Below are 70,840 nucleotides of genomic sequence, written 5' to 3'. Positions count from 1 at the left end.
TCGACATCTTTGATAACGAAGTGAGAAGGATGCTGATCGATAATGGATCCTCAGTAAATATACTCTTCAAGCATACCGTGGACAGGATGAAGCTTGGGAGCGTACGCTCCAATGAATGCTAAGAGGACCCTCTGTATGGGTTCGGGAACAACTTGGTTCCGATTCAGGGAACTTTATACTTGCCAGTCGTATTCGGATCGGGCTCAAACCAAGTTACCCATGTGATAAAGTTCTACGTGATCAATACTCCTTCATCCTATAACGGCATAATCGGACGCTCGGCCTTGACCAGGATCCAAGCAATCACCTCCATATCACATTTGAAAATCAAATTCCCAACTCCGACCGGGGTAGGAGAAATCAAGGGAGACTATGAAGTAGCTGAAAGATGTTACAGCCAGGCTCTGGTAATGGCTGAAACCCACCAAGATAACAAGAGAAAGGCCGTGGTACTCCGGAAACAACAAAGTATTAAGAAACATCGCCCCCACTCAAGGGATGACGCGAGGAAAGAAGTTCAGGTAATAGAGTCCCTCTCAAATCCGAAAGCAACCAAACCAAGCTCAGAAGAGCAAAAAAGCAACCAAGTCACAAGAGGCATTGAATTGAGCCTAGGCCTTGGCCAAACCAACCCTACTGTGCAAGCAACCAACCCAGAAATAATTGGAAAAAGAAACAATAAAGAGATGACAGCCCAGGCTCAGATTTATATGAAAAGCAACACAGAGGCTCGGATCCAAAAGATGGTATCAAATACGGATCAATCCAAGATAGAGGCTGCCGTTGAAACAGAAACAATTCTGATCAATACAAGCGATCCTTCCAAAAAGATAAAGATAGGATCCGGGCTCGAGGCTAATTTTAGAGAGGACCTGGTTTCGCTACTCCAAGGGTACTCTGACATATTCGCTTGGACCCCGAAAGAAATGCCCGGGTTGGATGAATCCATAGCAATGCATAGCTTGGACGTCAACCCAGAGAGGAAGCCAGTCAAGCAAAAGAGAAGAAATTTTGCCCCGGAAAGGCAGAAAGCAATCGATGAAGAAATTGATAAACTACTGAAAGCCGGAATAATACGCGAGGTCAAGTACCCGGAATGGCTGGCAAATGTAGTGATGGTGAAAAAAGCAAACGGAAAGTGGAGAATGTGTATCGATTACACAGATTTGAACAGTGCATGCCCCAAAGACCCCTACCCTCTGCCAAATATTGATCAATTGATCGATGCAACCTCTGGGCACGTGATGTTAAGTTTCATGGACGCCTACTCGGGGTACAACCAGATAAAAATGAATCCCAGAGATATTCTAAAGACAGCCTTCATCACCCACAGGGCGGTCTATGCCTATGTAATGCTGCCGTTCGGATTGACTAATGCGGGAACAACATATCAAAGGGCAATGAATAAAATCTTCAAGGACCAGATTGGAAGGAACCTGGAATCCTATGTGGATGATATGATTGCAAAATCCACAAGCGTCCCCGGGCACATAGGAGATCTGAGAGAATGCTTCGACAACTTGAGAAAATACTCACTCAGGCTCAATCCAGAAAAATGCACATTTGGATTAGGGGCAGGAAAATTCCTTGGATTCATGATAAGAAACCGAGGAATTGAAGCCAACCCAAAAAAGATAAAGGCAATCCAAGAGATGAAGGCTCCTAGAACACAAAAAGATGTGCAGAAGCTAGCAGGATCACTAGCTGCACTAAGAAGATTCATCTCCAAGCTAGCTGAGAGATGCCTACCCTTCTTTGACCTGTTAAAAGGAGCAACCAACAAGAGAGAAGTCAATTGGAGCCAGGAATGCCAAAGCGCATTTGAAGAAATCAAAAAGTACCTTTCCCAACCCCCTGTTTTAACGAAAGCTCAACCCGGGGAACCCCTATCCCTTTACCTGTCAGCAGGGGCCCTGGCAGTTGGAGCAGCCTTGATCAGGGAAGAGAATGGGAAACAGCAACCAGTTTATTATGTGAGCCAAGTGTTAAAAGATGCAGAGACCCGGTACCCGAGTCTAGAAAAGTTTGCTTTTACCTTAATCACAGCATCCAGGAAACTCAGACACTACTTCCAGGGAAGGGAAATACGAGTTGTAACAAATCAACCATTAAGGAAAATAATACACAAGCCAGATGTCTCAGGGAGGTTGGTAAACTGGGCAGTTGAGCTAAGTCAGTTCGACCTCACTTTCATCCCTAGAACAGCAATCAAAGCCCAGGCTCTAGCTAATTTCATCATAGAATGTAATTTCCCAGAAGAAGACCCCGTGCCCATGTGCATTGACACTGAGAGAAAAACAGATCAAGAAACAGAAGCCTGGACTCTCAAAGTTGATGGTTCATCAACAAATGAAAGATCGGGAGTCGGGCTCATCCTAAAGAGCCCAGAGGGGTTCAAAATCCAAACAGCAATCTCCTTTGCATTCTCAGCAACAAACAATCAGGCAGAGTACGAGGCCTTGATTGCAGGATTGAAGTTAGCAAGAACACTCAGGATCCAGAATCTCAAAATCTACAGCGACTCCCAGATCGTCGTAAAGCAAACAAATGGCGAGTACATAGCCAAGGATCCAGTTCTAGCCAATTACCAGGCGCTGGTCCAAAGCTACCTGGCCTCCATACCAAAAGTCCAAGTCATCCAAATCAGCAGAGAGGAGAATTCAGAAGCTGATTCATTATCTAAACTTGTTCAAAATTCATCAGACCTGGATTGCTCCGTCTACTTCGAAGAATTGCAGAAGCCAAGCACAGAATCTGAGGAAGTCATGGAAATAGAAAACAGCCCGAATTGGATGACTCCATTCATTAACTACTTGGAGAAGGGAGAGCTCCCGGAGGATAAAAGGAAGGCTCAAAGGTTAAAGGCAAAAGCTTCGAAATTCTTCATGGAAGAGGGAATACTCTATCGCCGGACCTTTTCCTCCCCAATTCTCAAGTGCATAGGCCCAGGAGAGGCATAATACTGCCTTATGGAAGTTCACGAAGGAATATGCGGGAACCACATGTCCGCAAAAGCACTAGCTCACAAAATCATAAGGCAGGGGTACTACTGGCCTACCATCCACCAAGATTCGATAGACTTTGAAAAAATGCAAGGAATGCCAACTCTTCAGCAATGTGACACGGATGAGCCCAGTCCTACCCTCCTCAGTCTTGTCACCAATCCCATTTGCTGTATGGGAAATTGATATCATGGGACCCTTTCCCAGAGCCAGAGGAGACCTCAGGTACTTACTAGTCTCAATTGACTATATGACAAAATGGGTAGAGGCAAAGGCAATGAGAACAATAAACCAACAAGACTGCATCAAGTTCATGGACAACATATTGATGAGATTCGGGATCCCGAGAGTACTTGTCTCAGATAATGGTCCACAGTTCGTCGGTTCAGAATTTGAATCCTACCTTCAAGAAAGGGGCATCCGACACAAGAAGTCTTCTGTAGCCTACCCTCAAGGAAATGGTCAAGTTGAGGTAACTAATCGAATACTTCTCAGGGGGATAGAGAAGAGACTCGGGGAAAGCAAAACCAAATGGCCAGAAGAATTGCCTAATGTACTTTGGGCATACAGAACAAGCCCCAGAACAAGCACAGGAGAAACCCCATTCAAGCTGGCTTATGGAACTGAAGCAATGCTACCAATTGAAGTAGGATCCCCCTCCCATCGAGAAATCAACTTTGATGAGATAGCAAATGAGGAGGGGCTCAGAACGAATATTGAGCTAATCGACGAAGTCCGAGACCAGGCAGTGGCAAGAATGGAAAAATATAAGCAGAAAACAAGAGAGCACTTCAGCAAGAAGTCCCGGGTCAAAAACTTTCAAGTTGGAGACCTGATCCTTCGAGACACGGAAGCTTCAGACCCCACAAACACTGGAAAACTAATGCCAAAGTGGGAAGGCCCATACAAAGTCAAGGAAGTTCTAAGGCCAGGAACATACAAGCTCATGAACATGGATGACTCTGAAGTACCAAATACATGGCATGGACTCAGGCTCAGAAAATTCTACCAGTAGAAAAGCAACCAGAACTTGTAGCCTATGGCAAGCAACCAATCTATGATCCGATATTTTGTATGAAAAAATTTGCAAATCAATGAAAAGAATTTTCCCTTCTCAGAAAGTTATTTTAAATTACCAGTTATGGAAGGAAAAAATAACCCGGATACCTTCTCACACCCGGGTCAGAAGCAAAAAACGAAAGCAACCACTATTTGCTTAGAAAAATTCTAAGTAGATGGAGCAATCACAAATCCGGGTTAGACATACCCGGATTGAAAGCAAATTTAAAAGCAAAAAATAACCCGGATTAGCATTTAAATCCAGGTTGCAAAAAACCATTATGTACTTAAATTTTCCAAGTACATAAAGCAGAAAAGCAAACATCAACCGGGGTGGGTCATATACCCGGATCGATAGCAAATTTAAAAGCAAAAAACAACCCGGATTAGCATTCAAATCCAGGTTGCAAATTTTCAAGTAAACAAAGAAAAAAAGTAGACATCAATCCGGACACTGTCCCATACCCGGACCAAACCCGATATGAAACAAGTCCGGATTAGGGGCCATGACAAGGATCCGGATTGCACAAAAAGATAACAAAATATGGAAGAAAAGCAAATATTTTCAAAGGAAATTCAAAGGCTAATCCGGATTGACATCAATCCGGAATAAATCCAAATATTACACGGTTCAAATCAAAGTACGAAACAAAGGAATCCTAGAAATGAAATTACATGGGCTGGGCCCGAAAAGCCTTGCAAGGCTGATCCGGATCTAGAGGAAACTGGGGCTCGGACCATCATAGGGTTCCGGTTCCCCTTGACCCTGCTCAACAGCAGCCTTTGCAGCAAGGAACTCTTGAATGAAGCTATCCCATGAAGCAAAAGGGTCAGTCTTTATATGGCGCTCTACAACGACCCAGGATCTGCGTACCTCGGGAACCCCGGCCTGAGCAACTTCGAAGTCATAGATATCGCTGGCCTTGAACTCAGCAATGATGGCCTCCTTGTTCAGATTCTCTTTGGCAGCAAGCTCGGCCTTCAGCCTCTCGACTTCCTGGGCCAGCCCCTCAGCCCGGGTCTCAGAGTCCTTCAGCTTCCCGTTCAACCCGGACTCCACTACACGAAACCCCTCCCGGGCCTCCTCCAGCTCACCCCTCAGGGAATCAGAAAGCATCTTCTCTGCTTTGGTCCGGTTGTTGGCCTCCTTGAGATCAGTGAAAGCAACGTCGGAGCAAATGGATATTGCACTCCCAAGCTGAGAAAAGAAAAAAAAATACTATGAGCAAAGCACAAAGTAAATTCGGGGCATAATCCGGAACTAAGAGCATAAAAATCCAGAAATTACCTGCCCCCATTGACCGGTGACCCTCTTCAAGGCAGCAGCCATGTTGTAGCCCTCGACCTCCTCCCAATCTTCTTCTGAGGGGATACTGGACATAAACCCGGCCAGATCAATAAGGCTCTTTGTCCCTACCCGGATAGGAGCCCCATCCGGTCCCTTCCCCTCCGAATCGCATATGACCCGGTCAGCAACAACAGTTTTTCCGCGGGGAGGCTTTCCCGGGGCGGACTTCCTCTTCTTCGAAGGAGGTTCCTCTTCAGAAATTTCTTGAACGTCCGGGTCCTTGGCCAAGGACACATTGACCGGATCAGACACATTCCGGGGGGCAGAAGATTCGGCACCACCCTCAGCATCCGCAGATCCGGATCCGGAACCAGGGGCCCCCTTTGTTGTCTTGTACGCCAATCCCAACGAGTTAAAAGCTGCTGCATAAGCTGAAGAAGACATTATGGCCCGGGATGCAGGGTTGTAATGCGGCAAACCTGAAAAATTGAAAAGGGAAACTATCAGCCAGGATCGATAAAAATGCAAAGACTACCAAATCCGGAAATAGAATAATGCAGTAAGCCCGGACCATGTCAAGACATTTTATGCAAATCAGCTACAAGTGAAAAACAAAAGGTATGTTGATCCGGACCAAAGATTACAAGTTACAAGCAAAAGAAAGGTAATCCGGTTCTCCAAGCTTGGATGTTAAAAAAGAACTTACAGCCAAGTTGGAACATGAGTTTATGGTTCATAAACGTATCCCGGGTTGGCTGGAACCCGAGACTACCACAAAATTTTCTAACTTGGTCTACAGCCTCCCCCTCTAAGATCTCTGGGTTGAATTTCGTCTTAACCTCCCCAGCCGTGAAATAAGGAAGATACTCCAAATCGTAACCCTTCAACATCAGTATCTCCCCATTCCAATGCTTCAAAGAGGTCTGATGCATAACTGGTTTGGACCTACCCGGACCGAATCCGCACTCTGCTGCCCGGAACCTCAGCTCGTAGAAAGGTTTCTGGCTTGACCTAGAAAGGTAAAAAATATGGTGGAATAACTTGAAGGTAGGAAGGAGCCCGGACTTGTTACAGCAAGCTATGAACCAGGTCATAGACTTGATCCCATTCGGAGTTATCTGCATAGGAGAAATCCTGTAGACATACTTACAAAGGTGCTTCAGAAAAATGTGCCACCTGGGGCTCCACCCGGACCTTAGATGCTCCAGCCAAACCGGAACAAAACCATCCGCAGGATGATGGAAGATCCTCTCATACGGTTCGGGCCACCTCCAAGCAATATCACTGGTTAATTGAAAAGCAGCCCGGATCGCCTTGTCCATATCACCCGGGTTAGCCTCAGCATGAAAATCCTTCAGCTGGTAATGATCCCGGTTGATCCCAAAGGAAGCAAAAGCTGCTTCCAGAGCACCTTGGTCATAAATACCCGGGTGCCCATCCTCGTGCCTCTCATATCTGACCCGGGTATAATAAATGCTATCCTCGAACCCGGGTGGCTTTCTCACGAAATGATACTTAATATCAGACCAGCGGCCCTCTGGCGTAAAAATAACAGAGTTTTCTGGAAGCCTCTTGAACCGGAAGCTCGTAATTGTTCCCACGGACCCAGACCCCTTTCTAACCATCTCACCCTGGATCTGTTCTCTACCAGACGAATCCGGATCACTCTCTTCCTCAGAAAAGTTTGGATAGCAATTATATACTTTCATAGCTCGCTCCTTGGTCCAGACCATATACCTATTAAATTGAAGGTCAGTTAATCTGTGCACTACATATTTTATTTGTCTTACTAAGTGGTCCGGATCAGGTACGTTATGTTAATTTAATCATAACCTAATGACCCGGACCACCAATGCAAGTCCAACCCGGAAAAACATCAACGATCCGGATCATGTTAACTACAAACCACAAAAGCAAAACCCCCATAGACCCGGATCTTGGTGGCAAATACCCAGATCCGGACCCATAGCAACAAAAAACCTAAAACAAAACCCATATACCCGGATCAAAAGAACCCAAAAACACCTTAAAAACCCGTCATATAATTCTACACAGAAACCTCCCCCAGATCCGGATCCTATACACTCGACCCGGATCAAAATCAAAACCCTAACCCACAAACAGTTACTTTTGAAAATCAAAGAGCAAAACCTAAGGTTTTCGCCTATACACACATACATTTAAGCCAACAACAGCAACAACAGGCCCAAGAACCCAGAAAAATTGAACCCGAAAACACGATTTCCTTTGCAACAAAACAGCCAAAAACAAACAAAAAAGCACAGATCTAAACATTTTTAAACATCAAAATCAAACAAAATCAAACACAACCATTACAAAAACAAGCAAAAAAGAGGGGTATCTACTATCAAGTCGACGTATGCAAAATCGAAGAACAAAAAGCAAGAACAAAATCGAAGATAAAAACTGAAGAATAAAATGAAGCAGCAAATGAAGATCTTACAAATTAATGGGAGATCGATGCAGAGGCCAGAGACACAACGGCAGCAATCAACCGCAAGCACCGCGTTTTGCAAAGAAGCGAGAGAGAAAAGGAGAAAAAACAAAGGACTTTTCGGCTTCTTTTGGGAGAATAAAAAAGAAAAGAAGGGGGAGGTGTATCCTTTTATAGAAAGACAGAGAGAGAAAACCCCCTGCCACGTGGAAGAGCTGGATTGGAAGAAAAAACAGTTAAAAAAAAACCCTTTATATACATATTAAAACACATTTAAAACCCATAATGATTATGGGCCGAGTTTTCAGGAAATAACTACCCAAAAATTCAAATTCGTGGGAGGGAATAAACTGAAGGACGTTACAACTCCTCGACTTTTCAAATTCCACTACGCACTACCCGGATCAAGAGCCCTGATCCGGATCATTTTCATCCAGATACAGATTTGGAAGCAAAAATCACCCAGGCCCAATCCGGGTACTTTTTCTAAAGCAACCACTCTACCTCAATCCGGATTGGGGGGCAACCAGGAGCAGAAAATTTTCTGGACCAACTATTCTACCTTAATCCGGATTGGTATCCACTATACCAGATCCGGATTGGGGGGCAACCAGGAGCATGAATTTTTCTGGAGCAGCTATTCTACCTTAATCCGGATTGGTATCCATTACACCAGATCCGGATTGGGGGGCAACCAGGAGCAGAAATTTTTCTGGACCAACTATTCTACCTTAATCCGGATTGGTATCCATCACACCAGATCCGGATTGGGGGGCAACCAGGAGCAGAAATTTTTCTGGACCAACTATTCTACCTTAATCCGGATTGGTATCCATCACACCAGATCCGGATTGGGGGGCAACCAGGAGCAAAAAATTTTCTGGACCAACTATTCTACCTTAATCCGGATTGGTATCCACTACACCAGATCCGGATTGGGGGGCAACCAGGAACATGAATTTTTCTGGAGCAGCTATTCTACCTTAATCCGGATTGGTATCCATTACACCAGATCCGGATTGGGGGGCAACCAGGAGCAGAAATTTTTCTGAATAAACTACTATACTTTAATCCGGATTGATATCCATTGCACCAGATTCAGGGGCAGAAATTTTTCTCTAAGCCAAATATGCGATCCTAGTCTACTCCCTCATCCAGAAAATCTGCATAAGGGAGTGGGGGGCAAATGATAGGGCATAATAGACCCGGGTAGGTGTCAACCTGGACTAAAGGGAGGCAGGATCAACCAACCTGCTAAGACCCCCCTCTCCCAGGCCAATCAAGCATAGGAGCCCAGGCCCGGGCCTATCCTACTTCCCGGATCCGGATCCGCCTGCATACCCGGATCCGGATCAGGGCCGAAACCACAATGAGGAAAGTCCCAGCGAGCACATGCACATCCCACAACCCGCCAAGCAAAGGTACGTGGGCACGTGACTATGACAGCTATCAACAACCAGCACACCAGACAAGCACGACGCGTGTCAGATGCCGTTAGGGTACTCTGGAGGTGGTCCTCCCCTGGACACGTGTAAGCAATCCACCCAAGCCAGGCATCCTCTGGTCCCAGCATCCAACGGCCCAGATTTAGAGGTAACTACCCCTAAACCCTACTTTGGGGCTATATATACCCCCAAGACTGAAGGGTTTAGGGGTTGGGAAATATTTTCACTCTTGCACTCACACACTCAAAACACACAGCAGCCATCGCACATACACATATACACAGCAGCCTCTAAATCACACGAACATATATACCTTCGTCTTCTCCAAAGCTTGTTCTTACTCTTACACCGGAGGCGCCGTGGGAGCCAAACCCCCCTTCCGGTGTTGTTTTGCAGGCGCCCAACCCGCGGCTACACCTCTCTCACGCACAGAAGGTCCAGGAACGCCGACGACGAAGCCGCCCGCTCACCGGAGTTATCACAAACATTACCTCCCCACTTACTAAAACATGAAAAACCAGTAATCCCTCGATGAAAAAATCAATCAAGAGATGAAAATGAACATAATTAAGCTGCTTGATAAATACGAACTCGATCTAATCCCTATAATGATAGTTTTGATTAAAAGGATTAAAGCTAATCGAAGCAAAAATATGAGCAAATTGAAGCTAATTAATAAAAGTTACCAATTGAGTTATGGTTCGTGGAGAAAACGGGTGATTTGCTCATATTTTAACTCAAGGGGAAGATGAGTGAGTGGTGTTAAAAACGAGCGTGTTTCGTTTGCTTGATTATTTTGAATGAATCGACTTCACTGGAAGCTTGGTTGGAGTTCTCCTCCACTCCAAATGTTGCTAATAGTGGCTAGGTAATTTTCTACACCAATTTTTATTCGATTAAAATGTTGTAGGCTCAGTTCATTTTTAAAAATAAACTCAATTAAACTTGATTTGACTGTTTTCGTACTAAGGGTATGTTTGGTATTGTTGTTGCAGACAGAAACAGCAACAACAGTTTTTCGCTGAAAAGCAGCTAAAAAATTGTTTGGTAAAATTTAAAAACTGCTTTTCGGAAAACTGTTTTTGGCCTAAAAGCTGCTGTTAGAGAAATCAAGTCCCCCATGTTTTTAGAAAAAGCTGCTTTTCAGCTATTGCGGGAAGCAGATGCTGATTTCACCATCAAACCTTACCAAAAACATCATTATTTTTAATTTTTTGCATCAACACATATACGTATCAAAAAAATTATCAAACAGTTATCTGATTTTTACAACAACACTTTTTTCAGCAGCACTTTTTCTAACAGTACAGCAATTTTTAACAGTAATACCAAACAGAGCCTAAGCCCTATGTGCATAAGGGCCCACCGCCAAAGCCATTTTCTTTCGGCTAGTTTTTTTTTTAATAAATATCTTTATTCGGCTAATTTACATGCAACTCCATAAAGAAGAACTTTTGATACTGGCAAAAAAAAGGGCTTTACAAAGAACCGCTCCTGTGCTGGGCTTATACATTTGAAACAATATATTACCGAGAGCAACTCCAGGAGAATGCTAGTTCATTCTTTATATTTAATATAAAATATTAGATTTTAATAATTTAGAATATTGACAAAAACTTTGACTTTCAACAATATTCCTTAAATCGGTTCTTTATTTGATATTATATTATTAAAAGTACTTTTCATACACTACATAATAAAGAGAGAAAGAAAGTGTTTTAATATTATATTATTAAATAAAAGTTAGCACTTGCTAGGAATAAGAGGTAGGTTAGAGCAAGTCCAACAGTCTCTTAATAGGTGCCTTATAAATATTATAAAATATTAACTCTCAGTGATTTACATGATTTTAAATTTGAACTCCAACAATGATCCTTATCATCATTCCTTATTTTTATAATAATAATAATAAATATGAATGAATATGAAAGAAAGAGAGAGAAAAGAACAAAAAGAAGAGAGATAAAACAATTTTTTATTCAACAAAATGAAATAAGGAATGACTTGTGGATACTTAAAGATAAGGCATGAGAGAGGTGTCTTAGTGATATAAGAAATCATTAATACACTGTTGGAGTACAATTTTTTGTCATATTTCTTATATTTGGAGTTAAGAGCATGTTTAAGATAGCTATTGGACTTGCTCTTAGTTATTTATAAATAATGGAGGAAGAATCTCAGTAAAATAAGGACTCACTAGCATTCTTTTGGAGCACATTTTTTAGCTTTATTCCTTAAATTACACCTTAGAATAACAAATAGGGAATCTCTTGGAGTTGCTCTCAGTTTTCTCTGATACCTTATGATACCTTATGTTTACAACCCTGTAGGGAAATATGGATTTCAAACGAGCAGGGGAAGATCTAGTAAGGGGTACGGGGGACACGTGTCCCCTCTTAAATAAAATTTTACGTTTTTTTATCATAATAATTTTTGAAAATATATGAAAGTGCCCCCTGAAAATTGAAAAATATAAATATATTTTCACAAAATATGGTCGGTATACCCCAGAGTTTAAATCCTGGATCCGCCGATGCAAACAAGTATAAGCTAAATATGCTCAATATCGTGCCCATGTTTAGGAGATGGCCTAGGTACAGTATGCATTATACAACTATTTACCTCTTGGATCAGAACTCAGAAGAGTCCACCATTTAAGTTCCTTCACGAACATCCTCTAGAAATGCAACCCCTTCTTGCTTGAAAAGGCCCAAAACAGTTTAACAGTCTGAGCAAAAAGCGTTTAGCAGAACGAAGATAGACAAAGTTGTATAAACTCATCATTTCATGAAGGCATGACACTGATATAGTGATATTAAACATTGCAAAGCATGCTTAAAGTTTTGCCACCACATGCATTAATCTCGGAAATTACCTAAAAATAGTTTAACCTTAAATCAAATCGCAGTATCATTTACAATATCTGATCTTTTACTCCCTTTTCTCTCCTTTGCTCCTGCGCCCCTGCGGCCTGCCTCCATGAATAGATAGATTTAATAGCAGGTATCTCCCGGGAAACCGTCGTTAATTATCTATTCATGGAGCCGCATCATTCAGATAATAAACATGCATCTCCGCCTCCACCACCACCGCTGCCAGCATATCCACCAGAGCCCTGGACATCGACATCCCAGCCAATGTCAGAGGCCGAGGAACCATCACAATCACCACCCCTGCCAGCACATCCACCACAGCCCTGGATAATGACATACCATCCAATGTCACATTCGGAACTGCCACCACAATTACCACCCCTGCCAGCACATTCACCACATCCCTGGACATCGACATCCCCGCCAATGTCACAGGCCGGCGAGCCACCGCCACAATTTTATTATTCCCAACCCATGGTTATGCCACCACCGCTACATTACCAACCAGCGCCATGGGTGCCCCCACCAGGGCAATACGACCCTGGAATTTACGGTTCCCGTATCCCAGCTTACGAGTACAATTATCCAGGATATTTACACTCCTGGAACACAGATCTCTGCGATTGTTCTTCTGACATGAAAAATTGTATACATTTTAAAAATTTTAACAGTACCGAAATTTTCACATTAGGACTTTTTGTTTTTGACATTAAAACTCATGATTATATTATTTATGCTGTTACAGGCTTGGTCACCGCAGTTTGCCCTTGTGTGACATTCGGCCAAATATCAGAAATCATAAACGAAGGCCAGACAAGTACGTGAATTGCATGCAAAACTACGCGAAAATTGAAACCGATGATATGTTTTATAGAGTTTATGATATAAATTTTTGAATGCAGCTTGTTGGGAAGGATGTATGCTGTACGGATTAGTGAGCATATTTTGTGGAGCAGGAACGGCAGGTATATTTACAGGAATGTTTGGAGGATGGTACAGAAATAAACTAAGAGAAAAATACAAGCTAAGAGGTACTATGTTTAATGATTTTCTTGTTCATGCTCTCTGCGAGCCTTGTGCCTTGTGTCAAGAATATCGCGAGCTTGGTCGGTTCGGATTTGAAGTGCCTCTAGGTAACATTTTTTTCTTAAGATCTAATTTAGTATAGTGTTACTTTACTGTCTGTTCTTGAATGTCGATGGTTCAAATCTTGTCGAAAACAACATATGTATCATAATGTAGAGAGTTCAAATATTGTCAGAAATAAGATGATACAATCAACTTGCTGATAAGAAAGCTAAATAAGTATTGTGTGTTTGGAACTGAATTTGCAGGGTGGAAGGAAAATATGGAGATGCAAAAGGCAGCAACAGCTGTATATCAAGTTGCACCAGTTATTGAACAAGGAATGATGCGATGATGAAATTTTGGAAATATAGACATGTTTTTGTTATGTGTTTATGTATGCCCAAATCAGGATAATTTAAGTGCAGGTTTTCTCTTTCTCAAATGGAGAGAGACTTTTGTTGGGAGTAAATTTATATGCAAAAGTTGTCTTTTGCTTATCCTTCAGTTTAGAGCATCTCCAAGCTAATAGCTAAAATGGTTAGTTAAATGATCATTATCTAAATATTTGTTGAATTTGTAAGAGGTTTTACTCGAGTGGTACTAGCTATAATGGTTAGCTATTTTCAATAAAATTATTTTTTTAATATATATATATATATATGAAAATTTTATATGTTAAAATAATTTTAGTATATATTTAGTTAAATACACGTGAAAATATAAATAATATATTCAATGAAAATATACTAAATATAATAGCAATTTAATATTATTTCAATTGAAATATAATAACATATTTAAATATAATCAAACATAATTAATAAAAATTACTTATATATCTATTATAAAATATATAATTATATTATATTATATTATTTCTATTTGCATTCATAAAAATATGCATTGTATATTAAAATAAATATAATAAAGTTTAAAATATTAAATATAAAATAAGAATTTTAATATATTTTGATTTATATATATATATATTAAGTGTAATATAAATATATGTATATATTAATGTGCACATTAGGTTAAGTTTTAAATAAGGCAACAGATATAGAAGACGGGATGGAGGATATCTAAAATTATTGCTAACAGCTCTAATGGTTGAAGTATCATGCTGCCACCTAGACTTTTTACCTAACAGGTGAACATGGTTGTAGATGCTCTTAGGCTTGAATTTATTATTTTACTCCCAAATTTCTCAAGTTAAGAAGAACAAAGGAAAGATAGGAACAGAAGAATGGCTCCAATTAATATGCTATGACTTTCTCTTTTTTTTGAAAATGAAAATAATTCAATAATGAAAAGTCATACGGCATTTACACATATGATCGAAATTGAAAAAATACATAATATCGCTGTTAAATCCTTCCTACTTCTTGGATAGTCAACCAAGCGATTTTTTGAAATGATATGTATATGATGTAATCCTCCAATTGTTGTTTTGAGCAATCGTCCACAAATGAATCACCATAAAAATCTTTATCACCGAATCAACACCATGAAAATTTCACAGATCTTTAATCTCGGGCATGATGAACTGTAAACAAATCAAATAAAACTAAACTCTTACAAGGAGAAACAAACAAAACCCAAATAAATTGGTAAATTATTGAAAATTAATAAGAGATGAACTGAGATGAACTAACAATAATAAAAAGAAGAATAGATGGGGGCTTTCCACCGATGGAAGCCACTCAGACATGATAGGGAGGCTGCTTCAAGTTAAAGAGAATTTTAGGTTTTCAGCGTTTTATCTTAATTTGTTATTAGAACACTAGCATAAAAACCCGTGCAAGGCACGGGTTATTTTCTAGAATTTGATCTTAAGTTATGAATTAATATCGTCATTTAAATCATTTTGAATTTTTATCTGTTATAATTTTAATCTTTTTTTATAATAATTAGATAATATATTGTAAATTATTTCAATAAAATTAAATATTCTCGATTAAACTTTTTATAAAAAATAGTTAGGTTTCTTAATCATTTGAAATTACAAATCAATACAACATTTTCATTAAATATAATAACATGTATCAAATGAAACTGCACAACATCGAGCAGTTTAAGTTTTATTTATTTAATTTTAAATATAAAAGTAATTTCAAAATATGTATGAAAATTTCTAGCATTAAATATCATATTCGTAAAATTAAATTTATTTATTTTAATTAATAATTTTTTAAAAAATTGAGTTATATAATCTTTATAAATCTCTGACACACATGCAGTACACGTGCCCGCACACAAGTAAATTCAACTTAATTTATTAAATAATAGTTGGAATTTAATTGAATACATATAATTTAATCTTTCAATATCCTTTTAAAGTTCATCAATATCAAATTAGAGCACAAAGATGTGAAAATTTTATTTATTTAATATAGAATGTGTAAAACCGTTGTTAAAATTTTGTTTAATAAATATTTCATAATTTTGAACTATCCTTCTAAGGTTCATCAATATTAAATTTGGTTATGCAAAAAGGAAACATTATTAATTTAATATAATTTTAATAATAATACCAATGTAAAATTATTTTATCTATTTGATCTACACAAGTATAACTATTGTTCAACATATGTGTAGAACTTAAGTTATATATTTGTTAAACACTTGTCTTAAATTGTTTAAGAATAAATTATAAAATATAATAAATATATTTTCGTTATAAATTATGTGTATTCAATATAATTTTAAATATTTTTTTAATAAACGATGTTGAACCAAAGTTATATATGAGTTGGGAGATGGGTTTACACGTTAAGACTGTTTGTATCGAATCTCATCTTATATATATAATATTGCACATGTGGATGACCTTGGATAAAACCTTAATATTAGACTATTTTCTCATATAATGCATAAGGATATATTTGTAAATATATAAAATATGATCGAATTTAGAAATACACCATTAAAATTTTAAATATAAAATCTTTTGATCTCGGGATTGTCACGTGAGGATGACTCAGACCCATCTTTCTCACATACATGTGTATGTATGTATATATGTATGTATGTATGTATTTATGTGTGTATGTATGTATCTATGTATGTATGTATGTATGTATGCATGTATGTATGTATGTATGTTGTGTGTGTATATTATGTGTGTGTATTATGTAATCATATCAAATTTGGTGACGACTAATTTCAAATTTCGAGTATTTTTTAAAAACCAAGTTAAGTCTGAAAAACAATAACCTATCATCGATCAAGTTAGTAAGTTTGATACCTATTAGTTATTAATTTGATTTTACAAAAAAGAGTCTCAAACACATCAATCCTTATCTATATAACATTTACAAAAAAATTGTCGTATTTGTAAGATGCTTTTATCGAGATCGTAATTTTGAACCTATAAAACTGGATAATGACGATTACTTTATGTTGGATCACATTGTCAAATTTCGAGTATCTTTTAAAAAATAAGTGAAGTACTAATTTTGAATTCGAAATAAGCTGAAGTTTAATGGCTCTTTATACCCATGAATGTTTATTTATTTTTAAATATTTTTTAAAAATATAATACTATGTACATTTTAATTATGTATTCATTAACATATTTATAATTACTTAAAACTTATAATTTTTTAATAAAAAGTTATTGTATTTTTATCAAATATAAAGAGTTTATGATCAAAAAATTGAATTTTATGTCTCACTAACTTTTACGAGTAATTAGACATTTTTTTTGCCAGAAGTAATTAGACATTTTACGAATAATAAAATGTGTCAAAATTTTGAGATAACAATAAGTCTCGATCACACGTACTTATATTATATGCATGGTGAAAGACTCATGTGAATAAGTGGCACAGTGGTAAGTAGATTGCTATTGTAAGTTGAAAACCTGGGTTTGATTCCCTTTAATAACAAGTTTTATACAATTTATGAAAAGAGGGGTAAATTAGATATTTTAAGTTAAATTTTATGTCTCACCAATTTTTAAGGGCAAATTAGATATTTCATAAAGAATAAAATGTCTCATTATTTTTGAGATAATAAAATGTCTCATCAATATTGCCCCATATTGGGCTATTATTAATATAATAATAGATGGTATGACTTTTTGATAATTAGAAGAAATATTGGGTTATAAAATAATAAAAAGATTGTCTTGTGGGAAGAAAGTTTTGGTAAAAAAGTGTTGAAAATTTTAGGGTCTGTTTACTTCAACTGTTTTCCAGAAAATTTTTCTAAGAAAATTGGAAAAACAAAAAACATGTTCAAATACAAAATTTTCAAAACAAAAAACTGGAAAAATAAAAAACACGGTTTCCGTGTTTTCCAAATTATAACTACAAATATGAAAACTGTGGAAAACAACATTTTGATGTTTTCTAAACCTAGAAAAGTGAAAAATATATTAAACCGCTTGGATCTCTCATATACAAAAACATTTTATATTTTTATTATTTTTAACTTTATATGGCCCATTCACAATTTTGTAAGTTTACTTAGAAAGTTAAAAAAAAGTAGTGAGTAAACAACCAATATATTAATAACTTAACTTATGGAACTTATAAATTTTCAACACTATAATACATATTTTTAAATTAAAAAGTACAATACATATTTGTAGTAAAAAAATTCAAAATAGTTTAATTTAACAATTATTTTGTTAGTTTGATTAATATTAATATTTACATTATAAGAGGGAGTCTAATAATATAATACTCCCTCCGTCCCTCCCAAATGTTTACATTTGGGTGGGGCGCGGAGTTTAAGAAAAATGATAAAATAGTGGAGGAAAGTTAAAAAAGTGAGTAAAGTAGTGGGACCGATTAATATTATATGTATAAAGTGGGTATAGTGGAGAGAAGTAATGAATATAGTTATTTTAAAAATTATAAAAACCTTACTATTTTTGGAAAGTTTTGAAATGTAAACAATTGGAAGGGACATCGAAAAAAGGAAAGTGTAAACAAATGGGAGGGACAGAGGGAGTAACTAATAACTTATATGTTAGAAAAATAAAGAAGGGACTCCAGACTAAAATTTAGTTATGAGTTATTTCATAAAATATTATTCAAAAAAATTATATAAAATTATTAATTGGATTATTATTAAAAGCTACAAAATCGTATATATATTTAATCATATAATTAGAAAGTTTCATTATTCAACCTATTTCAGAAAACTATTTTATACTTTATTTGTCATATTTAATTATATTTTATCTAACAAAGTTATTTTAAACATGTTAAAGAAACATGTATATAAAATTTAAATTGTGAAATGTTTAAATTGTTTTACTGGTTACTCTTCTATATATTTACTCAAATTATATTGTCATTTATTTAATATTTTTAAGAAAACAGAAAACTGATAAAATATTATTTTAGCATTTAGAACACATTCTCTCAGTTTTCTTAGAAATGAAAATTTTAGAAAATTTTAGAAAAACAGAAAATAAAAAAATAGAATTTTTTTTTTACAAGTAAACAGCCCCTTAGTTGCTGCTTTCTGCAACTTGAAATGTTTGAGTTTTCAAAATATCCCTCATGAATATTGAGTTATCAGCATATCATTGAGCTCATAAAAAACGTAAAATGTTCCATTACTCCTTTTGCAAATAAATTTTAAGAAAATAAAAGATAATAATATTAAAGATATCAAATTGATACTCAAAATAATGATCAAAAAACAATATCAATTAATTATAAATCAATTAATAATAGTTATTCACTCTAAATTCATTTCCAGAAGATAGGACCTATCATCATCATCACCATCATCATCATCATCTTTCCAAATCATTTCACACACGAATCAGCGTCATCGTCGACATCATCTGCATGGATGTATATCAACGAATACATTATATATACGCATGCACATTGCCATTGTGATTGTAAATTTATATTCGTGCACTGAATAATGGCAGCTCGAAGGATCACATCGCTTCTTACTCATCAACGCTCCTTCTCTCCTTCAATTGCTTTGCTTTCTTCAGGTAATGTGTGTGTTTGTGTGTGTGATCATTATTGTAGGTGTTTGTTTGATTTTGTTCTTGTTTTTTAGTGATTAGTGACATAACATGTAATGATTTGGAACTCTTTAAACCTTATACGATCAGAATCTGGTTCATGAAGTAGTTGTTTCGAGTTTTCGATGTTTACCTTGATTATTATTTGGTCTTGTAGGCAGTTGAATACACATCAAAATCAATGAAATATCGTTTGAACATGAGTCTCACTCAAGATAGAGTGTTCGAGTATTTAATTTTCCACAATTGACTATTTTAATTATATGATAGCCTATAGGGTCATGTTCCACAACCAGTCCACCACGATTTTAGTAAGCAAACTCAACAAACCACATTAGAATCTTAGAGTGTGTCATGAATCTTAGAGTGTGTGTTAAGACAGTGAATGTGTCGCACATTTTACTCAAAAATAGGCAGGGCGGATCCAGGAATTTTAGTTTAGGGGGACACAGGACAAATTTTGAGAATATCCCTTTATATTTTTGAATTTTGAGGAGACACTTTTATATATTTTCAAAAAAATTAATGGTAAAAAAACGTAAAATTTGATTTTATGCAGGAACGTGTCCCGCGGTGCCCCTTACTAGATCCTCACCTGAATATAGGTACCATCCAGTTGCCAACAATGTGCGGTGGTTGAGCTTTTGTACCCCCTCATGGGAGGTCATGAGTTCGTGAACCCGTGGCATGTGCGTGTGTTATCAATTAGCAAAAAAAAAAAAATTACTATCCCGTTTTATTCTTCAAATTTATATCTGGTTGTTCTGTAATTTTGAATCAGAGGTTTAAATGATACTGCCGTGTTTCTTTTATAAGTTTCATTTCCCATGCTTCCCTCGACATTCTTGCAGTCTTGCTTTTGACATGATAATTGATAGTGTTGTATCATTTATCGCATACAAGTTATATATTCCATGCATGTATCCAAAATTTTCCTTGATCCTCCATGCTGATATCTTCGTTATAACTAAATTTAAGTTTATCTAATACTGTAAAATATATATTTTATAGGGAGGCTATGTCGCCTTACCGGAGGCAGTTTCCAGTACAGCACTTCTTCAATTGAGAAGCCAGTCAAGCCATCTGTAGAAGTAAAGGATACAAAACTTCTGATTGATGGACAATTTGTTGATTCTGTATCAGGTAAATAATTTTTAGTTTGTTTACAATCACTCAGGTAATTAGCAAAGACATAGCAATGTTACACGAGATGCTGCACAATTATTCCAACTGAATGGTTGACGACTTTACGTGTGGTTATATAATGATTTAATCAACTATTTGACATGTCGGATACTTGCAATTCATGCTTGAACGGGAACATTGTTACAGGGAACACATTTCCAGCTGTGGATCCCAGAACAGGAGATGTGATTGCTCACATTGCTGAAGGTGATAAAGAAGATGTTGACAGAGCAGTAACTGCTGCTCGAAAGGCTTTTAGTGAAGGACCATGGCCTAAAATGATTGCTTATGTAATGCTCACTAATATAGCTGTTGGAAGAACTACTTTCATTTTCTTCGAACACTTTTCAATCTATTTTATTGAATACGTGCAGGATAGAGCAAAGATAATTTCGAAGTTTGCAGATTTAGTAGAGAAACATAATGATGAGATTGCTGCACTTGAGAGTTGGGACACTGGAAAACCATTTAAACAGACTGCTCAGAATGAAGTACCAATGTTCACACGCTTCTTTCGATATTATGCTGGTATGTCTTTTCAAGTGCAATACACAAGTGTTCAGTAATCTTTTACACAATGCAAAAAACTAAAAAGTATATTCTTGCTATGAGTCGCAGGTTGGGCGGATAAAATTCACGGTCTTACTATTCCTGCTGATGGGTCATATCATGTACAAACTCTGCACGAACCAATTGGAGTTTGTGGACAGATTATTCCTTGGAACTTTCCGCTTCTTATGTATGCTTGGAAGATTGCCCCTGCATTAGCATGTGGTAACACTGTTGTTATGAAGACGGCAGAGCTAACACCTCTATCTGCGCTGTATGTGTCAAAGCTATTTCATGAGGTAAGCCTGATAAGAAATAAAATTGGTTGATTTATGTTTATTTTCTTCAAAGTCCAAACTGTGCTGACACCATGTTATCTTAGATTAGATAATCTGTAATTTGGTAATATATCCAAGTTAAGCAATTTTTGGTTACTGCTATATTGTCGAGGGAAGTTGACGAGCAATTTACCTTAGTCAAAGTTAGCTGTATTCTGTCATTCCTGCAATTTACAGAATGCTACTTCAGATTATCCAATAGTTCTGCCTTGTTTGTTCTGAATATTTATATGAATTATAAAGAAATGATAATTTCACTTGTTATATTTGTGATAGGCTGGCCTTCCACCAGGGGTTTTGAACATTATTTCTGGCAATGGTAATGGTGCTGGTTCTGCTTTATGCCATCATATGGATGTGGACAAGGTAACCTGCATTAAATACATTTCATTTTGGCACCTTAATAAATGTTTTTTTTGGTTTACAGATGGTATTATACACATCTATACATAATTAATGTATGAGTTTCTTGTGAAATTGCTATGGAAGTCAAGTTTAATTTATTACTAGCGATTCCTCGTGCATTTGACTCTGTCACTTAATTAGTCTTTGCAAGAAAATCTCAATAAAGAAGAGTAGATGAATCATCTGAATGGTCTTGTGGTTGTTTTACTTTTTTTCTATGTGTTCTTCTTTGCCTTGGATCAGCTCTTACAACACCTTTAACGGATATAGAACTCTGCTTGCAGCTTGCTTTTACCGGATCTTCTGAAACTGGGAAAAAAGTACTTGCTGCTTCTGCTAACAGCAATTTAAAGGCGGTGACTTTAGAACTTGGTGGGAAGTCCCCTTTTATCGTATGTGAGGATGCAAACATTGATGAAGCCGTTGAACTAGCCCACGAGGCTCTATTTTTTAACATGGTAGGTCATTAGGTAGCTCCTTAATTCATTGTGGCTGTGGCGCCTGTTTAGTCATGAATATCAACAGTTTCAGTTGGATAAATCTATACAATTTGCAGGGGCAATGCTGCTGTGCAGGCTCCCGTACATATGTTCACGAACGGGTATATGATGAGTTCGTAGAGAAAGCAAAAGCTCGTGCCACAAATCGCGTAGTTGGTGATCCATTTAGAGAAGGAACTGAACAAGGTCCTCAGGTAATTCGGGTCCATTTTTTTATTTACAGTAATAATGTACAAAATGGACACTAAAGTTGCAAATATGAACAAATGAACCCTAAATTTGCACTTTCTCCTAAAAATTATCATGTTTTCCATGTCCGCTTCTAGTTATTCCTATTTTTGTCCTTTCCTATTCAATTGTGTCATTAGCCTTCTCGTTAACATCACGAAACTCAGCTGAGAGTACTGCAATTTGAGAAGGGTCCAGCATATAGTCAACTTATTTGTTGCTAAATTCTATATATTTAACTTCTACATTGTGTATGTTTCTATATATGAGGTTCGAAATGTTTATCTAGTAGTTTGACCTTGAAGTTCTACAACTGGAGACAGAAATGATGTCGGGTGGTAGGCGGATGAGTGAAAATGACTAGAGATTATGCATAATTGTTTTTTTAACGTAAATGCACTGTAAAAATAATTCAGCAGAAGGTTTGACAAAACTCATTAATAGGTCATTGTGCCCAGAAATTACTAATATGTACCATATTAAATTGATTGAGCTGTTCTTAAGATACTGCTGTTTCCTCGAAACCAGATTGACTCTGCTCAATTTGAAAAGATCCTTCACTATATAAGATCTGGAATCGATTGTGGAGCTAAGCTTGAAGCTGGTGGTGATAAAATTGGCGAGAAGGGATTCTATATTAAGCCTACCGTATTCTCTAATGTTCAGGTTTCTTTCCTTGTACCATAGCCTATATAAACTCTTCACTTTGAAATAAGAAAATCACAGAAACTTGTTATATTGAGTTATTAACAGTTATTAACATGTTAATCTAAACCAGGATGATATGATGATCGCGCAAGATGAGATCTTCGGTCCAGTTCAGAGCATACTAAAATTCAAGTGAGCATAAAAAAACAGAACTCTCCACTTTGCCACCATCTTTAAGTTACAAATATTTTGTTTGTTCCACTACATTTGTTAAAAAAAAGCTATCTGTGTATAGGACTTTGGATGAAGTGATACGAAGGGCGAATGCCAGTCGATATGGACTAGCTGCAGGAGTGTTTACGCAGAGCCTCGAGACTGCCAACACAATGATGCGTGCATTAAAAGCCGGAACGGTTTGGATTAACTGTTATGATACATTTGATGCTGCAATACCTTTCGGTGGATATAAGATGAGCGGTCTTGGCAGAGAAAAGGGCGTGTATGGTTTGAGTAACTACTTGCAAGTCAAGGCTGTGGTTACGCCGATAAAGAATCCAGCATGGTTGTAGTCTTGAAGTGCAGCAGTGAAAAGGGCTAATTCATTTTCTTGGTGTTGATAATGACGAAATCTTTCTAGTTCTATGGTGTGCCTTAAACATGGAAGTTGGCTGTATTTTTAGTTGAAAACAAGTTGGATGCATCTTCACGTTGATTGTTTTCACTTAATAACATAAATTGTATTAATGATTAAGGCAGTTTCCTTCATCTCTTTTGAGTAAACTCTATAAAATAGTATTTTTTTCTCCGATGATAATTCTTGAATGTACGAGAATCGATTTTTTTTAGTTATTGAACTGCACAAGTTTTGTGGGATCATGAAATGCTTCCCAAAACTTTTCTCAAAATGTTGACGGTATTACGTGAATAGTTGGTAATCTTGTTTTGATAATAATATGGAACGAGAAAAATAATTGGTTACGGTGTTAGAAACGAAACAAACAAGAACCCGAATATTGCGAAAATCATTTACGTAAACGGACTAAACTAGAATTAATCCGCAAACAGCCGAGCCCAATAGGCCCATAATCTTATCTTCTATCATCTCGGATCAAATTTCAAAATTTAGCCCAGCCCAATAGAAATCATACTTATCATCTCAATATGTGTTACAAATTTCATGACGCAATATGTGTGACTTTGCTGGTGTATACGGCTATAGTTGATGTTTATCATTTTGACAGCAATATATTTGTTGAAGCTGATGTTATCTGTCTCTATCTTTAACGTAGTAAAGTCATGGGGAAATGTTATCTCTAATTTTTAGTCTCTCAGGCAATTTTTGTTCTTGAATCTTGGCTACTTGGGTTTCGATTTATAGATATATCTAATAATTTCAGACAACTTTATTGTACATACCGTATACTGAACGATGTCTTTCCTGATTAATTTCGATTCTCTATTTTTTCGCAACTTTCCGGTTTATTCGTCAATTTTTTTTAACTAATTAATTCTATAAATCGATATAATGACAAAAACCGAGAATAATAATTCTTAATCTTGTCAATAGTTTTTACTAAAAATAAATTAGCCCAGCTATAATAATAAAAAATCGTTTTTATATTTTACAAACAATGCTCTATTTTATTTTAAAATAATTTTTAGATGTTAAAAAAATCAGAAATTTTCATAAAGCTGTACAAAATAGAATAAAGGCATATAAGTGATGTAATGAGAAGACGAGATGTGTTTGTATAGCACTTGGGGCTTTCGTTCACGAGAAAATCACATTTGGGGAATATCACTTTGCCTGCTCATCAGTTTAGTACACAACACACTCCCCGTGTATGCGTCCAGGTTAATCTCAGACAGCTTCTGTCAAATCACATTTTTGTCCCTCACTACATTTCTTTTTGGCCAACTTACCTCAAATTAGTTTTTTTTAAAAAAAATTAAAATTTTGCAAATAATACCGTTACATATTCACACTAGCATCTGGTGGGAAGATAAATAGTAATATTTTAATATTTTCAATAAATGTGTTATTGGTGGAAAATGAAAATAAATTTTGGAAGTTCAAACATAAAAATTTCTTTTAATATACAGTTCGTAAGTCGTAACATCTAAAAATTTATAATGAAAACATAAAAAAGTCGTGTTAATATACGATTGAGGAGAAAGTCGTAACATCTAAAATTTCACAACAAAATGTAATAAATTCGTATTAATATACGGTTGGGAAGTAAGTCGTAACATCTAAACTTTCACAACAAAACGTAATAAATTCATGTTTGTATATAGTTAGAAAGTAAGTCATAACATCTAAAAATCCGCAGGAAATATGTAATCAGTTACAGATATGTAACATTCAATTTCAAATCACTAAAATACAACTATCTCCATAAAAATCTAAAAAATTTCAAAAATACTCCTCCCTATTACATCTCTAACATTAAATTTACAAAATATAAAATACAATATCTCATGAAGTGTTACAAAGTCAATATTACTAGTATCCAATAATAAATCCCAATGTGTAATTAGTTGGAGAAGCAAATTAACCCCCACCAACATTAACCAAACCAAAAACACCAATCTTAACTCCCCATTCTCAAATTTAAGACACAATTACTCACTTCTCACAAAAATGTACTTACATTATTAACCAGGGGTATAATGGTCATTTCAATACTTTTCACAGCTCCCGAGGAGGAGTAACCAAACCCCGGTCTCCTCCAGCTTCAGGCCAAACTAGTTAGTTCCAACGTTTTCAACTCAGTTTTGTCCATTCCTCGACACACACACATACGTTACATTTCTTAAACCCCCCAACCCAACCACCTTCTACATATTTCGTGTCTATAAATTATACATACATCAGTATATGTATATCTCATCATACTCACTCGGTGATTTCCAGCAATTCGACCCCCAATTCACTTCAATTCATAAAGATCTTAAATTATTATTATTATTGCATAATAACTTGTTAAATTTATATATATTATTTATATTTATATTTAAATTTAAATCTCTGTGTTTGATTTGTATTGATATAGTGATTGTGTTTATGTGTGTGTGTAATGCTGTGAGTTGAAATTGAGAAATGGAGAGCGGTAGAAATAATTCAGCGTTTGTATTCGATCTCAATGAGTCTCCACCGCCTGGTGATTGGAGAGTTTGCGGTTCGTGTCGAAAATTAGGTGGGGAAGTTGAGGGGGGAATGCTGGTGTGTGTTAGGTGTGGGAAATGTTTTCATATGAAATGTATGGGGACTAAGGAGAAGCCTGAGGGGGAGTGGAGATGTTTCGGCTGTTTGTTTGCGGGGAGTAATGCTGGTGGTTCCGGTAGTGGTAGTAGTTCTAATGCCGAGAGGGCGAGGGTTGGTGGTTCTGGTAGTGGTAGTAGTTCTAATGCCGGGAGGGCGAGGGTTGGTGGTTCTGGTAGTGGTAGTAGTTCTAATGCCGAGAGGGCGAGAGGTGGTGGTGCTGAGAGGATGTTGGATATGAATGCGCCTCCGCCTGAGGATGAGGAAGTTCAGTTTTTGGGGGTTAGGAGTGCTGGTGGAGCGGGGTTCGGGGTTCAGGTTCAGAAGGAGCAGTATGATAGAAGGTATATACTTTATACGGTTGGATATTTAGTTGTGTGGACATGTTTTTTGACTGTGATTATGTTGAAAATTATTGAAGTTTGGTTTAGCTAATGTATGTGATGAATGAATTTATGTATCTTTTGGCGTGTTGAGTGTAAAAACTGTGTTTGTATTAGCACAAATATGAGTTTTGGGGGTGTACATTGTGCTGGTTTTTTATGTTGTTTTTGTAATTAAAAGAAAAGTGTGAAAAGATTTGTATAGACTGTTTTTCCTTTGTGTTCTACCTATTTTACTATTGTTTCTGTATTTTCTTACTCAATCATATGAAGACGCTTTTTTTTGCAAATTAAATGTTTTTTGAGGCGCATTGCATACTGGTGTGTTGGTGTTTCTGTTTTTGTAAAATAAATGCATTTCAAAAGCGCGCATTGCGTACTGGTCTGTTAATGTTTATATTTTTGTAATTTGAAAAAAATTGTAAAAACTATTTTTTGTTCGTGTTCTACCCATTTACAGTTGTTTCTGCATTTATTACTCAAAATCATTTGGAGAAGCTTTTAATTTTTTGCAAATTAGATGCATTTTGAGGCACATCGCGTACTGGTCCGTGAATGTTTCTATTTTTGCAAATTAAGTGCATTTTAAGGGTGCGCATTGCGTACTGGTCAGTTGTTATTTGTCAATTTTGTTAATCAAATGCACACTAAGGTCAGGCATTGCGTGCTAGCACTTCAGTGTAGTTGGCACTATCAGTTTAGTGTAGAATTTACTGTTGATGTCTGCAAATTTATAAACTACTGACCAAGAATCACTGAGAAATGAAGTATGAACCATGATACCTGAATACCTTCCACTTGTTGCTGTAAGTTTCCTTTCAGTTAAAAGCTGGAAATTTCATGGTTGATTTTAGACAACCTTCTTCTCACTTTAAGTCTAAAAACATGTCAACAGTAACAAGAAATTGAAAGGCATGCAAATCTGTTGTAAAAGTTGTGGAAAATGATAAACTTGTTTTGCTTCATAGTTTCAGATATGTTATCTAGATAGAGGAACTTAAATGTATTAAATGAAGAAATCCCTGGATCATTGATTGGATATGTAGTTGCAAAATGCAATGGACTGTAAAACAATGTAATCATTAAAGTGAGTACCCAACACACATGTTTTCACCATTGTCTTTAAATTTGCTTCTAGGATTTCCTTCGTGTCTTTATAGATACAGATACTAGCCGCTCGTTATCCCTTTTTTTAATTTACTTCACAACAAGTTCTTAATTCCTATGGTGCTACGTTTCAAACCTTTATCATTTCTTAATCTGTACCATCAGGATATACATTAATGATTGGAGCAGTGTTAAGTTGGCGGTTGGCGCGCATGGCGCGATTCTTTTTCTTCTTAGATTAACAAAACTCACAAGTCAATTAATGGTTTAAATACATCGCAAGAGTAGATAACATCACACACACATAGATATGTTATATGTATATGCATATACTTCTTGTACGTTTAATTTTGTTTATATTATGTTTTTGTTAATATGCTTTATTTGGTACTTATCGAGTTCAGTTTTTTGTTTAAATTTACATAGAAATGTATTGATAATAAATATTGTAACTCTTGTCCCATGCCTTGCCTCAACAGGCATGCTCCTGGTGTCAGCGAATGGTTAGTGCGCTTTCCCCTTGAGTAACAGTAAATTGGATAATTTGTATAGAAAACATGATGTTCAAAAGTTGACAAAATTATCAAGCGAAGGATCAATGTTATTAAAGGCGAGATGCGCACCGAGGCGCTAGGGTCCCTTAGAGCCTAGGCGATGAGGCGCGAGGCGAGGCGCGCGCCTCATCGAAGTGAAACAAATTTACTTAGAAAATGAATTATTTATTATAGAATTCGGCAAAAACACCACAAATAGGAATATGAAACTTAAAGGAACTTTCATGTTGGATAAGTTTTCTTACTATCACTTTTTTCGGTAGACATTGCTCCTTTACGGTGTAAATCATACATATATATCATTATGTAACTGGAAACACAAAAGAACAAGCATATACATGGTATATTAGTATGTATAACACTATAACCGTAAGAATATGTATATATATATATTTAATTGTATACACACACACAATATATATATACACATGATACACACAGCTTTACCGAGAAGAAACGAAGTAGAATATACATGTATATGTAAGGAAATGTCTTCATGTTTGTTATTATTGATAACATGGATTTCTAAACACTTCTGGGCTTAAAAAAAGTTGGGTTTTAGGGCTGTTCTTTAATATTTTGACTGTTTTTGCGCCTCGCTGCGCCTCTCGCCTCAGGGGTCTAGGCGCGCGCATCATTGAAGGCGCTGCACCTCGGTAAGAATTATGCGCTAATGGTGCGCCTCGCTGCGCCTCGTGCGCCTCGGCGCGCCTTTAACAACACTGCGAAGGATATAAGATTGAAATCATTGATGTTTGATTAATGTCTAATTAAATGAATGTATTCTCATCTTGGGTTGTTGCCAGTATTCAGCCAACTTAATGAAACCTGTTTGACGAGCTGATTTATTTTTCTTTTCATGTATATATGAATCACCGTTTGTTTTATTTTTTATTCATTTGTTTAAACTTGATTTCTTCCTGTAGTTAATTCTCACATCTCTTTTGGTGTAGGATGCAGGCTGCTTTTGGTACCTCAGCTGTTAGCCATTTATTTAATTCATCGGCTTCATACTCACAGTCGCTTCACATGGACAGTGGGTTTTATATTCAAAAGCCTTCTCAATGCGAGACCAATGATGCTCTGTCAATGTATAAAGCTCCACTTCATCACAGATTTAATCATGATAGGTTTCCAGGGAATGCAGATACAAGGTTCAACCCTGACGCAATACTTCAAAATCGGCCAAAATTGGCTCCTGCCTCCAGTAGTGCAAGTGAGTTGTATTTGCAAGCTCTCAAAGATTTTGTTTTAGAAAGAAGGGGCGTATTGGGAAATGGCTGGCATGTGGAATTTAACTTTTGCCCAGTCAGATGCAAAACTTTTGCAGTATACTGTGCCCTAGATGGAAGTAGATTTGAGTCCATGTCTGCTGTTGCTAATTTTCTTGGGCTCGTACCTAATGGGCATGCTTTGGAAGCTGACAGCAGAGGTGATGGAGTTACTTTAGTACAAAAAGGCAACAAAAGAAAAGAGGCAACCATGTATATGGGAAACGGTACTAGTAGAGAGGTTAAAGATGTTCGACAAGGCATTCTTGGTGGGGAGTCCTTGAGTGCTGAGATCATAAATGCTGGTGTCAGAAGATTAAATAAATCCATACGACCACTGGAACTTGACAAAATTAAGATCGACGACCCTGAACATCAAAACTTTTGTGTAAGTTATGCTGTTATCAATCTTCGGTGTGCAATACTGTCCCAGACATAATCTATACTTGACTCTGTTTGAATGCACAAGAGTATTCAGGATTTTCATTCTGCATGCCTATGTACTAATATTATATCTCACTTTTTGTCAAAGCAGGAAGGCTTCCCGGTCCAGTTTGAAGACCTGTATATTATCCATGCTGGCAAGGTTGATCAACGGAATTCATATCATGATTCTGGCCACATATGGCCAGTGGGTTACAAGTCTTGCTGGCATGACCGAATTACTGGATCTGTTTTTGTCTCTGATGTTCTGGAAGGTGGTGATGTTGGCCCACTTTTTAAGGTGCAAAGATATCCATGCACTGAGCATTGTATCCCTAGTAGCTCAACAGTTTGGAAGCGAAATGAGAAAAATATAGCTGAGAAAGATGATCAGGCTATCTGTGAGCTTGATGATGATGATGATGAATATACAAGTATGCAAACGTTCCTAACAGAATGTAACCCGCCGTGTCTGGATGACAATATCTTGTCAGATTCTTCTGCATTTAAAGATCCTGATTTTCACAAATTGAATTGCCAAACATCTTCTGACTTGCGTCTTCAAAGATCTCGACATGAAACTTCTTACGGTGTTGGGCCAGAGGATTGTATTGGAATATTTACGGTGGAAGGGAGATCATCAGTATCTGCATGGGAAATGGCTGCCACAACTTTTCTAAATTCTTGCCGCGACGCTTGTAAGAAAACGGGTGTTCTTCAATTTTGCTGTGGGCATGATGTTGATGGAAGTGATGTTAAAGCAATTGAAAGTATAGAATCTTTATCCAAGTTTTCTTATCTCGGCAGCCCTTTTAACACGCCACATTTGTTTGAGAGCATTGAAGAATTTAATGCTTCTTCTGAGATGCTGGCAAAGTGGGTACAACAGGATAGATTTGGACTAGATCTTGAATGTGTTCAAGAACTACTGGAACAGCTTCCCGAGGTTCGTAATTGTCCAGGGTATGTATTTCTGAATAAGAGAAGTCCAAAATCAATCATGCAAACAGTTGGAACTGGGTTTCTTGTGGCTAAGAGAAGAGGTGTTGTACCCGTCAAGAAAAAGTCAAACAGTTTTATCGAAAGTTGCGAAGCGCATAGAAAGAAGTTAATTGAAGAATTTGAAATAAGTGCTCGTCGTCCTTTGGGAAATCCTTTTTGCTCTAAGCTTCCTGCATATTTGATTGGTGATGTTCTCCAGGTTTGTCAACACTGTTCTTTTCTTAATATCGAAACTTACTAATCCACTGATTATACATGCTTATAATTGTTTTTAATGTATCTTTAGGTTTGGGAATTTTCAAGACGTTTCTCAGATGTTTTAGGACTTGAGGAACCCTTTGCACTCCAGGAACTTGAGTGCGAACTTGCTAATCCCTGGTTAGAAAATCCTAAGTCTTCGCAACAGAAGCTTTCTAATGGAGCACAAGATGTTGAAGATGATAATGATAATGTTAAATGTACTGGTTTTCTGTTGACCGACATTCATACCTCACTCCTGAAGACATTAATTAGTGAATTGGTGGTTAAGGTTGCGCAACATGTGGATCCTTATTTTGATAGTGGAGATAAGTCAAAAAGAGGTAAGAAGAAAGATGCAAAGGCGGCAAAAATTGACGTGCTTCCGATCAATGACCTAACCTGGCCAGAGTTAGCTAGAAGATATATGTTGGCTGTATTGACCATGGAGGGAAACCTCGATTCTGTAGAGATCACCTCCAGAGAGAGTGGACGGGTTTTCCATTGCTTACATGGTGATGGTGGCCCCCTTTGTGGATCTCTTACAGGAGTTACTGCAATGGAGGCAGATGCACTGGTAACATTGAGTCTCATTTTCCAAACCTAAAGTATTTGATATTGTTTTCCCTCTTATCAAGTTCCATTTATTAAAAATTTATAATCCTAAATTTATTAAATGGTCAAAGTTTGTACATAGAATATCTGTGCTACTTCTATTAAATATGAGACAAATCAACAATTATCCTAATTTCTAATAACATTCATGGTTTATAAACCATCTATGGTAGTGTTTTAGAAGTGCAAGTATATGTAAATAAATGTAATGTGTTGCTTAATATGTTCATCATCATTTGTCCTTTACTACCATTTCTTTTACACTTTAGGCATTTCAGGGCTTACTAGTTCATTACTTATAAACTCTTACTACTATAAAAATTACTTTTTGAATAAGGATGTCCTAATATATGTGATTACCAGCTTCTTGCAGAGGCTACCAAAAAAATCTTTTGTTCATTAAGAAGTACAGATGATGTTTTTAGCCTAGGCCCAAATGATTCTGCTGCATTAGATGCTTTGAAGATGGTTACAGACAATGACAGCGAAGTCCCTGATTGGGCAAGAGTGCTTGAGCCTGTGAGAAAGCTACCTACCAATGTAGGAGCCAGAATCAGAAGGTTGGTAAATGAAGCCTTGGGGAAACATCCACCTGAATGGGCAAAGAAGATACTGGAGCATTCTATTAGCAAAGAAGTCTACAAGGGAAATGCATCAGGGCCTACAAAGGTACTCCTTTATTTGTTTGACTAAATTATGTGTGGAAATTTTGTCTAATGCATTTAAGATTGACTGCATTAAATTTTCTTTTTAATACAATCCAATTATCTTTTGGCAAAATCTTCTTATGGTAATTTGTTTCCAGTCAATTACAGATCTCATCTGAGTAATTTTGTTTTTTTAATCTTTTTTGCTTCCAACATGAATGCCTCTTGCTCAAGCCGTATTAGCAACCAAACAAGAGAGAGAACAGAAAATTAGATGAATTCTTGTGGTTCATGGGGTTGTTTGAATCTTCTATCTGCATTTTGTGATGAGAAATATCATTTTTAGGTTCCCTTTTCTTTTTCTTATTTGTAGGAAGGACACCGGGGGGGGGGGTATAATAGTCAAGCCTGCAGAAGGGATGCAACTAATTCGTTGACCCCTATATACAGCACTCAGAGGTGTTCATAATATTGTTAGTGTGGAAAAGCTCTGGTAAACTTGATAGTTTGGTTGAATAACTAAGATTTTAAATTAAAGTAATACATATTAGAAACTAATAGACATAGATCGAATTTAATCATTTTTACACCTGTGTTTGCCTATGCTATTTTTACAAGATATTTATTTATATATATATAGAGTCTCACTAATTTACATACTGAAAATCACTAAATATAAAAATAAAATTATATATTAACAATTTAGTGGCGATCATTAAATTACACAAAAATAATCACTAAATTACATAATACTGACCAGTAAATAGGTGGTGCCACCGTCATAAATATATAAGTGGATTATTTTATAATCACTAATTATACCTATATCAATCAGACAATCACCAATTGGTCACTGGTTTGTAGTTTGTATTCTAATATTGGTTTGTATTTGATCACTAGCTATATATATAAATATATATATATAACTGAAAAGTGAAACTAAAACATTTGGACTTCCTTTCTCTTTCATAATGTTCTTGTATTAATTTAAGGCTGTTACTTCTGATTACAACCATTTGATGCAGAAAGCAGTCGTCTCGGTGCTTGAGGATGACAGAATTGTAAAGCCACAACAGAAATCCGAGAAAAAAGAAACAGGGAAGACTGTTAGCATTCCGTTTTCTGATTTGTTGATGAAACAATGCCGTCTTGTGTTGCGACGTGTTGCTGCAGAAGATAAAGGAAGGGTTTTCTGCAATCTGTTGGGAAGAACACTAGTAATTCCGCATGACAATGATGATGAGGGACTTCTAGGATATCCTGCAATGGTTTCTCGTCCTTTAGATTTCAGGACTGTTGATCTGAAATTGGCTGCCGGAGCCTATGGTGAATCACATGAAGCTTTTTATGAGGACATTCAGGAGGTAAATGTTTTTTTTAATATCCAAATGAACTTAGTCAAAAATCATGGTCAAAATTGACAAATTTTGAAATTATTAATTGCTCATATATTTTTAAATATTAAAAAACCATGTCAATTATTTCTTCGTATACTAATGGTGTATGTATTTTCCCTTTGAAGAAGTGTATGATGCATATTATGTATTATAATCTACAATGGATAATGTTTTCTATTGTAGTCAATTGTTAATAAAATAGGATGAAGGGAGTATTACATCTACTCTCAATGTTTAGTTGCTAACCACCACAAATTTTGAGTTTTCTTTTCTTTCTTATTGTGTCACGCCCTTTGAGTATGTAGATTTAGGACATAATTGAAAATGGATTATGTTTTTGAGTTTAGAACATAATAAAGGCAGCTTCCATACAAGATCCACTACCCTCAGATTTATTAGCTACAGAGTATAATAAAGTATTTGATTGCATTTAGTTGCTGGCACTTACCTTAAATATCGATTGTCTAGTTGCCTAGTTGTTATGTGGGGGTATGGTAGCATTTGAAGTCTATCATAGCAATCACCTTATATGATGTTAAATTAGTCTTTGCACTTCCAAAACTGTATCATCCTGTACTGCTTTTCCATAAATTTTTCTTCATTGAATTCTGTCCCAATACCTCATGTTTCCAAGACAACTTGAATGTCCCCATCTTCCATATGTTTTAATTGCTCTTAACATCTTTGATGTCGAGGAGAATCACAAACCTGAGAAAGCTTTGGAGATCAGTAATCATTTTGAAACATATACAATATACTTTATAAATCTATACCTATATAATCTCAATATGCCACCGCAATTTCACTTTTGTGTATGAATGCCTGAAACATATAGATACTACCACCTTTTGCAGTTTGTTTATCTTGGGGTTCTAACTTCTAAAGTTCTATATCATGATGTGACCAGTAAAATCATTTTCACTTACGTTTTATAAGTTGCTATATCTATTGTCCGTTTCCAAGTCTAGATCAGCTACATATTCATTGAGATCTAGATCAAACATTAATAACTTGATTAGTGACATCTTATTAAGAACCTGTTACCAGATAATGCTCCATATTAGATTGATATATGAAAAGAGAGAACTACTTGTATCTGCGTGCTGGGTGATTGAATCTACATTCACATTGTTTACCAAATACACCATTGTTATCACCTACCTATGCCAATGTTTGACAAATATACCTGTTTCATACTCGCACTTGTCACAAAAATTTTGTTTTCTGTAGGTGTGGTATAATATTCGCATGGCATATGGGAACCAATCGAAACTGATTGATTTAGCCGAGACATTGTCCCAAAAGTTTGAAGACATGTATGGAGAAGAGGTCAGTTAAACTCATATGCATTTTCTAATTAGTTGTTGCTTATAGTTATTGCCAATATGATAAGCATGGTAAAGGAATTTAAAATCTAAATATAAATCTATTTAGTCAGTATTATTGCAGTGTATACTGAAGCCTCACTGCAATATTGTGTTCATTTTTTACTTTTTTCTTTTAGTGTTGTCCATGCATAAGATTCTTGTTACTTTCTGTGTATATTTTCAAGGTAGTCTTTTGCTTTTAACTAATGTGTTTTTATCACAATATGGCACTCCAAAAAGAACAAAATTTCAAAGTTAAATCTTACATTCTAGTTTGGGTGAAAAGTTGTGTTTAGTAATCTGCACGGAATTCTGATCTGAAACGAAATTCTGAGTTGGTTAACTGACATTGTTGGTTTTTTAATGTCTTGTATTGCATTTCCATGATGTATCTCCCTTATTGTTTGAACACATTCATTTGTTCTATGTCTTATATTAGTTATTGTTCCTTTATCTAGGTTCTTGTCCTGGTCAAGAAAATAAAGAAGAACGCTAGTAATAATTCTGTAAGTGAAGAAGCTAAGAAAGATTTAGATGATATGCTTGCACATGCAACCGAGACCTTACTACCTAAAGCCCCCTGGAATGAGGGGGTTTGCAAAGTTTGTGGCCTAGACAAAGATGATGTTAACGTTCTGTTATGTGATACTTGTGATTCGGAGTATCATACATATTGCTTAAACCCTCCACTTGCGAGGATTCCTGATGGAAATTGGTACTGTCCTTCTTGTGTCGCTGGAAAGCGGATAGCTCAAGTATCATCTTATGGCATGCAGATAAGAAAAAAAAGATATCAGAAAGATTTGACAGACAAATATTTGAATAGACTGGCTGATTTGGCAAACACCATGGAGGTCGAAGAGTATTGGGAATTGAGTTTAGAGGAGGTTTGTCACTTTGACCTTTAGTTCAGTGTAGATGCTCATGTTTTTTTCCGTCTTGTTTAAATTGAAGATTTCAGTTAAGGTTTTAACCATAATATTGCTTATTTGACATATCTATGCAACTCTTAGCACTTCAGTTTGACCGATGTGCTGCTGTCATTAATGCAGAGGATTTTCCTTATTAAACTATTGACTGACGAGATACTTAACTCAGTCATCATCCGCGATCACCTTGATCGGTCTGTCTCAGTCTCCACAGATTTGCAGCAAAAATTACGTTCCACAACTTCTGACCTCAACTCCTGTGCAGACAAAGCTCAGACCTATTTGAACTTGCAGGAACAGGCTAGTGGTATCTGTACTGGGTCTATGCTACCAGAAGCACCCAATGTTAAGCCAAGAAATTCCCCGAAGAATATGATTTCTAGTTTGCAAAAAACAGTTGCAACTCTGGAGTCGGGCATGTTTAAGGTTCAGGTTCGGAAGGAGCTTCTAGGAAGAGATTCTTCGGGGAGATTGTATTGGGGCTTTGACAGCATTGTTAGTTCTCCACAAAAAGGTAAAGTTCAAGACCATGGAAGCGTAACTCAAAGCAGTTCAGACGTGAGGAGTCCTGTTCTTGTCGTCGAGAGTCCTAGCTCAAGAGAACTAAACTTTTTTAATATTTATCCATCTGAGAAAATTATGCATGCTCCAGTATCTTCTTCCTGGACTTGTTTTCAAAGTGATTCTGAAATTCAAGAACTCATTGGATGGTTGAGAGAAAATGGTGCAGTAGAGAGAGAACTAAAAGATTCTATCTCACATTGGTATCAGATTAAGCTCCATAATTCAAATGATGCCAAGAGCCATATTCAACATGAGATACAACCCACCCTTAATAAAGAAACTTTGGATACTAATTTTCGGGTCACCAATGCTTGGACGGCCTTAAAAAAGAAATTTGGTCCTTGCTTGCAGATACAGGCCACTGATAATTCGAATGAGCAAAGATACAATTATGAAACAAGTTTCCAGGGAAGAATTTGCAGATGTGCGTGCCTGGAACTTTTATGGGCTTCTAAACAGCACTGCCTATCATGTCATAAAACCTTCTCAACATGTGAGGATCTCGGCAAGCACACAAATGGAGTATGCAGTGTTAGCTTGGGTTTTCTTGAGGGTAATTTGGATTCCTCAAAACACAAAAGAATGAGAATTGAACCTTTACATGGAAATAGCTCTGATTTAAAGGCAGTAAAAGGTGAGAAACAAATATCGGATCCATGTTTTAATGCGAAAACTCAACCAGAATGTCCATTTGACTTTGAAGAGATCAAAAGGAAGTTTGTTATGAAGAACTCTCTCAAAGAAATGGTGAAGGATATTGGACTTCTTGGTTCTGCCGGTACTCCTTCATTGCTTACCCAAAGAGCTCCTTTTCTGGATGACCCTGCCGTATCTGTACTTCCTATTAATCCAGCTGATGTATCTTCAAAATTGGCAAATCAGCAGAAAATTTCAAAGAAAAGAGTCAATACTGTATTTGGTACAATTGCTGGTAATAGCTCCAGTACATCTAAATGGCCAAACAAAGGTACGGATTCGGAGCAAATTAAAAGTGGCAGATCAAATTCCAGGTGCATGAGTGAAAGGGAGCAATTATCTGCTACTAAGAACCTGCTTCGGAGTGGTAAGTGGGCCGTTCTTCGTGAAACTTCACAAAAACCAATAAGAGGAAGGCTTTGTGCAGTATTAAGGCGGCTAAAGTGTATTCTGCTTGATATGGATGCTGCACTACCAGAAGAGGCTTTGAGACCCTCAAGAACGGACTTTGAGAAAAGATGCATCTGGCGGGGTTTTGTGAAATCTGCAGAATCTATATATGAGGTTAGTCTAATGTTGAACTTCTCATCCATTATCATTGAATTATACTATCCACATTCAACCAGATATTATTATTGAGTGTCATTCATATTTAGTTTTCCTTCTTTTTCTAGTTGTACTAGAATCGATAGTCTTGACTCTTAAAGTTGAATAAGGTTTATATCTAGATCAATCAACTTACTGTTGCAACAAATTGTTTGCCATGATGCAGGGTCTATGTAGGCTATAAGTCTCTAGTCATAAGCTTCCTTAATAATTTACCATTAGCTGCAACACATCTTTTCTCATGTAGACGGTATTTCACAACTGATTTATATTCCAAGCAGCAGTCTGCATGGTCTATCTGTATATACCTGTTTGTTGTTGGAGCTCATCAATTAATTTTATTTTCCACTATCAGTTTGAGATGCTACCATGATAAAACTTGGGTACTTTTTTGGAATATTATTGGCATATCACTATTGTGATTCATTTTATAGAAAGTAATTATTATATAGGATTAAGATTCTTGAAAAAGTAAAATCTTCCTTTTGACAAGGGCTGGGTTATTGGAAAAGTAAATTATATGACCTGCCATATCTTTAGCTTTTCATTATCTTGAATAATCTCTTTACTAGTCAGAACCATGGTTATCATTTTGTTGACATCTCATCCAGTAGCTGCAGCAATTTACACCACCATTCTATGTTATCAGGCAACAAAAGTGTATGACCATTCTATGGTATCGGCCAACAAAGTGTATGACCTTGCCATATCTCTGACTTCTCATCATCTCGGATGTCTTACCAATCACTACCATTTATATATAGTTGTAACTTTCTTTGCAAGTCATGCTATAGACTAAAACCTTCTCTCAGTCCGGTGCACACTGAACACCCAATGCGAAAGAAGAAAGATGATAAGTAAATACACATACCTTTCTGAACTTTAAGTTGCGATTTGCTCTCCTCCTATTTGAGAAAGTCCCCTGCAAACCCTAGTCTCCTTTATTGCCTGTTCAAGAATATTAAGCTTTTCTGTGTTGACCGGAAAGTAGGGATCCATAATTGAAACTTTTTGCATTTTCTTCGACTCTTGACCCTGCCCAGACTCGACCCTGCCCAGCAGGGGCGGAGCCACTCAGTCATAACTCATAATTGAGGGTGAGCTGTGACCTGTGAGGGCTCCACACCCTGAACTTTCACATAATATATAAAATAATTCTATATTAGTTTGAACTAAATGAATGAAATTAATTATTTTCATAAATCTCTTATATTTTTTAAGAAGTTCATTTGCTGTATGTAACTAATTTTAGCTTTTTGTTTGTATAATAAACCTTCTAGTTTAATCCACTTCAATGGATATGATATCTTTAACATATATACTATACTTTGATTTTTATAAAATATTTCAAAAAAAAATTTTATGAATACTCTCGGGTTTTGATTTAGGTCAAGACATTTCTGAGTTGTGGAAATATTATTCTACATCAGAATTATGTATAAAATAATTGTGGTAGCTTTATTGTGATTTTTTGTGCGCTTTATATGAAACTTTAGCTATATGATTCTCATTCATTTTTGTCTGTCCTCTATTGTGTGTTAGATACTTGTATGTTGAAAGTAGAAAGCTAATATTTACTTTTTATGGTCTTTCAGATGTGCCAGGCTATAATTGTCCTAGAGGACATGATTAAGACGACCTACTTAAAAAAGGATTGGTGGTACTGGTCATCACCATCAGCCATAGCTAAGATTTGCACAATTTCTGCTCTTGCTCTCTGCATCTACGCGTTAGATGCAGCAATAATTTATGAAAAAAAACTTCCAAGTGAGGATCTAGCAGATGTATGCAGATCGGAGAAAGAATCGCCTTCAAACTCGCATGCAGGAACTCCCGTGTCTGTTAAATCAGATTCCCCTGACCTTCCTATGCTGAGGAGTAGAAGCAAGCGAAGAAAAGACTAGGGGAAATGAAGATTGGCGGGACGCGATTCTCTGTGGAAAGTGTAATCCGGGGAACATGAAAATTTACATTTAACCTCTAATCATCTACTTTTTGTGGCTTGACCCGGGAATTGACAATTGGCATCACTATGAATAGCTAGCCTCTCCAGACTTATTACATCTGCCCATGTGAATTTGGTGTCCCCCGCTCAATGTTAGCAAGTTAACCATTAAAGAAAGTGTATTGAGTTTTGTTTGTACAATTGGTGAATGACCTGCTTAATCTGCAGAATTCAGGCAATCATATTTCAAATAACAAGCATTCTCGAGATTATGGCTGCTTCATTTTCTAGTCAGAAGATTGGCCTCTTAGAAGTTAGAATTCAGTTATCCTGATTAGCTTTCAATATGTACAGAAACTTTGGAACCTTCACAGCAACTACACATGGCGAAGCTCTGGCACCTGAGAATTTGGTTTCATATCCTGAAGATGCGACCTCAAATGTACTTCTGTTGACCAGCCAGATACATGGACATGTCCAATGTACTTCTGTTGACCAGCCAGATACATGGACATGTCAGTTATGTAAAATTAATTAGATGGCATACATGAAGATATTCTTGTTGTAAATTGTCAATACAAGGATGAGACTCAAAAGTATTAGGCCAGTTTGTGGTGTAGTAGAGTTATAGGTTATACCGTGTTCCTTGTCCTCCTTACTGTAAGTTTCCGGCCAGCACCGGGAGGGAAAGTAAAATGCTAGTATCAAATATGAATATGAACAAGGATCTCATATATGGTAGGATAATGTGGGTACAGGAGAAAGTTAGCTTACAAATAGCAAATATTTCTTCAATTTAGAAAGAAAATCTTTATATTTAGTGTTGTTTTTATTAATGAGACACATATTGACATTTATGCAGCAGGATTGTGTTTTTATGAATCATAATGGTTTCTGATTTGTGCAATGAATTTGTTCACTTAGCATGATACAATGTGAGTGATACTCCGTAATTGAACACCTTAAATTTTTACTTTGTCCAAAACGAGACTAACAGGCAAGTATGATAACAATAAATGATATCAAGAAGGTCTAGTTCACATAATATAGATAAGTGAGAATCTACTTACACAATTACATTTTTTTGTTGTCAATTATATAGGCTGAGCTTGGTTGTAAAAATCACTAATGGGTAGTAGTTACCGATTATGGATTAATCGGTAAATCGGAAATTAATCGAAGGGATTAATCAGAACAAAAATCGGATATATTTAAATATTTTAATAATATTTAATATATTTACCTTATTTATTATGAAATATATATTTCAAAAATAATTTATAAATATTAATCGAATTTTAAAAAATAGATCGGTCAAATATTTTTTAAGAATTAATCGGGGATTTTTAGAATATTGAGGCTGAGTAAGAATGAAATTGTTTATGTTGTATTATAAAAAAAATATCTTATTCTTTGAAACTCTTTTTTTCTTTCTAAAAACAAATATGTGAGGCAAGCCATATCTTCCCAATTTGTTCTGGTAACAACATTAGTGGGCAAATTCCACTGTGTTTCCAAAGTTCTTACTTATTTATTCAGATTAAATTGATAAATCATATTTTTTTAATATAAACTCTTAACATTATATATCATATATTTGAGAATTGTATGTTTTCAAACGAAAAGGTTGTACATAAAACCTATTCAATTTTTATGTATGTTAAATTTTATTTAAATATATTTTTAAAATTTGTGATAGTTTTTATTTCTTCAACAAAATCAAATTTAAATGACATCTTGTTTCTTTTCAAAAACAATAAATGACATCTTGTTTTATCTTAAATTTTTAAAATTATTATTCCATCCGATCTATTTAAATTGTTAACAATATTCAAATTTCTCCACAATCGGAATGGGAAGAGTATATCTTAATTTTTTAAAAAAAATTAATTATTCTAATTAAATATTAAAATATTACTTTCCTAGTTTAACGTACAAAATTCTTATCACGTCTCCATGAGCGATAAGTACATGATAAGTCCGGAAAATACACCTTTTAATTAAATGATCTCAATTACTACAGTTACACTCACATCTGAGAGCTGACAAACCCACTACTATTTGTATTTTTATTTCATCTCTCATCACAATATATGTATGTATGGAAGAAGAAGAGAGCAACAAGAAGAGAAAGAAGTTGAGTGATCTCGAATTGAACAAGCTACTAGATAACCTAGACGACGACGACGAGGAGCCACCGTCGTTGGTGGTTACTAACACCGGAGCTTGTGGAGATGATGTTAAACTAATGAACGATTCACAACTCGAAGACGCGATTAAAAGGAACACCAAAACTTTGGAAAATATGGCTAGTAGATTGCCTGATGGAGGCCGAAAGCTTAAGGAGAAAATTTCTAGTCTTCAGCTCGAAAAGGAGAGCCGAGAACGCTGTCTGATGGTAAAGGTTTTTAACCTTTTTGTTATATATGTGTGAGTTTAGTGTATTTGTTAAGCTGTTAGTGGTTGTATTATTAGGGTTTAATCGGATCATATATTATCTTAAGTTAAAGTTCATTTAAGGTTGAAGAGCTGATCGGATTTATTTGTTCAAATTAGTATTTGAGAAATATATGGGAATCAGTTTCATAATTGAGCTCGACTTTGGATTATATATTATCTTAACAGTAACTATCATTTAATGATTAGATGGGTGTAATGTAATGCTAGGTTAACTTTGAAGCTCATTGTGATGAAAATTGGATGTTTTCTTTACTAGTGTTTTGATGTTTGTTAAATAAATAATTAGATTTTTTTTTTTTAATTTTGGACTTTGTATCAGGGTTTTTGGCAAACTTGCGTTTGCACTTATAATTTAGGTCTTTGAGCTAAATGGTGTTAATAAGTTTAATTTTTTTGGGGCGGGGAAGGAATTAGCCCTTTAGCTTACAGCCTTACACTGTTAAATGAATGTATTAAAGTATGCAAGTGATGTTTTGAGTAGTTAATAATGGGTTATTCTTGCTACAAGAGATCAAATATAAGGATAGTTTCCAATGTTGGTCATTCTGTTGCAATGTTATTTGTCGTTTTATCTGAAAGCATCTTTGCATTTTTAATTGATATTAGTCCTGGCCTTGAATTTATAATCCTTAGATTTTTATTGGAACAACTTTTTTCCATGGATTTTCTGAGCTTACACTGTTTGATGAATGTAATAAAGTATGTAAGTAGTGGGTAAAATAGTTAGAAATGGGTTATACTTGCTATGAGAGACTAGTAATTACCGGTGTTCGTGCCCCCCTAACAATGTTATTGTTGGTTTGTGTAAAAGCATCTTTGCATATTTAGTTGATGTGTACAGGAATCACTTCCGAGCTTGAATTTCAAATTCTTAGATTTTTGATGGAGCAACGGTTTTTCTCCATGTATTTTCTCTAATTTGCGAAATTTGTTTGGATAGGATACTAGCAGAGGAGAGACACTAATACAATCTGAAAGCTCAAACATGAAAGGTAGTTCATCTAGTAATACAAGGCTCTTTGGTTTTGAATTCTCACTAAAATTATCAAAACAATCCACCCTCTAAAATATCCCTGCCATTCTGTTTTTGTGACATATCATTATTTTTCATTGAGTTAATTGCACTTTGCAACCCCCACCTTTCATTTAAAATCAAAATAGTATATCTACTTTGTAAAATACAGTTTGCAACCCTTAACTTTCAATATTAACTTCAACATGCATCCCTTCCGGTTATAAAATTGAAATTGAGATGTTAATATTAATAATTTAAATTTCAAATCAATAAAAATATTTATTTTAATGCATATTTTACATGAAAAAAAAATATACCCCACCCGTTCTTTACATTGGTGACAGAAAATCGGCACGCATTTTAAAATTTCCGTAAAATATGGTTCCCTAAATAATTTTAATTATTTTTTCTTTTAAGTAAAAATATAATGTTTAAATTTTTATATAGAAAAAGAAAATTTTAAAAATAAATTATAGAATATATTTTATAGTAGCCTTAATGCGTGCCAAGCATGAGGAAAAAGTAAATAAAAAATCAGGGAGTAGCTATTTTCCATTAGTAATGCTCTAAATTAATTTGAAATTCTAACTTTTAGTTTAATTTTAAAAAAATAAAATTATTATTTAAATATTTTGTTAAATTTCAATTTTACTCTTCAAAATATATTTTTTTTTTAACAAAATGGTTAAAGGGATGCATACTGTATTTGATGTCGAAAGTTAGGGGTTGCAAACTGTATTTTTGAAAGTAAGTATATAGTTTTGTTATTGAATGAAAGGTAGGGGTTGCAAAATGCAATTAACTTTTTTTCATTTTATGATTTACGAAGATCTAATGTTGTGTGCTCTAGCGTCTCTTTTTATATTTGGTCTTCTTTTCATCTTAAATCTCTATATCAGTGACATGGATAGCAGTCCGTTAATCAACTTAGATAAAAGATAAGGTGAAACCGCTAGATAAACCTAAAATATTATTCGCTATGTTACTTGGACATAGAGTTAGGCATGCCACATCAGACTTGAGATATCTTAAATAATTGGGTAAAATGTCCTATTCTTGTACAAGGGTTTATAGAACATTGTAACAAAATAATTAATATGTATTTCGTAAAGGAGAGGACTTTGCAAACTAGTTGTATTACCCTCATCTTCTCTCAACTATCCCATTTCTTTTTCTCCTCTTTTTTCTATATCCCAAGGGGTTATTTGGTTCGCTGGTATTAGGAGTGAGGTAGGGTTTAGAATGAACAAAACTCATACGTAGTGTTTGGTTGAACTTTTCATAATTTTCAAATCCATACCTCGAACCCCCAAGGAATGGGTTTTTGGAACCCAAGAGGGTAGGTGGGGATGAGGTGGTGGTATGTGATATTTATTCAAATATTATTTTTTTCATTCAAGCCTGCAACCATTTAACCACACATCTTAAGAGCAAAGTTTCCGTATTTTGTCTTCTTTTCAAGTCACAAACACTGGTAAATGCTATGAAAAATTTTGATGCTTTATATTGGAATTCCTTTTGAAGTTGAAACTTTTCAAAGTTTCTCATCTCTTAACTAGCTCATTTTTAATTCTGTGATGCTGGTGTGTTGACCACATAGGTCTTTGTTGCCAGAAATCTGCCTTAAGTTCAAGCAAAGAAGGCATGTCATAGCTTGTTTCTTTTAGAACTTTTCTACTACAAAAAGGCATGGAACTAGCTTCAGTAAGTCAACAGCACATGAAGAATTCAAAAATGTGTTTCCTATAAGTTTACTACTTTATGATGAATGTTTACTATCTTGCTCATATGTACTTGAGAAATCCTAAGGCTCTCAAATTTAGCAGTTAGTGATATTGCTGCAGCCTATAGCTATCAAAAGCTGTTAACTGATGAATGTTTGTTTTTGTTTTATTATATCACCGTTCCTCTTGTACCGAAACATATCTTCCAACCTAAACAAATTAACGAATGCTTTCTATAAAAATTATGTATCATCTGTTGTTTATAGCAGCAAGGTGTGTTATAGAGTCTACTTAACACTTAAGTGTGTTTTGTAGGGACATTAATTGGCTTCAAGCAAGTGACTCATCAATCATCTTCGCCTCATTCACAGTTTGGCCCACTTTTTTGTCAAAAGTTTGAAGAAAATGTATGGCTCACATGTTCAAACATTAAACTAGTACATATTCTGTTTATCTTCAAGTCATACCATAATAGATGTTACAACTTGTAAGTATATTTGTTATAACACTATCATGGACTTTTGCAGCAAGCAAACAAGACAACTTATGCTTCTGGAAACCAACTAAATGCCTCGGGTCGCTGTGATCATCGGGAAACAAGATCTAATGGTCTCAATTCATCAATGGAAAAGTGTAAGAGTAGGTTGCGTTCACGAAAAACAGCTTTCCAAAGCCCTGGAGTTCTTTTGGGCGATGTTGAGAAACTAAGTGTCTCTAATGGTGATATACATTCTTCTCCCGGTTCTTCTGACCAGGAAGAGGCTCCATCATGTTTTTCCTCAAGGTCTGCTTTCTTTTCTTTATTTTGCTTACTTATCTCCTTGTAAATAACATACACAGGTTTCACGTTAATTTCATGATTCTTTGTAATGTGGCACTGTCGATTTCCAGCTATTATTAAGAAGCATACAAGGTGTAAAGGGATCAACTAATTGTTTTCTCCTTTTCCTTTTGATTTTTAGTTTTGGAATGGTTCTGTTCTATTTTTTTTGTGAACAATTAAACGTATATATGTAGTTGTTAATTGTGCCAGTGAGGATAATATGCATTAAACAGTTAAAGCGCTGTGCGGCACATAATTGCACTTCGTCGAAAATTGGCAGATTCTGGAATAAATAGAAAATAAATATATTATCGGGTGAGTCAAATAAAATCAGATCTATAAGTCCGGAGGCCCAAATAAAAACCTACGGGCATAAAGAAGAAATTATAGAGATAAAGAAAGAAAATGATTGAAATGTATGAAAGAAAGAGAAAATTCGAGATTAAGACAGAACAGATTGGGATAAAAAAGGAAGAAAGAGAGAGAGATATGGTGGATCCATTAGCGGCGACCACCCACATCAATGGAAGATTCAGGTCAGTCGTTTTTCGGTTTTATGTTAGGGCTTAATGGTGTTGAGGATCCTGATGAGAATCTTGATTGAGATCTTGTGAACCTTGATTAATAGAAGATAAACTTGTTTTAGAGAATTAACACGCTATAGGCTCTAGTGAAATAAATTGTTCCATCTCTTTTGTTATCATGAACACCAATTGTATCTCGACGTGTTGATAAGCCAACTGAATGTGCCTTGTTTCCAATTATAATGTTATCATTATTTATCAACTTTATCGTGTTTTAGCATCTGTATTTAGGTGTGTAGATAGAGTTTTTATGTATTGGATGCTTCTTCGGGTTTACTCGTTGAGCTTATGCTCCTCGGCTCCTGAATGCCTTTGCACTTTGGTGGCTTTGTGTGTTTAACAATTATGAATATACTATATGTATATAATTTTTTTGTGTTTATATTCAAGGTGCTCAAGTGCTAAATCTGTATTGATTTGAAGAGACTGTTTTTATTTCTATTAGTGAATCTCTTTTTACTTTACTTGAACCTGGTCGTGTGATTGATGGAAACTTGCTGAAGGGTACTTCTATTTCTGAATAAGAAATTTGTAATATCATTTAGTGTTTTATCTTTATTCTTTAGAATACTTCCTATCAAATGTACCAAAATTATTGATTATCTTCTTTATTATAGTAGTTGTTGAATGTAAATGACTGTATGAAAGTTTATCATATTTAAACCTTCGAAGTTCTGCATATAGGACTAATTCTTTATTCTCCTTAGGAAGAATCCTACAATGGTCAACCCTTCATATAATTTGAGGTCAAGAAATGTAAGTTAATTTTCCTTTTGACATCGTATTCTATTATTTTATTTTATTTAAGGGTTCAAAACTTGGTAAATCAACATCTAGCATTTTTCAAAGTTTCATATGCGCTTGTCCATTCACCAAAAGTTTTATAAAATTTGAGACATGTTTGGGTGCGTGTGTATGTAAATGATTCAGAATATATATTAAAAAGCTTTTAGATCGGAAACTGTTATAATTATATTATAATTGCTTTGTATAATTAATCACATACTTTGTGGGCACATTCAAAGCAGGAGAAGGTTCAGACTGTCATTCTAGTGGATGAGGAACACCAACATATAGATTTAGTAGATGTAGAAGAAAACATAGATGCAAGGTAACCATTTTATTCTTAAGTAATGTTACTATTTCAAGTTTTTTGGTGTATTACTGATCTTTGCTGGTATCTGTTTTGGACTCGCTGAATATTTTTATTATCATTACTAATGCACTTGCTTTTTCAGCATGAAGGAATTCAAAATTTACTTTCCGTCAAGGTACTTGAATTTGCATAAATCTTTGGGTAGGATTCCAATATCTCTAAAAATATAAACACTGCTTATCAGTCCTTTTTGAACCTTCATTGTGTTCACAGGTGTCATCCAGAATCAGTTGAGATTGATTATGTGGACATGCAGTGCCTTGCTCCTGAAACCTATTTGTCTTCCACCATTATGAACTTCTTTATCCGGTAAAGCTTGTTTGGATGATTTAGATAGTTTACCTGAGTTCAGTGCATAAAACTGCATTTTGTGCTACGTACTCGTATGGATTTGGTTCTTATAATATGTACTATCAATAATTTTCCATGTTCAATTCATACCTTTCCATGTAAATGCTTGTAATAGTTTTAACCTGGAAAAGGTTCAATGGAATAGTAATTGTACTCAACATCAATGGCGATAAATGTTGTAGTTAAAGGTTGAGTGGAGTTTGAACTGAGTACATATATGAGTTCCCTCACGAACTTTGGTTATTTGTTTTATCCTAATTAGCTGCTTCATGTTATTACTATATGATTCTCTCTTTCATCTACAAAGTGCTTGTTGGTAAGAACTCTCATGTGGTTCAATGCACCTCACTTAAAGTGATATGCTTCGATTCGAGCTAATATTCTTAGTATTCATTGATGCTATTAGTGCTTTTATCTATAAATTGTTAAATTTTTGTCTCAAGTCAAGCTTTATGCTTACTTTTTGTTAAACAACCATAAAACGACTTGGTATCTAGTGCCTTGTATTTACTAAACTTGGTTGAGGTTCATGCCATAAAGTCTCAGTTTTCTATGTGGCAGTATAAATACATGTAAATAAGTCTAAAAAGCTAGTTCCGGCATCATAGATGCCTTTATAAGATTCAATCATCTCTTTCCCTGTTCGGCTTCAAATCTTAATTAAGCTGCTAACTAGTTTGTTATAAAGATGAATTCTCCATATATTTTGGTCAGAAAGCAATGAATGAGTGGATCAGCATTAGTTACCTGTCTTACCCAGACTTGGCTGAAAGTATCCTAAATAAATATGTATCCAAAAGTCACATTTGACAATAGTTTGGAATGTCTTGCATGTTTTTGGCCTAAATGAAGTGTTGAGTGTTTCCCATGTTTGAGTGTCGAGTGTATGACACGGGTATAGAGATTAAACTGTAGAGTTAGGGTAACGAAGTTGAATTCTACATTCAAAATTTTGTAAAATATATTATCCTAGATTACCTTTATACAATCTTTCTACCAGCCTATACAATCTTAAGCCAAACTTCTGATGCATTTGAGCTATAGTTCTCTGATGGTGCAATGTGTTAGGTTTAAGCTTATAATTTCTTCAAGGTCCTTATTTGAACTTTTGCATCATTTTTTTGGTAGATATCTCGAACTATCAAAAATTACAAGCGACAGCGATAGAAGCCGCTATCATTTTTTCACCACATACTTCTATGAAAAGATGAAAGAAGCTGTACAAGACAAGGTATCTCTTTTTACCTGTTAATTCCAGTAAATAGTTTCTGAGTTTGTGACTGATCCTCTGATTTCTTTTGTATTTATGCGGAAACCTTAATATAGGCATTTGAGTTTAGAACTCGTATCATCAATTCACCAAATCAACTTTAGCCTTTACCTTAACAATATAAGGCATATGGAAATGTTTGCACTGTATAGACTATCACTTCAATATAAAAAGAAAAAATAAGCTTCAGTGCACACTGATTATATTCATGATTGTCCTTGTGTTGCATATAATAATTTTATTCCCTGATGATATGTAGAAAAATGACATGAAAGATATGTTCTCTAAATTCCGAAGGTGGTGGAAAGGTGTCAATATATTTCAGAAAGCATACATATTCCTGCCGATACATGAGAAGTAAGGCTTTGCATCTCTTTGAGAACTTCATTAAATTGTTTTATTCATATTATGCATACTTTATCAATTTTCTTTGTACTGCTACTTCTAAATGTATATAATATAGTTTTGCATAACACTGGTTTACCTTTTACCCTTTATCTTTGACGAGTAGTATTTGTAATGGATACAATTGCACTAATTAAAAACAAAATGTTTTGAATGAATGTTGGAAAGGAATTCACATGATAAAATATTTCAGTGGTAAATTGACAGCATATTCTGCGCCTGCTGACATCCAGTTGCTGTTAACAACTAATTTTAATTATAATAATCTTTAATTTATGACTATTCACTAAACGTTATACTTAAATTATTATCAAAGAATTTTTTCCTATAATTTTTAACTTTGTCCACCTGTGATTTTTATCAATGATTAATAATACGTAATATTAGTTTTTTTGTTAACAAAGAAATTGTAATGTGTTATGTGGGTTGTCATGAAGTGCATTTCTTTAAATACTGTGAGGCCACTTTCAATACTACAGTCTACACTTAAAATAAAATACCAAAAGAAACATGCAAATGAATAAACTTGATCATTCTTGTAGATAGATAAAGCTAGTTATTATATTATATATAACCACCACCTAAACATTGTTATGGTAGTACTTTGTTTTAGGTATAGTTATGATTGTATATCGAAAATATTGCAACAGGTCACTATTTTAACTATAATCGATATACAAAGATGTAATCTACGTTATCGGCTATTTTATGCTCGCAGCTCCTTTAAAAATATTGAAGTTCTCAGAACCAGGAAGTTGTTCTAATTAATCCACTAATTGTTATTTATTTATTTCAGGGATAGATCTTAATAATTTATTCACTATATCTTTTCAGACGAGAGAGGAAACATATAGCCATGTTTTTTCTGAGAAGAGAGAAATCATGTAGTACTATAACCATAGTTTGGAATTAATTTACTTTTAATTTTATTGTCTGCATGATAAATAGTATAGAATCTACAATGCAAATGACCTGACCAACAGGTTAAGGTTCTCAAAGGTATTTTAATCAAACATTACGATATCTCATACACACATTTTAAGGGTCTTTGCCCTTTTTAATCATCGAATAGATCAAATATCTTAAGGATGTGTCTAATCATCATATTTTGGTTTGGAAATAATAGGAGGCCATTAACCTCTAGAGTTTTGATATAAACGCTTGCAGCTTGCCTTATGCAGGTTACTTGTTTGAACACATATTGTTAAACAAGGAATAGTTTGGCACTGCATTTGCTTCATATATAAATTGTTATAAAATGATGTTCAAAGTTATCAAGTGCTCATTTATATCGTTATTTATTATGTATTATGCAGTCATCACTGGAGCTTGGTAATTATATGTATCCCAGACAAAGCAGATGAATCTGTACCAATTTTACTACACTATGATTCACTTGGGCTTCACAGCAGTGGGTCGATCTTTGAAAACATTAAAAGGTTTGTGAATTTTTTAGCAACGGTAATCCGGTATATATCTTCGTATATTTTTTAAAAAATATTGGGGAACTTTGTTGGCTAAAAATGAATAAGATACGTAGTATTTTAAATGCTATTCTCTACTTGGCTTTTGGTGTTCGAGTTCTTGACTCTTTAGATGCAAAAGTATCAAAGGGTTCAAAGGTGTCTTGTGATCTTGTCTTGATCTTAATTGCATTCTTAACACACGTTGTGGAAATATTTGAACATAATCCTAACTTGTCTTCCTAAAGAAGGCTATGGCACATAATAAACAGTACAGTAGTAAATTTAGCAAAAAAAAAAATTATTACATCAGTCTTATAACTACAATTTCCTCTACAATATGGTTATGAAAGGGCATCGGGAATTAGAGATTATATTTTGTAGCTTTATGATTATTTCTACACACTTCTTATTTTATCTTATTCTATCACAGTGGAGACCAGAAAAATTAAGGTTTCTAACCTGATTATGTTTTCCTTCACGGTTTTTTAGATGGTTATCAGATATATTAGGTGATGAACTTCCAATGTAGACATTTGGCTGAGTTAAAGTCTCGTAACTTACACCTTAAAATTATTAAGATATTTAGTGCTTGTTTGGTTTAACACGGTAACTAATTTACCGAGGAAGTTGTACTTCCTTTCTACCTACACTTCGTGGGAAGTGTAATAAACTTGTTTGGTTGACATTTATTGGTATATGTAATTCCTAGGTATTTAGTTTTCATGTTTTATTTAATTTACTTATTTTATTTTTTCATAACAATTATTTTGAGTTATGAATTATTATTTTTTATTATAATATCTATCTCGTTGTTTATCTTAATTTTTTAAATATATACAATAAAAAATAATTATACAAAATTATGTATCTTTTCAATTTATTTTTTTATTAATGTATTAAAAAACATAATTACTAGTATTTTAACACATGACTTGAAATTATTTTTGTTATCATCAATATTTTAATAAATTATAGATGTACATTTTAAATTTTAAAATAAAATTGAGTTGAATATTAATAAAAATTGAATTAAAATAATTATATTTTTAATTGCAAACCCGTATGCTAACTAAAATTTTAAATATCAAATTTTATTACATGATTTTAAAAATTGATATTATGAAGTATTATTAGCACATATACTATACTTTATTAAAATAATGAGTTAGGTTTTGTTAATTTATAAGTAACTTTAATAAATAATATATTTTATTTATACATAAATTTTGGGCTTTAATTATTTAGTATATGGATCAATTTTATATCCAGACATAGGAATTGTGACTAACCTAGGTAGGGTGGGTGACCAACTTCCCTAGTTGTATAGGCATTTGAAGTTCCTGGGTAATACCCATGTTTTGTGCAACCAAACAACTATATCAATTGTCACTTCTCAGGTATTTCAAGTATCCATATAAATTTCTGTTAACTAAACAACCTCTTTAATTTACCTGTTTTACTTTTAAGGATTATAAACGGTTCAAGTTGAAATTTCGGAGCTAGCTATCTATCAGGACGTATTTCCCAAAAATTATTGTATATGTTTTGTTAGGATATATAAATGGTCAAATGGATAACAAATCAAGATTATGATGATCGTGTATAATAATTTTATCCTGTGAGGATCAGATCTAAAACTCTGCATTTTTCTCACTATTATGCTATCTTTCTAAGCTTATTATGTTGCTTCAATAACTGTATATGTGTTTCTAGTTTTCTGAAAAAGGAGTGGACTTACTTAAAAGAGAAGGAAACATCTTCAAATTGTACAATAGCTGATGGCGTCTGGAAAAATTTCCCTCGTAGAATCGAGAAACAGATAATCAGGGTAAGTTCTTTCTTGATTTGATCAATTATTTAGGTAAATACTGAATTTCAATTCAAGCTGACTGTATGTTGGTAAACAGCGGATAAGGGGGAAATTCTAGCATCTAGCACACACTTTCAGTTTACGAGGGTGCAAATCATATATTGACAATAGCCTGAAATTCTCTTTTCCAGCATATCATTCATTTATTTATATTTTTTATTTACTAGCTTATATCATGTGCTATCCACGAGTTTCTTTTGAATTTGTTATTTTATTGTTTATATAGTACATATATTATTAATTGAATTTATTAAATAGATTTTTAAAATAAATTAGGCACAAAGTTTAAATTAGAATAGTTATATGTGCTTGTCCTAATATGTTTTTGTTAAAATTGTTGTTTTTAAAAATTTAAGGCTTAAAAATGAAGGGACTGATATGCAAGTTTCAAAATATGAGTACCGTACCAACTGACCCGAATACCAAACTTTTGATGTTTCGTCATAATTATATTGTATAAATTGTTTAATTTTGTAGACTTTCTAACTGATATTACTGATACTTATTTTCACATTTATCAGTTTAATTCAGTTATTGGCTGTTTCTGAACAACAAAGTTTTGAAAAAAATAAAAGTTTGAAAAGGAAATATTCTACTATAGAGGTTTTATCTAGTAAAATTTAAATTAATACATGTGAAAAAATAATTACCAGTTAAGTCTTGAGATTGAAGTTTGATTAGATAATAGTTACTTTTAGGGTTCACTAGGTTAGTTGCATGTTTTCCATTATTTTCTTAACTAACTGGGAAGTGTTAATGCCGCTATTGCTGATTTCATTGCAACGCCAGGTTCCGCAGCAAAAGGACGAGTATGATTGTGGGCTCTTCGTCCTTTTCTTTATGCAGCGTTTTATTGAAGAGGCTCCCGAAAGGCTCCAGAAAAAAGATTTAACAATGGTAAGCAATATTTCTCTTAATTCTAGAAAAATAATATAGCTGTCTGGATTTGAGTGTGGGAAAGATGCATGTGGCAACCCAATCTGTTTCCATGCAGAAAATATTAGCATTGGGTATTTTCTTTTTTACCGACTGCATTGAAAGCTGTAGTTCATGCTAAAGATCAAATAAGGTTGGGGCTATTACTGAAACATTTTATCTTTTATTTGTATATTTTCTGGTCAGTTTGGCAAGCAGTGGTTTAATCCTAAAGAAGCTTCTGACCTGAGACCCAAAATTCGGGCTTTGATTACAAAACTGTTCACGGAAAACAGTGAAGGTGGAAGCAGGGGTAATTTGTTACCAGGTGCAAACTCTAGCTAAAAGTGCTGAGCATCAGATTACATTGGCTTTTTCCTGTACAAAAGTTCTTCTGAGGTCTGATTTCTGTGCAGAGCTTGTATGGTTCTTCCTAGTTGAGACAAGTTGTAGTTGCAATTGAGAGACATGTTGTAGTTGCAAATGAGGATTTAGATGATATTGTCTTTTCCTTTTTTGATGGACTATTTGTCCCTGAAAAATCAGCATTGGTTGCCTCCCTGGTGGGAAGCTATAAAGACTAGGTTTCTTGAGATTTATCAACCCAGATCAGCTGTTCCCCCCTCCCCCTTTTATTTTTTAAGATTGAAGCTAGAAGGGGAGAATTTTATATGTACAGCAGTTTTATAATCGCGTTAGAGTTCTGTATGTTCTCGTTATGGCAATCTTTATGTCAAGTGATACATAAAAGTGTCATTCAACATTCCCTTGACGATAAAGATGTGTAGAACAAACAGTAGATGACTTTCAAGTACATGCAAGTTTCTTGTTTCTCATTCAGTCAAATTAAGCTACTGCTCTATCTTATTGTGTTCCTCTCATAATACAAAGACAACATTAACGCCTAAAAACAATCAGAGGGGAACTTGCCAAAGCACTAGCCTGGGTATGAAAAACATTTTCATTTCGCAAAAGGAGTGCTTCAAATATTTGAAGCGAGTATACTTGACATTGACTGTGAATATGCTCGAAAAGCTATCTGGGCAACAAGTTCCTGGTTAACAGAACAAGAAACATGAAATAAAACCAGTATGCAAAGAGTGTACATTTCCTAATTTTCATCTAGGCGGAATATGATGGCCCAACAGGTCAGGGGGCGAATTCAGCCTGCTTAGCAAGTTTTTTACAAGTTGGAATAATTCATTTGTCCGCGTAGTGTGTTACCTAACATTAAATTGTATTGTCCCATCTACAAGACATTAATACTCGTGTATGCTAAAAGGAATTAAAACATTACATACCATATAAAAGATGCAATAAGATAAGACCGGCGTGCAGAGGGGAATGTGTATGGCACCACATTGTGTTTCCTACTTTGTCAAAACTAAACAAACATGTGGGGAATGTATATGGCACCACATTGTGTTTCCTACTTTGTCAAAACTAAACAAACACGTGTTCCAAGCAAGTTGGCGAGTCCAAAAACCATTATTCCTATGACTAAATGATCCATATTCCATCATATAGGCTTCAGATGAATTCAACAGCCTAAGCTTTTGATACATCTGACTGCACATACCTAACCATCAATCATTAAAGTTGTCACAAGTGATGGTTAATTCCATTCATCTAGTAATAAGAGTAGTAAATTTAAACCCATATCAATTATAGGAATAGGTAAATGGCCAGTACATGTGGGATACAATAAAGGCTAGGTAAGTAAAAGCAGGTAAAATACGTGTTTCACATATCCAGCAAACAGTGAGATTTATATACCATATAGTTCACATCATTATGTTTTCATAGCAGTGAGATTTCTGTCATAGGGTTCACACCTTTCTGTTATAACAGACCTATATATAACATCCGCAACAAAAATGCAGTACATTTCTTTAATCTCCGTGTATTTAGAGAGTTATGTACATGCTCCACCTGAAACCAAACTGATTCACCACTGGCAGCTACTTCCTCTGTCTCTTCTTTTGGGGAGTACCATGGACTTGAGTTTTCATTCCATAATTCTTCACTTGAAAATTCTCAAAAGCATCAGAAACTATTCCAACCTATGTGAATATACATTTAATATTTGCAAGTAAGATGATAGAATGTGTAAATATAGCTTTGGTGTTTAAAAGGATGACATTAACGTCTAACCTTTTCAGGCTTCTTGCAGTACACTCTGACGATCTTATCTTGGTAACACTCGGGCAACAAAAGACTGATTCTTTCATCTCGAATAGGAAATTTTTCCTCACTCACATAGTCCTGGTAAGAATGAAGTGTATTAATCCACTTGGCAAGCAATAAAAAGTAACGTAAAAAGGATTTTCCAGATTTGCAAAAGTAATAGATTTTTAAACATTAACATGTAGGTGTTACACTTTGACATTTCCTAAAAAACAATGGAATGCAAAGGAACTTCAAGCTTCAAAGAAGCAGTAGAAACAAGTACCTTAAAAAAATTGATACTGCAATGCACAAAAAAATAAAACACTGTTAATCAACTCGCAAGAAGGTTAAGTGGCATTTTGATATGCAGAAAAATCATCAGGACATTTATTCTGCACCTTTCTAGAGGATTTTTCCTTCCACGTGTCATATCAATCTTTACATTGCTCACCACAATATCTTCTTCCTTCAGTGAATCGCCAGATTTCTGCCCAAAAGCAACTCAGTGACATCCGGAAAGAGGATACAAGAAAGATCATAAAAAGGTGAAGGTATTAGACAAACCTGTGAACAGATAATATCTTGGGGAGAAACATCTTTGAAGTATTCCAGCTGATCCTTTGGAACAATAAATTCATTGCAGAACTGCAGCCGCAAAAGTAAAATTCATAATACTGTCAAAAGCACCTAACATTATCAAGTAACTTGATTTAGTCCAAACTAATCTTCTCATCATCTAGTTAATATCCTTATTACCTGATAAAGATCTCTTCTACGAATGCGCAAGATCAGATCTCTCGACTCTTTGAGTTCTTCACTTTTAGAAGTTTCAATTTGTTTCATAATTGAATCATCTAACTGCATTTTTTTACATAAATATACAGCATGAGGGCCGTGTAAGATCAAAACCAAATTTGTATCAAGAACATAATAAACTCTACAACCTTCCAGTATTCAGCTGGGTCATCAATGCAGGACAAGATATCAAGGTGATTATTTGCCTTCGTGAGGGCATCAACAAACATGAGTTCTATTGCCTGGAAAGAAAGAGGAAACCTATCAGATGTGATTATTATTATTTCTGGACCGAAAATATGTAAAGAGGCCAAAGATGAAGTGCATGGCCACTTAACAAAGAAAGCATTTGAAATGATATAAATTAGTAACGTAAATACCTTCACTTTTGCATGCGTATAGACTGTTCTATGCAAATCAGCACGGGAGGAGAAAAGCTTGTGCATTGTAAGATCTGGACGTATACCAACCAAAATCTTAAGAATGCAGCCATTATGGACATAATTAGAAAAACAAAGTTTTAACTGTACTAACATTCTTTGGCGCGATAACATATCTCGTCACCTATGACCCGCATGGTGTCCAGAGGTCTGCAAGTTGATGAATTGAAATATTTAAAATAAGTTAGCAGTTCTATATTCTAGCTACAAAAATAATTTAAAACATAATAAGAGAAATTGATTAAAATATAGGTACTACCAGAAATAAGACAAAACATATCATTAAGAGTTTTAAGATAATCATCTGGAGAGTACTTTTTAAGAAGTAAACTAAACATTGTGCTCGGAGTTAAGACAATTGACTGGAGAGTTAGCGTGCTTTAAATTTCTATATAAAGGAACTCGTAACAGTTCACAAACCTGTCAAACCGGAAACTGGATGTCAGACCACAAGCCCGAGAGTCTCGAACAATGTAATCGAATCTGTAAATATTAGAGTTATTCAAAATCTTATCTTACAAGATGTGTGACTAAGTGAATTATCTAGTAAAAGGTACGTGGAGGTGATATTTGGATATAAGCATACTTGTCAACATCTATTCCATTTCGACCATTAGCAACAATGTCATACAGAAAGCGTTTCTCTTTCAAACTCTGCACAAGGAAAATCATGAATAAAAGAATATTGACCACGATATACTTGAAGGGCTGAATATGATGTTTTTCAGGACATTTACATTGTCCGCACTTACTGTTGATGAGGTATCCTCAGACCCCGCAACAATCATCTCCTGAAAGTACAATAAAGTTCTCTCAGCAAAACAGAGGAAACAAATTAAAAACGTGGCTAGTTTTTGTCAAACCATGCTCAATACTTTTCGTTCATATTTGTCAGTTTTTGATAGCCCATTTGGTCTTTCATTGACAACTTCTGCTTTACTTTACGAGAAAATTATAACCTTAATATGTTTAAGAACCACGTATAACAAACTAAAAATACAGGTAAGTATAAATGACAATGTCTGCAATTGTTTTTTAGGAATGCTATAATAATTATAGAATCAAGTTTTAGTCTGATCAAATATCCTCACGCGGGTGCAAATATCCACCAATAGTTGGTCAAAAAATCAAGTCCTTAAGATGAGATAACAAGATATGAGTGTTACGAGAAGGGGGGTCTGGAATCTGGAGTACAATAGAAGATTCAAGAAAAGATTGTAAGAAGATATTGATCAGACACAAGAACGTCAACCTTCACTTTCTTCTGAACATCAGAACCAATTTCGATGTTGTGCTCATCAACAAGGAAGTCAATCATCTTTAAAGACATTTCCTCATGAGACCTACAAATATCATTCAGATCGATAGTGTTCTAAAAAATTAACTGTCAAAATGAAGGCTAAATAAATATGACAGGACTGATACAAAATAAGAGAGATTTGGAATGAATATAGTAAATTCATACTTTAAATAGCAACACTATTACAAGCAAGGCACCACCAGTTTAAGCTAAATTGGAGTAACTTATATGTTGTGAGCTAGACATTATGAGATCCAAATCTTCACTACAGTAGGGCGACAAGTAAAGCACAGCAAGACCAGGCAAAATATTGATATCACAAAAAGCAAACACCCGATCCCTTTCATGCATACAAAGATTTAAATAATCTAAATACTTAATTTTTTTAATCCAATTCATTGTCAATAATCCAAAAAAAAACCTATATATGAAAAGAAAAACTTGAGCCAGTACATGAGGAGGAAACTGTTATTGTATAGCTCTAAACAGTTAAGGCTACTTTCCTATTGAAGCTGCAGCTAGGCATACAATTTAAAATTTCCAATTAACAAGTGAAGTGACCAAAGGTGAACACATGAGATCCGAGCAGTTCATTTGCAAGTTCCTTGTACAAAATTGGCTATACCTTAGATTTGTGCATATCATGTTGCAGCAAGTTGTATAACAGACAAAAGTTCAACCTAGAACTACTTCCAATATTTCACTGACTAGATGATGCTAGTGCAACTTTTAGTCATACGAAAGGTTTTTTTTCCTGTAGCAGATCATACAAGCTGCAATTGTTTGACTGATCTAAGCAATTAACTCTTTGATAGAGAGTTGAACAAACCAACTCTTCTGAACAATGAATTAAGATCCACTGATCTATCAAGAGATGAGTACATTAGAAATAGATTGCTCAGGATTAGTCTTGTGTTAAATATTTTGCTATGATAACCTCCATTTAAAGTTGAGGCACAAAAAAGAAACAAATAATGTGTTTAAGGAAGTTCAGTCATTTAAGCAAAATCTCATTTCTGCCCTAATATTTTTAACTTTAAATTACTTCTAATTTTGTAATCAAGTGAAATGCATTGACGACAGCTGATTACCATTTGTTGTTATTAAGGACCTTGGGAAGAAACTCTTTCTCAAAAAGGTGACTAAATGGCCCATGGCCCACATCATGTAGCAGCCCTAGGCAAAGAATTGATGAGAGTAGGATTAGAAGGAAGTTTCCACAGTCCACACAAAGTAACGGCACAATAAGCAATAATAAATTACCAGCAAGTTTTACAGTCTGTATATCAAACTTATCAATGCCTAGTTCAGAGCCCTGAAAAAGTAGTGTGTAGACATGATGGTCAAACTACAACATAAACCATGCTACAGACAACGAAAGTGATCACATCAGCTAGATAGTTTAGCATGCCTGGTCAATATTGATCTTGTGAATAGTTTCACCAGCCAGCCAGTACACTCCTAGTGAATGCTCAAACCTAGAATGCACTGCCCCTGGATAAACCAGGTATGTGAGACCTGCAACACGAGCAACATGATTCAGTGACCTACTTCAAAAACTTCAGCAATGCGATAGGATAGTGGCACTGGTAAATTGAACACCAGAATTAATACATTTCACCTAAATAAAGAATCTATATCAATACAAGTCATATACAGCAAAATACTTTTATCAATGTTTTAGTAATCCTCTTCGATTATGTACAGTATTTAGCTCAGTTAAATGCTAAAGAAGTAGTAAAAAGGTTGTATATATAATTTAACAAAAAAAAAGGTTGTATATATAAAAATCACCCACAACTAATTGTTGTAACATATATTAACAAACACAAATTCATCTTACCTAGTTGTTTCAGGTCACGAAGTCTGCAATATCCAGAAAATTCACAATACACAGCAGTAATTAGAGTAAATGAAAGCACTGCAACTCCAGCAGAAAACTTGCATATATAGAAGTGACTTTTAAAAATAATGAACTTGCCTCTGGAACTGTTCAGTGTCAACAAACTTCAAAGAGAGCTGTAATACACAGAAGAAAAGAAAATGATCAATTATGATCCAGTTCTCCAATTCGCTAAAACTACATTGTAAATTTGTAATGCAGTCCAGTTATTCCACATTATCCATAGAATTAATTAAGCTTGCTTTAGAAATGATAATAAAATCGTAGATGTCGGTGTAATAACGAAGTCTTAACTACAAAAAGCAAACTCGATGTTGAATCTCGACGTCTATTAGCTGATATGTGCTTAAAACAAAGCACGAGACAGAACAGACAGTATCTGAATCATATCAACGCATTTAGTTGATGAACTAGTTATAGTATATCCAAATCATCCATTTAAAACAAATCTAATCCTTATCTAGCTCCGTGCTCACTTATTTCAATAATAGAGAATCTATTATAGCAAATTCTCCTCTTGTAGAATCATAATTTGAATTCAAAAACAAGATCACAGAGAATTTCACAAAATGATGCATAATCAATGGTATTGTGTTTCTAAGCCTTATCGAACACAAGGCACGTGTAAACAACAAATCAACTAGTCATAAACGAGATTAACGAAATAAAACAAATAAATTCTTCATCTAGCTCCGTGCTCACTTGTTTCAATAACAGAGAATCTATGATAGCATATTCTCTTGTAGAATCATAATTTGAATTCAAAAACAAGTTCAAGGAGAATTTCACGAAACGATGCATAATCAACACAGCGATTGCGTTTCTAAGCCCTATCGAACACAACGCACGCATAAACAAACAAAATCAACTAGTCTTAAACGAGATTAACGAGATAAACTTGTAAAATGCAAATTAAAACAACATAATCAACAGGATATACTCTATTTGATGAAATTACGAATAAAAACTATACAGCGAGCATGAAAATGAGAATTTATATGCTGATATAATTATACATTAATGTAAAATACATAAATGAGATTGAAGGAGACATACAGGATCGAGATAAATGTTTCCGTGAACGTTATCGTGAACTTGCTTGGTAACACGGCGGTCCGTCATAGAAGAGTCGTAGAGATAGCGCGGATACACGTCGTCGTTGAGAGCTCCCATTGATTGCTTGAATGAATGAGAAGAATGTTCTGGAAACTATGTAGTGGAGTAGCTAGGGTTTAAGTTGAGAGAGAGAGAGAGCGAGAGAGAGAGAGAGAGAGAGAGAGAGAGAGAGAGAGAGAGAGAGAGAGAGAGAGAGAGATGGAGTCTGTTAGAGAGGGAAGTTGAGTGTTGGAGTGGGTTTAAATAGTGAAAAATTTGGTAGCAGGCGCAGCAGAGTTGCTTGCTGCTCTTCGTGCCTCAAGTTTGTGGCGAATTGGTGATAGCGAGTACAACCGCCAATTTATTCTGTTTTTTTTTTTAATTTTTAACTAGTTTATAAAGTTGCGCTCCGCAGCGGTATTATAAAATATTTTTTTGTTTTTATTTTTATTTTATCTGATCTTAATATTCTAAAATTATGAATAATAAATAATGAATAAATATAAAAATTTCAGAAATTTAAAAATCCGTTTTACGCTGTTTTCTTTTCCTTTATATAATTATATTGATTTTTAATTAGATACGCCTCTAATTATAAAAAAACCGGGAATCGATATTAGTCGATATATACACCTAATAAGTTACGGTGATCATCCAATTATTAATAAGTGACCATTTAATCTAATAAATAGATGCATATTTACCGGCAAGTAACATAAAATTTAATTTTTATCAGTTTTTTCCCCAATTTTTGACCATTTAATCGATGAAATTATTAATTTGCTAATTTCTGACTTATTTTTAAAAAATCTTTATTTAAATCAGTTTTCACTTAACTGAGATGGAGACCATTTATCTAGTGATAATCGTACCCGTCAAATTTTTAGAACAAATATTATGAATTACTTGTTTATTTCCTTCCTACCGTGCAAGTTACTCTTTCGAAATAATAGTAAAATTTGAACTATACAGACATGCAAGAGAATGATATTATGCACTCCGTTTTAAATTATATGGTTAATCTTAAAAATATAAATTTGAGATAAAATTTGAAAACGTAAAATTACATTGAAAATTAAAGTGGACATTAATTTAAAATAATTTTTTACACTCCACCTGAATTGTACGATACAAATTAAATAAATGGGGGTGGAAGAACTCGAATCCGAGTCTTTCCCTATATCGAGCTCTGATACCATGTTAAGTAACTATTTCATCTAAAAGCCTAAGGAGGTAAAGAAAAACCCGAACAAAATTTTATACTCATTAATATTTTTTTTGTCAAAGTGAACATGTAATTTAAAACGGAGTGAAAACATTTTGATTTTTTGTTTTTATAATTATTTAACTTCCGGTGGAATTGACGTTTTAGAGTATAGTGTGCATAAATATAATTAAATGCTTTGGGTTTGACTATTGATCTGACATTGATTCTAGATAGGACTAGTGCAAGTCCACTTTAAGTGTAGTGTCAGTTACTGTGTTTGCACAAGTAATGACGTTGTAAATTGAATTGAATTTGTTAGCAGTAAGACTAAGGAGAAACGTAGAAGTTGAGTTAAGTTATTTGAAGCTATGTCGTCAAGCCAAAGAGAATAACCAAACTGGTCAGCCGTCTTCAGATTCTAGTCTTTACTCACGAAACTAATGTCATTCTGCGTTTGTAGTCCAACGGTTAGGATAATTGCCTTCCAAGCAATAGACCCGGGTTCGACTCCCGGCAAACGCATTTTTCTTTTTACATATTGCGGGTAACTTTGATTTTCACCATCTCGGGATAATTTTTCATTTCTATAATTCGGGTACTTTGTTGTCCTATTACCCTTGCAAAATCATTTTTTTAGCTGCAAAAACACACACCTCTGTCATATTAAATTACAGATTCTTTAACAAAATTTAAAACCTACTGTTAAGACAATCATCATATGCCGCTCAGTCCATGTAGGGTTGAGATCATAGGTTCAAAATCAACTTCACCTTATCCCAGGCTCTTGTGTGAGCAGAAAATAGAAGTACACATATTCCTCTGGCGCTAAAGGCTCTGCTTCTATTGTTCAAACATGTGGCCATGGTTTTCATTTTACTAGAGACAACCGTTCAAAGAAGTCCGTAGATATTTTCCGCGGAAAGAGGAAAAGCCCTTCCGCGCAGCTAAAAAATTTTCTTTAAAACTGGGCCCTTGAAATATAGATCCGATGCCACTGGAGTAGTATTTTGATAAAGCTTATCTAACACACGATTGCTAGGGAACAGGACCCATCTACTAAAGCTATTAATCCCTAACAATCGTGTGTTAGATAAGCCATATCTAACAAACTGTTCCAGAACCCTTAGATCAATATTTCAAGTGTCCAGATGTAAGGAAACTTTTTTAGTATTCCGCAGATATTTTCTGCGGAAGAGCTTTTCTCCCATCCGCGGATATTTTCCACGAAAAGGGAAAAACCCTTCCGCAGATTCCGCGGAAGGCTAAAAAATTTTCTTTAAATCCGACGCCTCTTGAAATATAAATCTGACGCCTCTTGAGTAGTATGTTAGATAAAACTTATCTAACACACGATTGCTAGGGAACATGACCCATCTACTAAGGGTGTTATTCACTAACAATCGTGTGTTAGATAAGCCATATCTAACACACTATTTCAGAACCCTTAGATCAATATTTGACACTATTCTAGAACCCTTAGATCAATATTTCAAGAGCCCAGATGTAAGGAAACTTTTTTAGCCGCGTAAGGGCTTTTCCTTTAAATCTGGTCCCTTAAAATATAGATTCGACGCCCTTGGAGTAGTATGTTAGATAAAACTTATCTAACACACGATTGCTAGGGAACATGACCCATTTACTAAAATCTTTTGGAAAATGGATTTCATTCAGTTTCGATAACCAAAAAATTGATTTTATTGGAATCCAAGACATTCAAATACTCAAATACTCGTGTAAATTTGAGAATTCAAATTCACAACTCAATTCATGTCATCTAAAATCTATAGTTTGTAATGAATTACTCCCTCCATCCTTTTCAATTGTTTACGTTTTTTAGAGAATGTCCGACACGTATTTTAAGGTGCATATAAAGTATAGTTATGTAATTTTTTTTTATAATTTTGTTTTTCTGAATAAAAATTAAAACATTCAACTTTTATTCAGAAAAAGAAAATTGTAAAAATAAGTTACATAACTATACTTTTTATGCACCTTAAAATGTGTGCCGGATACTTCCTCAGAAATGTAAACAATTGGAAGGGACTGAGGGAGTACATTTTTTCAAACACAAATTTAAGAAATTATCCCATAACTGATCTGGTGAAAAAAAAATAGCAAAACTGACTGAAACAAAGTTTAATTGTGACATGTCTGCATAATATTCTCATACATTCATTATACAACTGGATGAACACATGAAGTTGAGATTATGATCAAAATTCCTCAAATTTTGCCATGGTTGGAAATTTTGCATCGGTCCCTCTATATCGTTGAAAGATCCACAGCAAAAAATATACTGATAGTGTAACTTCATGTGTCATTCAAACTCTAAAGGCATACTCCATATGTGTAAGCTCATCTGTCAGTCATCAACCCAGCTGCATCTATACTGATGCGCTCAGTCCCTGAAAGCATAACAAGTATAAGAATTAGCCTCAGCAAACAATTTAAACTCCTTTAAAACATGCAACACACAAAAAAATGATATCCAATCAGACAAACATGCAAGGTATCCCCCTCCTTCCCCCGCCAGCTTCACACTCTAGGGGAGTTACAAAGTAATTCAAAAAAATATGCAAATCCAATCTTAAAATCTAAGTACATAACTTAGAGATTAGTATTTCAAAATCGAAGCCAGCAACACTACAACATTGCTGGATGAAAAGACATGCATTAGAATTCTAACTGTACATGTCTGCTACTTAAACTCAAGAAAACAGCATACAAATTATAGAAAACTCACTGCTTTTATGGTAAGGGTGCGCGAGATCAGGGGAAATAATATCAATCATATAAACAACGATCTCTGAACAAGCCAAGACTAGCACCCTTCCACGAAAAATCCGAGAGCATTAATATTTCAAACTAATCGAGTATAAGCAGGGCTCTAGATTGTTAGGGAGGTTACATCAGGAACAATACAGAGAACAATTATCTAATTTTAAGACCACTACATGCACATTCTACAACTAAACTACAGAAAGATCTGTGTCTAGTTTCCTATTACTACTTTCTGAATTCATTTAATGTACGTACCAATAGCCTTTAGTACTTGATACAAAAAGCTAAGCGCCTTTATCTTTGTATACTTACCATTTACCAAGCACTCATTATTACCATGTACCTTAACTATAACTAGTACGGTCAACCTACTTGAGTAATAGCCTAACATGAGGATTCAGAAGAAGCCTAAAAGGATTACAATCAGGAGACAATACCATAATTCACAGGAGACCTCTCACAAACAGCAGCGAGACAACTATCTAATTCTAAATCAAGCCAGACAAGACATAGTCACATAGCAACGCAAACATGGTATTTATTAGTGGTAATTAGAGATATCGAATATCTTACCAGTACTTGATTAAGCCATCCCATCCGCAGGTAGCAACCTTACTTTGCTCCAATGGATGCCATTCACAACCTATAGTAACTCCCTCGTGGCACTTAAGAGTTTTAAAGACTTTGCAACTTTTCCAATCCCAAAACCAGCACTTGCCCTCACCATCTCCTGACATAACAAAACGTCCATCCGGCGAGAAATTGACTTGACAAGCATACCCAGCAATGACATGTCCTGCAAACCTCTTTTTCTTATTAAGCTGGAATCTTTCTCTAGTGCTATAAATAAGAATTTGGTTGTCTAAACTCTGTGCTGCAAGCCAATTTGTATTCGGATGTAAAGATATGGACGGCATAGAATGCATGTGAGGTTCACTAATGTACTTTATAACCACAGGGATTCCATATTCCCAAACCCGAAGAGACTTGTCATCACTAGAAGTAACAAATCTTCTGTTATTATCAACAAACGTAATCGTATTAACAGCCCCCAAATGCTGATCATACTCCTGAGTAATCTGTCCGCTACTCATATCCCATTGAACAATCTTCTTATCACTCATACCCGCCAATAAAATATTCTGCTTATCATCATCAGGATTAAGCTTCACAACATACGGAATCTTCCCAGTTGAAAACGTAGATATCACCTGTCCTGTCTCCGTATCCCAATACTTAATATTCTTATCGTAACTCGCAGTCAAAAACTTAGTCCCATCATTACAAAACGAAATATCCCTAACCGCTTTCGAATGCCCCATATAAGTCCTCAAACACTTCCCCGAATTAAAAACATCCCAAATCTTCACCTTACTATCCATCCCAGCCGACAAAATCAAATGCCCATACTTCGGGAAAAACCTAATAGCCGACACTCCTTTCGTATGTCCACTCCAAGTATGCACCAATCGTTTCGGAATATAACAATGCTCATTACTCGCTTTAGCATCCTTAGGAGGCGCAATCCACGACCTCCCTTGATAATCCCTTTCCTCCTTTCCATGAAAGGTACTCTTATCCGCCACAACCTCAGCCTTATCCTTCTTCCCATCCTTCTCCTCCCCTTTCTTCTTCGCATACTCCTCAGCATACTTCTTCTGCTCTTCCGTTAACTCCGTCTCAATTTCCCCCTTCTTCCCGGACCACGGACTCTTCCTATTCCTCTTCAACCACTCCTCCGTCGACGGATCATCAATTCCCTCACCTACATTATCATTCCCCTCCGCTTCCGCTTCTTTCTTCTTCTCCAATTTCCTCTTCTTCTGCTCCCGTTGCGAAATATTATAAACCGAAACCGCGTTATTCTCCCTCACCGCATCCAAATCCCCTACATAATTACTCCCAATCCCGCCCGACGGATCAGCAGCGTACCCGTACTTATAAAACGTATTATACTGCTCATCGAAAAGAAACGGTTCAATCGCAGCGTCTTCGACAAACCCTAGCTTATGATTACGCATACCTTGGGCAATTCCATCTTTAGCGTAGGGATGAGCGGGACCTACAATTGGGGCCCAGAGCTGATCGTAAGTGGGATTGTAATTGACGACGTGTTGGGTCGGGTCGAGTGGCTTGGTGGAAAGCGGGTTAGAGGAGATGGAGAGAGCGAGGCTTGTGTCGTCGACTTGCGGGGCGGCGGATTTGGGGCGGATGGAGAAGCGGATTGGGGAGGAATTAGGGCTTGAGTTGTCGGAATTGTTGTCGTCGTCGGTAGGCTCTGCGTATGATTTTAAGAGATCCATAGAGATTTTGAGAGAGAGAGAGAGATAAAGAAACCCTAGGATTTAGATTTGGGTGTTTTTGTTGATGTGCTCGAGTTTTGTTTAAATAATTTTGGGTTCCAAGTTGGGTTTAAATTTTATTTGTTATTAGATAATATTTTGGTCAATTTGATTTGTTTTCAGATTATTATTTGTTCAATTTGTCGTTTAATTTTTTTTAAGTGGGGTGTAACGGTTGATTTGGTCGATTTTTAATGATCAAATCGTGTCGGACTATATATAATGATTTTAAATTGGATCAGATTATTTGAAATTTGTGATCGAACCAGATCAGATCGCAGTTTAACGGTTCGGTCCGGTGAGTAATGGTTTAAAACCTAATTAAATACATAAATGTCAAAAAATTATTACTTTTTAAACTTTAGATATAACTATTACATATAAAATTCTAATATAAAAATATTAAATTATAAAATAAACATATCTAAGTATAATATATATTGTTGGAAAATGTGGGTATTGAGCCCCATATTGTCAAGTCATTTTGAGCCGTTCTTGAGTGGGTGTCGCTTGGAGTATATTCTCCTCCGTGAGGGCTTTCCGAGACACTTTGAAACACTCAAAATGGTTAAGGGATGAATGAGATACGATCATTCAAAGTTGGTCCCTTGAAGGTGGAATTCTAAATGTGAAAACTTGTATCCCACATTGAAATGGAAAAGAGGTTTCCATTGTTTTATATAGCACAACACTCTAGTAGTGTTTAAAAATGTTAGTAAGGTGTTGCTCCATCTCCTACGTGCGCGCGGGGGGTGCAAATTGTGGGATTTCGAGAGGTAATTCGAGGCTTATGAAGCCTTCGGGCTTGCCCGCGTGTGCGGACACGAATGTAGCAGAAAATTGGCCCGAATAATCACGGACTAGTTTTGCTAATTTTCCACTGGGCTTGGGCTTTTAAATAAATATTCATTATTCAGTATTTATTTTATAAAATACGAATATGAATTGATTTGACAGTTATAATTTGATTCAATTACGGATAATGATTGACTCTCGAATTAAATTTAATTAACGCGTTTAATTAAATAAGAGAAGTAGTGCACACGTTTCTCTAAGCCTATATATTTTCGTTATAGGGTTTAGGGTTTTAGATACTCAGAAAACACAGCCGTCTCTAAACACAAACCATATTCTTCTCTCTCTCATCGGTGATAGTTTCTTGCTCTGTTCTAGCTCGTCGGAGGTGCCGTTTGTACAACGACACCGTCTTCTCGTTTTATCCTGGGAGGCTGTCGGCTCGCACATACGGTGAGAGGTGAAATAGCTTTAAGGAAACAGTTCCTTTCAACTCGACTCGAGAACCCTCTCATATCCTTATCTCTTTCGTTTACTTTTCTGGTTTACGCAGTTATACTCGCACACTGTTATTCACACACACTGCTTTTGTTGTAAGTATTAATCGTAGATTGTATTCACACACACACACACACACATATATATATATATATATATTGGGGAAAGAGAAATAAAGATTGACCGCGTAAGACGTGGCAATGTTCAATTGAGTTTGAATATGATGGTTTTAAATCTCGCGCGTGATATGACACTAGATAGGGCTGATCGGAGACGGCATATTAGAGTAGTTGAGGCTGGATCTCATGACTTATATCAGGTTCGGTCGTAAAGTTTCGTGTACAACTATGTTGATAAATGATTTTCTTTATAAGACAAAAGTGTAGAAGCTCGGATTTCGATAGACATTGATGTGGATTGTTCACATGTAAGTTTCTATGTGAAATATGTCATGGGCTCAGGTATCGCAAATATACATATTTATATTGTCATACACTAAGCTTGGGATTTTCACGGATATAGTCTCCGTATTTTTCGAAATAGGGGCAGGACTGCATATTTATTACCTTTCTCAGACCTGCTATAAGCAGGTTATACTAGTATGTTTGGTTTATTCAGAAAAATGATATAAATTTATTATAAATATATTACTATATATTGAAATAGTTCGTTTTGAAGATAAAATTTGGGTTGAAACACAAATAACGGTGTTTATTCATATCAAATTTAAACCAAGTTAAACCGCAAAAAATATCGGAAAAACAGTTTGATCGGTTTGATCCGGTTCGATCAATTTGACTTTTCTTTATAAACCCTACTTACACGTGTTTGAAAGCCATCGGATATAATAGTTGGAGAAATGAATTATTTTAATTCAAGGTCTAACCGTCAAACATCGAAAGATGACCGACAACATTTAGATTATAAGTATTTAATGTCTGATAAGAGAACATTCACCTTGAATTTACATGTAGAAGCAATTTGTAAATAAGAAAACAAAAAAAATATGAAACCATGGTGGATGAAATAGCGTAAAAATAAAGAATTAACCAAAAAAAATAACATAAAAATACAAATATATACTATATTAAGGAAGAAAACAAAATAAAGTCAAACCAGCATATTAAAAAATTAAATCATTAAACAAAAGTCATTATAAGTGACAAGAAATTGTCATCAACTACATATAACAATCACCATATATATTCATATATATATATATATATATTCAACAACCATCATAAAATACGACACAATTTTTAAAAGACACAAAAATTCACTATTTGTGACCCGAATACGTATTATATATATATATATATAATTTATTGAAATTAGGAAAGGAAATAAAATTTAAATAAAGTAATACTTACGAAATATAAATATTTAATTAAAAATAAATATTTTCATATTAACATAAAGAA

The 70,840-nt window shown here is 35.1% G+C and overlaps 6 protein-coding genes and 1 non-coding gene across 12 annotated transcripts; 5 read left to right on the top strand and 2 right to left on the bottom strand.

The window, feature by feature from the left end:
• Positions 1-12,174: 12,174 nt before the first annotated feature.
• On the top strand, positions 12,175-13,699 carry LOC141668072 (cell number regulator 2-like). The gene is made up of 4 exons (XM_074474762.1): positions 12,175-12,768; positions 12,868-12,939; positions 13,025-13,255; positions 13,457-13,699. Exons 1-4 carry the CDS (start codon positions 12,288-12,290, stop codon positions 13,540-13,542), a joined length of 870 nt encoding a protein of 289 aa, XP_074330863.1. The 5' UTR covers positions 12,175-12,287; the 3' UTR covers positions 13,543-13,699.
• Positions 13,700-18,949: 5,250 nt separating this feature from the next.
• Positions 18,950-23,862, top strand: LOC141667324 (benzaldehyde dehydrogenase, mitochondrial-like). Its single transcript, XM_074473766.1, has 11 exons — positions 18,950-19,161; positions 20,206-20,337; positions 20,527-20,669; positions 20,754-20,907; positions 20,998-21,227; positions 21,543-21,632; positions 21,956-22,129; positions 22,228-22,365; positions 22,928-23,065; positions 23,178-23,239; positions 23,343-23,862. The coding sequence occupies exons 1-11, from the start codon at positions 19,086-19,088 to the stop codon at positions 23,614-23,616; spliced, it is 1,611 nt and encodes a 536-aa protein (XP_074329867.1). The 5' UTR covers positions 18,950-19,085; the 3' UTR covers positions 23,617-23,862.
• A 1,838-nt stretch (positions 23,863-25,700) lies between these two features.
• LOC141667909 (methyl-CpG-binding domain-containing protein 9-like) lies at positions 25,701-40,937 on the top strand. 2 transcript variants are annotated; one of them, XM_074474553.1, is made up of 11 exons: positions 25,701-26,656; positions 28,282-28,305; positions 29,310-30,015; positions 30,163-31,251; positions 31,339-31,866; positions 32,268-32,573; positions 33,577-33,915; positions 35,179-35,277; positions 35,774-36,202; positions 36,368-38,068; positions 39,706-40,937. In XM_074474553.1, the coding sequence occupies exons 1-11, from the start codon at positions 26,151-26,153 to the stop codon at positions 40,012-40,014; spliced, it is 6,036 nt and encodes a 2,011-aa protein (XP_074330654.1). In that variant the 5' UTR covers positions 25,701-26,150; the 3' UTR covers positions 40,015-40,937. The 2 variants fall into 2 exon arrangements, with proteins under 2 accessions (XP_074330654.1, XP_074330655.1); XM_074474554.1 differs by lacking the exon at positions 28,282-28,305 and having other exon boundaries at positions 25,702-26,656; positions 39,706-40,770.
• Positions 40,938-42,069: 1,132 nt separating this feature from the next.
• LOC141667786 (ubiquitin-like-specific protease 1D) lies at positions 42,070-54,934 on the top strand. Of its 2 annotated transcripts, none has more exons than XM_074474400.1 (14): positions 42,070-42,453; positions 43,456-43,507; positions 45,570-45,661; positions 45,782-46,038; positions 47,369-47,417; positions 47,690-47,772; positions 47,900-47,932; positions 48,031-48,126; positions 49,297-49,399; positions 49,698-49,795; positions 51,160-51,282; positions 53,023-53,137; positions 53,969-54,076; positions 54,302-54,934. In XM_074474400.1, the coding sequence occupies exons 1-14, from the start codon at positions 42,157-42,159 to the stop codon at positions 54,437-54,439; spliced, it is 1,644 nt and encodes a 547-aa protein (XP_074330501.1). In that variant the 5' UTR covers positions 42,070-42,156; the 3' UTR covers positions 54,440-54,934. The 2 variants fall into 2 exon arrangements, with proteins under 2 accessions (XP_074330501.1, XP_074330499.1); XM_074474398.1 differs by having other exon boundaries at positions 47,687-47,772.
• Positions 54,935-55,739: 805 nt separating this feature from the next.
• On the bottom strand, positions 55,740-62,144 carry LOC141668634 (uncharacterized). 3 transcript variants are annotated; one of them, XM_074475591.1, is made up of 19 exons: positions 61,758-62,144; positions 60,780-60,817; positions 60,642-60,664; positions 60,210-60,316; positions 60,062-60,113; positions 59,890-59,974; positions 58,751-58,841; positions 58,236-58,289; positions 58,085-58,152; positions 57,919-57,981; positions 57,593-57,648; positions 57,439-57,512; positions 57,208-57,300; positions 57,020-57,121; positions 56,828-56,908; positions 56,662-56,750; positions 56,547-56,562; positions 56,249-56,359; positions 55,740-56,115 (listed from the first exon to the last, which is right to left on the bottom strand). In XM_074475591.1, exons 1-19 carry the CDS (start codon positions 61,872-61,874, stop codon positions 56,056-56,058), a joined length of 1,380 nt encoding a protein of 459 aa, XP_074331692.1. In that variant the 5' UTR covers positions 61,875-62,144; the 3' UTR covers positions 55,740-56,055. The 3 variants fall into 3 exon arrangements, with proteins under 3 accessions (XP_074331692.1, XP_074331690.1, XP_074331691.1); XM_074475589.1 differs by having other exon boundaries at positions 55,740-56,157; positions 61,758-62,140; XM_074475590.1 differs by having other exon boundaries at positions 55,740-56,157; positions 58,251-58,289; positions 61,758-62,139.
• A 1,309-nt stretch (positions 62,145-63,453) lies between these two features.
• TRNAG-UCC (transfer RNA glycine (anticodon UCC)) lies at positions 63,454-63,525 on the top strand. Its single transcript has one exon. It is a non-coding gene; the product is annotated as a tRNA-Gly (tRNA).
• A 1,571-nt stretch (positions 63,526-65,096) lies between these two features.
• LOC141666458 (uncharacterized) lies at positions 65,097-68,165 on the bottom strand. Of its 2 annotated transcripts, XM_074472479.1 has the most exons (2): positions 66,358-68,164; positions 65,097-65,408 (listed from the first exon to the last, which is right to left on the bottom strand). In XM_074472479.1, exons 1-2 carry the CDS (start codon positions 68,085-68,087, stop codon positions 65,402-65,404), a joined length of 1,737 nt encoding a protein of 578 aa, XP_074328580.1. In that variant the 5' UTR covers positions 68,088-68,164; the 3' UTR covers positions 65,097-65,401. The 2 variants fall into 2 exon arrangements, with proteins under 2 accessions (XP_074328580.1, XP_074328581.1); XM_074472480.1 differs by lacking the exon at positions 65,097-65,408 and having other exon boundaries at positions 66,354-68,165.
• Positions 68,166-70,840: the final 2,675 nt, after the last annotated feature.

The sequence above is a fragment of the Apium graveolens genome, chromosome 6 (genome assembly GCF_009905375.1).
Source record: "Apium graveolens cultivar Ventura chromosome 6, ASM990537v1, whole genome shotgun sequence".
Classification (NCBI taxonomy): domain Eukaryota; kingdom Viridiplantae; phylum Streptophyta; class Magnoliopsida; order Apiales; family Apiaceae; genus Apium; species Apium graveolens.
Note: the sequence above shows the minus strand (reverse complement) of the source record. Positions and strands in the feature narration are given on the sequence as shown.

Excerpts from the sequence above, each read along its gene's own strand:
- LOC141668072 (XM_074474762.1), top strand. The coding sequence starts at position 12,288 with ATGGAGCCGCATCATTCAGATAATAAACATGCATCTCCGCCTCCACCA. Across the intron at positions 12,940-13,024 it reads CATAAACGAAGGCCAGACAA|CTTGTTGGGAAGGATGTATG; the intron begins GTACGTGAATTG and ends TTTTGAATGCAG. Across the intron at positions 13,256-13,456 it reads CGGATTTGAAGTGCCTCTAG|GGTGGAAGGAAAATATGGAG; the intron begins GTAACATTTTTT and ends CTGAATTTGCAG.
- LOC141667324 (XM_074473766.1), top strand. The coding sequence starts at position 19,086 with ATGGCAGCTCGAAGGATCACATCGCTTCTTACTCATCAACGCTCCTTC. Across the intron at positions 21,633-21,955 it reads ATCATATGGATGTGGACAAG|CTTGCTTTTACCGGATCTTC; the intron begins GTAACCTGCATT and ends CTCTGCTTGCAG. Across the intron at positions 22,130-22,227 it reads AGGCTCTATTTTTTAACATG|GGGCAATGCTGCTGTGCAGG; the intron begins GTAGGTCATTAG and ends TACAATTTGCAG.
- LOC141667909 (XM_074474553.1), top strand. The coding sequence starts at position 26,151 with ATGGAGAGCGGTAGAAATAATTCAGCGTTTGTATTCGATCTCAATGAG. Across the intron at positions 31,867-32,267 it reads CAATGGAGGCAGATGCACTG|CTTCTTGCAGAGGCTACCAA; the intron begins GTAACATTGAGT and ends TGTGATTACCAG. Across the intron at positions 35,278-35,773 it reads AAGACATGTATGGAGAAGAG|GTTCTTGTCCTGGTCAAGAA; the intron begins GTCAGTTAAACT and ends TCCTTTATCTAG.
- LOC141667786 (XM_074474398.1), top strand. The coding sequence starts at position 42,157 with ATGGAAGAAGAAGAGAGCAACAAGAAGAGAAAGAAGTTGAGTGATCTC. Across the intron at positions 42,454-43,455 it reads GCCGAGAACGCTGTCTGATG|GATACTAGCAGAGGAGAGAC; the intron begins GTAAAGGTTTTT and ends TTGTTTGGATAG. Across the intron at positions 46,039-47,368 it reads CCATCATGTTTTTCCTCAAG|GAAGAATCCTACAATGGTCA; the intron begins GTCTGCTTTCTT and ends TATTCTCCTTAG.
- LOC141668634 (XM_074475589.1), bottom strand. The coding sequence starts at position 61,874 with ATGGGAGCTCTCAACGACGACGTGTATCCGCGCTATCTCTACGACTCT. Across the intron at positions 58,290-58,750 it reads ATGTTCAGAAGAAAGTGAAG|GAGATGATTGTTGCGGGGTC; the intron begins GTTGACGTTCTT and ends TTGTACTTTCAG. Across the intron at positions 56,909-57,019 it reads GTAGAAGAGATCTTTATCAG|TTCTGCAATGAATTTATTGT; the intron begins GTAATAAGGATA and ends TTGCGGCTGCAG.
- LOC141666458 (XM_074472479.1), bottom strand. The coding sequence starts at position 68,087 with ATGGATCTCTTAAAATCATACGCAGAGCCTACCGACGACGACAACAAT.